At 44.7% G+C, this 59499-nt stretch overlaps 3 protein-coding genes across 3 annotated transcripts in view; all 3 read right to left on the bottom strand.

Annotated features, from left to right (window-relative positions):
• The window catches only part of ddx51 (DEAD (Asp-Glu-Ala-Asp) box polypeptide 51), a 45267-nt gene extending 44723 nt beyond the window's left edge, over positions 1 to 544 (bottom strand). Inside the window, exon 1 of the mRNA XM_060844087.1 lies at positions 459 to 544. Coding sequence (XP_060700070.1) covers positions 459 to 481 — 23 coding nt within the window. The 5' untranslated portion in view covers positions 482 to 544. The remainder of the gene's footprint in view (positions 1 to 458) is intronic.
• An 8634-nt stretch (positions 545 to 9178) lies between these two features.
• On the bottom strand, positions 9179 to 15072 carry mif (macrophage migration inhibitory factor). Its single transcript, XM_060844086.1, has 3 exons — positions 14877 to 15072; positions 10379 to 10551; positions 9179 to 9391 (listed from the first exon to the last, which is right to left on the bottom strand). Exons 1-3 carry the CDS (start codon positions 14982 to 14984, stop codon positions 9325 to 9327), a joined length of 348 nt encoding a protein of 115 aa, XP_060700069.1. The 5' UTR covers positions 14985 to 15072; the 3' UTR covers positions 9179 to 9324.
• Positions 15073 to 19629: 4557 nt separating this feature from the next.
• slc2a11l (solute carrier family 2 member 11, like) lies at positions 19630 to 40042 on the bottom strand. The gene is made up of 12 exons (XM_060843880.1): positions 39890 to 40042; positions 36788 to 36886; positions 34226 to 34386; positions 33858 to 33982; positions 32345 to 32474; positions 30268 to 30416; positions 29216 to 29403; positions 27793 to 27903; positions 27590 to 27691; positions 26318 to 26393; positions 25667 to 25794; positions 19630 to 19854 (listed from the first exon to the last, which is right to left on the bottom strand). Exons 1-12 carry the CDS (start codon positions 40040 to 40042, stop codon positions 19630 to 19632), a joined length of 1647 nt encoding a protein of 548 aa, XP_060699863.1.
• Between the last annotated feature and the right edge of the window lie 19457 nt (positions 40043 to 59499).

Here is a 59499-nt window from a genome sequence, read left to right as displayed (position 1 = left end):
GCCCCCTCCCTCTCACCCCTCCCCCTCCCTCTCACCCCTCCCCCTCCCTCTCACCCCTCCATCTCCCCCTCACCCCTCCCCCTCCCTCTCACCCCTCCATCTCCCCCCTCACCCCTCCATCTCCCCCTCACCCCTCCATCTCCCTCTCACCCCTCCATCTCCCCCTCACCCCTCCATCTCCCCCTCACCCCTCCATCTCCCTCTCACCCCTCCATCTCCCTCTCACCCCTCCATCTCCCCCTCCCCCTCACCCCTCCATCTCCCTCTCACCCCTCCATCTCCCTCTCACCCCTCCATCTCCCTCTCACCCCTCCATCTCCCCCTCCCTCTCTCCCCTCCATCTCCATCTCCATCCTCTCCCTCTCCCTCTCCCTCTCCCTCTCTCTCTCTCTCTCTCTCGCTCCCCTCACTCTAATCCCTCCTTGTCCACTCTCACTCTCAGACACCCTGCTCCCCACCTGTTGACGATGAACAGCGCCATGCCGCCACACTCCTGTTGTCACCCGCCAACCAGGGCCCAGGCCGGGCGGCGCACGCTGATGTCGTCAGAGAAGGAAACAAATCCCGCAGCGCCCTCTGGCGGAGTGGAGGATGCATGACCGCTCCCGCTCCCTAGTGTTGGGGGGAGGTGGAGTTACAGTGCATTCTCCGGAAATGGGGAGAGCCTCGCAGCGCCCTCTGGCGGAGGGGAGGACAAACAGGTCTATCAGCAGGAACCATGAGGAAGGTGTGACTTCCCACATCCACTCCAATGGATGGATGGATGATCTCTTCAATGATGCCCTGTAGGCATTTTGTTAAGTTTCAAGGTAGCCACTTCATTCTTTGAAACTGTGAAGAATACTAGCCTAGTTTCCTCAATGTCTATTCATAAAACAATCCTGTGGGGAATCTAATCTAATTTTAAAAAATTAAAATCCTACCATTCTAGGGATTTATCTGGTGAACCTCCATTGCTCTCTCTCTCCCCTTCTCTCTGGAAAGCATATCCTTCCGTAGATATGATTTGGAGATGCCGGTGTTGGACAGCAGTGTACAGAAGTTAAAAATCACACAACACCAAGTTATAGTCCAACAGGTTTATTTGGAAGCATTAGCTTTCGGAGCACTGCTACTCCATCAGATGGTTGAACAACTACAGCTGCAGAACAACATCTTTACTTCTGTACTCAAATCTCCTTGTAATGAAAGGCAACATGTCACGTGACCACACACGGATATATCTACCTGGAGTCTGAGAGTTTGGACAACTGAAAGATGAGCTCGTCAGAGATAGAATATCATAGAGACGTATAAGCACAGCAACAGACCCTTCAGTCCAACCTGTCCATACCAACCAGATATCTCAACCCAATCTAGTCCCACCTGTCAGCACCCAGCCCATCCCTCCAAACCCTTGCTATTCATATACCCATCCAAATGCCTTTTAAATGTTGCAATTGTACCAGTCTCCACCACTTCCTCTGGCAGCTCATTCCATACACGTACCACCCTCTGAGTGAAAATATTGCCCCTTACATCTCTTTTATATCTTTCCCCTCTCACCCTAAACCTATGCCCTCTAGTTCTGGACTCCCCACCCCAGGGAATTTATTTATTCTATCCACGTCCCTCATGATTTTATAAACCTCTATTAGGTCACCCCTCAGCCTCCAACACTTCAGGGGAAACAGCCCCAGCCTGTTCAGCCTCTCCCTATCGCTCAAATCCTCCCACCCTGGCAACATCCTCATAAATCTTTTCTGAACTTAAGTGATCTAACTGCAAGTAGGTAGGTCATTTTTCAAGCAGTGGTTCACTAGGAAGAGGCAAAGCAAGCCTATAACAGATAGCTCCAGAAGAGATATGGGCCAATGATACTGATGAATCTCATTATACCATAAAATAGGCTGATAACATAAAGCCAAACGTGATTGAGTTTTTTTTTAAAAGGTATTTTTATTAGAAATTTAATATTTTGACAGATTTACAAAAATAAACAGAACTTTCAAGCACAAACATTAATATAAAAATAGATCTTAAATATATAATCATCAAAATTCAAAGGAATGATACTAAAGAAGAAAGAAAAACAATGAAACTCAGTTAACTACTAATCTAATCCACAATTATCCAGAGTGTATAGTTGAGTCACTTACATCCTTCAAACAAGAGAAAATGTTCTCTAATACACTCGTAACAGTATAATAAAAAGGATTGATTGAGTTTTTTGAAGAAGTAACAAAGAAGATTGATGAGGGCAGAGCAGGGGATGTGATCTATATGAACTTCAGTAAGGCATTTGACAAGGTTTCCCATGGGAGACTGATTAGCAAGGTTAGATCTCATGGAATAAAGGGAGCACTAGCCATTTGGATACAGAACTGGCTCAAAGGTGGTGGTGGAGGGTTGTTTTTCAGACTGGAGGCCTGTGACCAGTGGAGTGCCACAAGGATCGGTGCTGGGTCCTCTACTTTTTGTCATTTACATAAATGATTTGGATGCGAGCATAAGAGGGACAGTTAGTAAGTTTGCAGATGACACCAAAATTGGAGGTGTAGTGGACAGCGAAGAGGGTTACCTCAGATTACAATAGGATCTGGACCAGATGGGCCAATGGGCTGAGAAGTGGCAGATGGAGTTTAATTCAGATAAATGCGAGGTGCTGCATTTTGGGAAAGCAAATCTTAGCAGGACTTATACAATTAATGGTAAGGTCCTAGGGAGTGTTGTTAAACAAAGAGACCTTGGAGTGCAGGCTCATAGCTCCTTCAAAGTGGGGTTGCAGGTAGATAGGATAGTGAAGGCGGCGTTTGATATGCTTTCCTTTATTGGTCAGAGTATTGAGGACAGGAGTTGGAAGGTCATGTTGCGGCTGTACAGGACACTGGTTAGGCCACTGTTGGAATATTGCATGCAATTTTGGTCTCCTTCCTATTGGAAAGATGTTGTGAAACTTGAAAGGGTTCGGAAAAGATTTACAAGAATGTTGCCAAGGTTGGAGGATTTGAGCTATAGGGAGAGGCTGAATAGGCTGGGGCTGTTTCCCCTGGAGCGTTGGAGGCTGAGGGGTGACCTGATAGAGGTTTACAAAATTATGAGGGGCATGGATAGAATAAATAGACAAAGTCTTTTGCCTGGGATTGGGGAGTCCAGAACTAGAGAGCATTGGTTAGGGTGAGAGGGGAATGATATAAAAGAGACCTAAGGGGCAACTTTTTCACGCAGAGGGTGGTACGTGTATGGAATGACCTGCCAGAGAAAATGGTGGTGGCTGGTACAATTACAACATTTAAGAGGCATTTGGATGGGTATATGATTAGGAAGGGTTTGGAGGGATATGGGCCAGGTGCTGGCAGGTGGGACTAGATTGTGTTGGGATGTCTGGTTGGCGTGGACAGGTTGGATCGAAGGGTCGTTTCCATGCTATACATCTCTATGACTCTAAGGCTAACTTAGACTTACAAATCCAGAAGTAGCATACCAAGTGGACATGGAGTATCTGATTGACATGAATTTCATGTCTTTGTACACCTGTGTAAAATGAAGCCCTCGAGATTAAGATTGAGTTTGTGGAGTGATAGTCATGCTAGGGGGCCAAGTTAAGATGAGAACCAACTGTGACGTGAAGAATGAAGACCTGGAGTTCTGGATGGTTTGCAGCAACTAGGAGATAGTGCAGATGCTGGAGGGTCAGAATAGATAGAGTGTAGCACTTGAAAAAGCACACCAGATCATGCAGCATCAGATGAGCAGGAGAGCCACGTTTTGGGGCAGGACTGATGAAGGGTCCTGCCCGATACATTGACTCTCCTCCTCCTCAGATGCTGCCTGACCTGCTGTGCTTTTTCCAATACCACACTCTATGAGCAAATTCAACTCAGCTTAAGTCATTCTCCAGATTGGGCTGGCAAATATATATGTATCATGGGAGATTTGCAGTGTTTTGCAAACCATTAGCTACTGAACATTTCCGAAAAGGTTATAAGAGTGATTTTACAGCTTTTGGAAGTCTTCCTGGTGAATATTAACTGGGAGTGGGTAAGAGCAGGAGACCAATTCGGCAGAGTTCCAGCTGCTCTGAAGTCTAGTCTTCAAGGCAACACAGAAGGGCTGGAAAAAAACAAGAAATGATCACAAGAGTGACAGCTCCCTTATACTGAATTAGCAGCATGGGAGCAGTGAAAAAACATCCTAGAAATCAGAGTGTAGGCATCAATCCAAAAGGATCTCAATAATGTTTTCAGTTCCCTAAGGGGAGAAAGTGAGGTCTGTAGATGCTGGAGATTAGAGCTGAAAATGTGTTGCTGGAAAAGCGCAGCAGGTCAGGCAGCATCCAAGGAACAGGAAATTCGACGTTTCGGGCATAAGCCCTTCATCAGGTTCCTGATGAAGGGCTTATGCCCGAAACGTCGAATTTCCTGTTCCTTGGATGCTGCCTGACCTGCTGCGCTTTTCCAGCAACACATTTTCAGCTCAGTTCCCTAAACCAAACATTTAAGAAATGCTGTCCCAATTTGCAAGGCACAGATTTTCACTCCCGTTGATGCAAAGGACGGTGACTGGCAAATGAAGCAGAATAGAAGCAGCAGTTTTCTGACGACATTCTGGGAAGCTTTTCAAGAGGTACAGATGGTTGCACATGATATTTGACATTTCCACTGCTCCAGAAGAGTGCAAACACAGACAGCATGAGATAGTTAGTGACCTGAAGTGGAAGTGATTGTGGATGATGTGTTGGTTTAGGCACGTGGAGGCTTGATGGAAGAAGCCATCGCAGACCAATATTAGAATTCAGTGCAACTGCCAGAGAGAATTTGCCAGATAAACCTGAAACTGAACAATAAGAAGATACAATTGAAGATGCCTGCAGATAAGTACATAGATAATGTACTGACAGCTAACCGACTTTGTCTAGATCCTGATAAGGTGAGAGCTGTACCAGAGGTGACAGTGACCAACAGATGTGACAGCACTGCAATGATACAGTACAGTGAACTTGTCAACTAGCAAGTTAAATACTCTGAGGAGCTGCTTCTGGCTTATCGCATTCCAGACAGACTGGATGGAAGCTGAAAATGTGTTGCTGGAAAAGCGTAGCAGGTTAGGCAGCATCCAAGGAACAGGAGATTTGACGTTTCGGGCATAAGCCCTTCTTCAGGATTCCTGAAGAAGGGCTTATGCCCGAAACGTCGAATCTCCTGTTCCTTGGATGCTGCCTGACTTGCTACGCTTTTCCAGCAACACATTTTCAGCTCTGATCTCCAGCATCTGCAGACCTCACTTTCTTCTCGAAGACTGGATGGAAGTCCCAGTAGGCCTCTCCACTCTTGTAAGAGCTAATTATCTTCACATTGTTCACTACTTGATTTTTCAGCAACCTGTTGAGGTAAGTTACTAGGTATCTCTGGAGCAGGTGGGATTTGAACCCTGGCTCAGTGGTAGGGATAATACCACTGTGCTACGAGATCCCCATGGTCAACTGTTGGGAGTGGACTTCAATGACCATTACAGGGATCAGGCGGTTCCTGACATTGTGAACAGCAACAGTTCCCCTTAGTTCACAAATAAAGAATTCTGCCCCTTCATGAAGCATTAGGAAATGTAATACCTTACATATGTCCACACTATCTCTATTTAAGTGGAAAAGCTGAAGCAGCAAAGAAATCATAAAGAAATTGAGCAAATCTCACACAGATGTCTACAAAGCAATCCTTGAGTGGAGAAACACACCACAAGGCATGGAAAACAGTTCAGTACAAAGATTAATGTCCCACTAGCAACTAAACTACACTTCCAATAACAAAAACCGCTTGATAGCCCTTGTCATCTCGGATCCAACCCTGTGCTTGGCCAAAGGCCTCAGGTTGCCGTGGCAGCTGGGAGTTTCTTCAGATGTATGTATGACAAGAACCACTCGGAAGGGGGCATGCACCAACACTTCAATCATGGACAACCAGAACATTTGTGAAATGAAAACTCTTCCAATGTAGCTGGCTGTTCCAGGGAAGCCAGAATGGCCAAAAAGCAGTCAGTTGAACCTGGATTGCATGATGGAGCCAAAGCATCTGTTCTGACAGCCCAACTGGCAGCATTTATTGAGAGCTGAAAATGTGTTGCTGGTTAAAGCACAGCAGGTCAGGCAGCATCCAAGGAACAGGAAATTCGACGTTTCGGGCCAGAGCCCATTCCTGATGAAGGGCTGTGGCCTGAAACGTCGAATTTCCTGTTCCTTGGATGCTGCCTGACCTGCTGTGCTTTAACCAGCAACACATTTTCAGCTCTGATCTCCAGCATCTGCAGACCTCACTTTTTACTCGAAGCATTTGTTGAGAATCAGATTGACATGTTTGCCCTTCTGAAGGATCTCTCCACTTTGCTGTGCTCCTCCAATGACTATGGTGGGTGATTGGGTGGATGAGACTAGTTCAGATCCAAATCATGAAGAGTTTGAAGAAAATGGCCAGCTCTGTTGACAGGGCTTTCATTCCTATATCAGCAGGATGTGACGATTGGGAGTTCATGACCCCACCATGGGCCACAGCTGGAATCCCTCCCATGGCCTCCTCCCACAATAGTCTGACCTCCTGCGAGTAAAGGTTTCCCAGCAGCATCTGATCTCCAGCAAGGTATCAGTTCCCATGTCAAGAGGCACTGACCTGGTGATCCTCAGCTGGACCCGGCCTGATTGAAACTCCACCTCCCTGCCCTGAATGTTGGCCGGCAGCTGCCTCCCTTGGACACATGAGGTGAGACAACTACAATGACGGACTCTGCCCTCAAGGCTGGTGCATGGCTGCCTTTTCACCCACTCCCCTGATGGTACCTTGCTATGCTACCATGTCTGGGTCTCAAGGACAAGCCCCAGTCCCTTGCCATTGCACCACACTCCTCACCCCTGCCTCATTCCCTCTACAATCACCCCTTGGTAACATTCTGTTAGACAAGAGGCAAAACCTTCCTTAGATCCAAACCTCACCTGGTGAATGTCATTTTTAAGAAACTGGGAGAGGGGATGCAATGACACTCCTATGTGACCCTAATTGGATCTTGAAGGTAGGGCTGAATTTGGTTGCTCCCTAATTGTGTGGGATACGGTAGTGTCCACATGGGGTTTCCTCTAGATGCTCCGGTTTCCTCCAACAGTCCAAAGATCTGCAGGTTAGGTGGATTGCCCAGCGTTCGGGGATGTGCAGTCTTGGTGGGTTAGCCGTGGTACATGCAAGGTTACTGGGTAAGAGGATGGGTCCAGGTGGGATGCTGTTTTGAAGGTCAGTGCAAACTTGATGGGCTGAATATCCTGCTTCCACAGTGTAGGGATTCTAAAAAGTCACACCTTTCCAACATCTTGTTTCCTATAGAATTATATTTTCTGATCAGTATAAGCTGAATTCCCACGAGGTCCCCGACTCTTTGCACCATTTGATCACTTCCTGCCCTTCCTTGCTCAGTGTTTCTCATCAACTTTCAATGTGTGTGTTTGAATTCCATTTGCCACTGATCAGCCTGTTTATATTATCCAGGAGGTAAAAACAATGATTGCAGACGCTGGAAACCAGAGTTTAGATTAGAGTGGTGCTGGAAAAGCATAGCAGTTCAGGCAGCATCCGAGGAGCAGTAAAATCAACATTTCGAGCAAAAGCCCTTCATTAGGAATAAAGGCAGAGAGCCTGAAGGGTGGAGAGTGCTATTTACTCCCGACCCCCACCCTCCTCTCATTTATCTCTCCATCCTTCAGGCTCTCTGCCTGTATTCCTGATGAAGGGCTTTTGCCCGAACCGTCGATTTTACTGCTCCTCAGATGATGCCTGAACTGCTGTGCTTTTCCAGCACCATTCTAATCTATACTATCCAGCTAAAAATGGCTGATCGCTGTCCCTGAAGGACATCAGTGAAACAGATAGGCTTTATGACATTAACAGTAGTTACATGGTTATCATTAGACTAGGAACTTTATTGAATTCTTCCATGGTGATACGTAAACCCAGAACATTAATCTAGGAACCTGGATTAACAGCCCAGTGATGTGACCACTACACCACTGGCTCTCCAATAGGATGTTGTAGCAGCCGCCATGGTTGGGGTCTCTATAGCTTACGTAGGTTGGCACTTCCTCAAAGAAGCTACATTGGCTGATCAGGCAATGTGAAACCCCATCTATCTCCATGTTGATAACTGTCCAGTTAATGCATTCACAGTAACCAGTTCCAGCATTTTACCAGGAATTGATGTTACTTTTTTTTTAAAAATTCACTCATGGGACACAGGGATATCTTCAGGAGGCATAGCCAAGAACCAAAACAATTCCTAACTGAATTCAGGTGCCTCTCCCCACCAAAAACATCCTAGTGCCCTCAGGAATTAAAGATGCTTTACACTTCTGAGAACAAATAGGATATGTAAAGGTATAATGTGATTAATACTTATAGTCACCGGAAAAACACCGAGGGCACAGATGCAACACAGTGCATCGCACCGTGCTCTGAAACATAATCTGTTGTTGACATTGCTTCATCTGGGAGATCTCTAGGTATAGATTATCAAGGCCATGTGCACTTTGTCCAGTTTTCTGACCTTGAGAGGTGCTGCATGTAGCTGTGTGGGATTTATTTAGAAACTGACAAAATCCTTGGTCGGGTGAGATTGTATTAGAGGTTTTAGGGAGGAGAAGGGTAGCAATTCTGTTTTGTCTCAGTTCAAGAATTTGTGACACACATACAAATACACACGTGTTGTACAATAACCATAGACAGTAAGTTACATACATACTGTAATATGTCCACCCTAAAGCATATATGGAAGTTATACTCTATTTTATTCATTGATAGGACATTGCTCTCTGGGCCAGTATTTATTAGTGATTTCTAGTTGCCTCTTGAGAAGGTGTTGGTGAGCTGCCTTCTTGATCCACCATGTGCTGTAGGAAGACCCACAATGCCCTAATGCAGGGAATTCCAGGATTTTGACCCAGTGATAGTGAAGGAATGGTAATACATTCCAAGTCAGGATGGTGAGTGGCTTGGAGGGGAACTTTTAGGTGGTGGTGTTCCCATGTATCTACCCTTCTCTTTTTCGATGGAAGTGGCAATACAGAGAAATATGCCATATGGGTATGTCAGAAATATATGGGACATACCCAGTAATAAATACCTCTTAAGAAATTTGTAAGAAACACACCTTCAATAGCTGACAATAAACATACATTGTTACATTTACTTTATTGTTCAGTCAGAAACAAGACATTATTTTAAGAGTCTTCTCTCTGGTCCATTGATCATTGATACAGATGAAGATACAACATACAGTATATCAAACTGATCAGTTAAGAATGTTCTGCATCAGAAGCTAAGCAAAGGTATTTTTGTTATAGCCAACATTAGCAGCCTCAAGATCTTGGAAGACGATGTACATCCTGTGAAACAAGCAAGATAAAACAATTAGCAAAGAGCCATTTCAGAGATCCTGGAAACTGCTCACTCTTTGATCAAATCATAGCCTGTTCAAAACAGAAATTGCTGGAGAAAATTAGCAGGTCTGACAGCATCAATGGAGAGAGAAACAATTAATCGTTCAGGTCCAATATTATAGGACAGTCGTATGGGACTCAAAAGGCTCTCTCCACAGATGCTGCCAGACGTGCTGATTTTCTCCACTTTGTTTTTCTTTCACATTTTCAGCACCTGCAGTAATTTGTCTGTATTTGCCTTTTCAACTGCCCTCTGATTAAACCAGATGTGGTTCTAACTCATTCTGACTAAGTCTGACTCGGTCCTTGCACTCCGACTGAATTAGATTCAGGGAATGAGGCCATTCGGCCTGCCAAGCCTGAAGTTCCAAGTTCCAATTAGATCAAGGTAGAATCTGTATCACAATCCCATTTTCTCTCCTTCCCTCCATATCATTATAAAACAATTACCTGCTGCTCTGATCCTGAACTCAATGTCCAAAGGCTTTTGTGGAGGAAGAGTTCCAGAAGTAAAATCCCAACATAGCCTATGACTGGCCTGGCTGCAAAAGCAACATAACCGTGTCTTTTTCTGGATTGTTCACCAGAAAAAATAATTTACACATATCCTATAGATTATTAGAATCATCTCACGGACCGTAGACTCTGTACTCACTCCTCTCAGAGGTGGGTTTGCACCCGTCAACATCCATGAAGTCAAAGTAATTTTTACTGGCTTGAATTTCAGTGACTCTTCAAAACAAATTAAGTGCAGAAGCAGCATATTTAAAACACTGGGGGCAGTCAGCACAGATCAGTGTAACTGGGGAGAGTCTCCAATGGTCAAGGTCACTGAGCAGTCTCTCTGCTGAGGAAGTGAACTCACCCTCTCCAATCACAGCCCACTCCCCAAAGCCCCACCTCACCCCTTACCACCCAGTCTGTCAGCCTCACCTGTCTGGGGAAATGTGCAAGTGCTTGTTCACCAGGACGAACAGCACTTTGGCGTAGTTTTTGTTCTGCTCTTTACTGATTTTGCCAATGCTGGAGAGAGTCCCGAGAGCGCAGGGCTCAGAGGTACCTCCGAAGGAAAGGATCTGGTCCGGCACAATGTGCACTGCGATGTACTGAAGAAACACAGAGAGAGAGAGACAGATTTAGATTTACTTAGATTACTTACAGTGTGGAAACAGGCCCTTCGGCCCAACAAGTCCACACCGACCCGCCGAAGCGCAACCCACCCATACCCCTACATTTACCCCTTACCTAACACTACGGGCAATTTAGCATGGCCAATTCACCTGACCCGCGTGAGAAAACCCACCCAGACACAGGGAGAATGTGCAAACTCCACACAGTCAGTCACCTGAGTCGGGAATTGAACCCGGGTCTCAGGCGCTGTGAGGCAGCCGTGCTAACTGCTGTGCCGCCCACAGAGAGAACTGAGTGCAAGAAAGCTCCGATTCCCTGAGATAATCCCAGCAGAAAGGGTAGTGGTGGTCCAGGGAATGTCAGTCCATGTACCACAGCGAGAGTGACAAAACTGCAAAGCGGCACAAGGGGAGGACAACTGAAGAAATCAGAGGCCATCTGCTCTCCCCCACCCCAAAACATCTTGCAATGACCTCCCTCTCTCCCCACGTTGCCTCAGCCCACAGCTCCCATTAGCTGAGCTGAAGCCAGACTCCTGGATGTGACCGTGTATGGTTGACATTCACTGCATGTCCAACCACTGAATTGAGGAGATTCTGGGGAAAAGGAGTGGAGTGAGCCATGTTATTTGTGAAGCAAGACAAAGAAAATCCACAGGCAACTTCTCAAAATACCTCGACTTAATAATACCCATTAATCTCAGCTCTGAAATGTGCACTTCAACCCCAGCAGCCTTGCGGGAGAAAGATTCGCAACAGCCTATGTTTTCAAAAATTCGTCAAATTTTAAATTTACATCCCCTTTCCTGGGAGTTCCCACACCAGAGGAAATAGTTCCTTTGCCTCGATTTGTCCCGAATCTCCTGCAGCCAGGGAAGCCTCATCTGTTTTCCTTAGTTGGCCACTTTGCTGAGTGCTTGTATGCAGGCGACTCTCAGGGCTGAGAGACTGGGAGCAAGTATCACTTCACCCACATGACAATACTAGGGGGAAGACAAGAACTGGGATCAAGGCTTTCTCCCAGATGATTAGAACAGGAGAAATAGGAGCAGGAATGGGCCACCTGGACCAGTTCTGCCATTTAATACGATCATGCAGCATCAGGAGGTGGATAAGGCAGCGTTTCAGGTGTGACCTTTCTTCAGGACTGGGGGTGGGTGTAAGGTGGACTAAAGAAGGATTACACTCAAATCATCGACTTCTCTGCCTCCTGATGCTGCCTAGTTTGCTGTGCTCTTCCAGCCTCCTGCTCGTCTACCTCGGATTCCAGCATCCGCAGATTTGTTTTACTCCAGTTTAATATGAACTTGGCTGACCTTGGGCTTCAGCTTCCCGCCCGCTCCCCACATCTTTAATTTCCCCGAGAGATCAGAAATGTGCCCACCGCAGCCTTAAATGTCACAACAATGCAAGGAAACAGCCCCCATCACCCCTGCTAACTCTACATCCTTGAGCACAATGCTGAGGAGATCGAGCCCGTGGCGGGGTGGGGGAGGGGGTGGTGGTTCTGGGGACAGAGTGGGTAGAAGCCCAGCATAGAGAAGGCCCTCACGAGTCTGCTTCCTTATAGTGTTGGACTCAATCCAGGTCCATGGTTTAGGAGGACAATAATTTTGAACTTTTTAAACTTTATTTCTTTATTTTTCTCCTTTCTACCTAAGTTTAGGTACCTAAGATGGCTCCAGACTTTGTACACTTTTCACTGTGCAGCCGTATCCCTGTACTTGAGTCCCTGTGATAATAAAGCCTAATTCTAATTCTAATCTCCCAAGGACCAGGCAGACAATGTGACGCATTCAATGACTACAGTCTCTCACCACCCCATACCAATAACCTTCAAGAACAGATTAACGCTGGCCTCATTGTTCTGTAAAATCCCCATCTCTGCTCTTTCTGCAGTTGACAGTGTGAGTTAATCATTGCCAGTTTCTCTCTCACACAGCCAGCTTCTGTTATTGCTCATCAATAGTGCTTTTTGCCTTCCTGCAACATGAGTGATCTAGAATCCCCCCAGCTCAGCATTCCTATTCCAGTCACGTCACAAGTAGTTGGTGCCTCATGTCGGAATAATTCAGTGGGCAGAGCTCATGTCTCAAACAAAAGGTCATGAGTACAAAACCTCAGCACAAAATTCACACTGACACACCGAGTGTGGTAGCAAGGCACATTTCATCTTTTGGTAAAATATTACAACTGAACAGACGCCCACCTGCATAGCCCCATGATCCAATATGTTATTGTTTTTCATATTTTCACAACCTGCGCTGACAGGGCAGCAGATATCTAACATTGATTAAGATTAGATTAGATTGTTTCCACACTGACCCTCCAAAGAGTAACCCACCCAGACCCATTTCCCTCTAACTAAGGCACCTAACACTATGGGCAATTTAACATGGCCAATTCACCTGACCTGCCCATCTTTGGACTGTGGGAGGAAACAGGGAGAATGTGCAAACTCCACACAGACAGTCACCCGAGGCTGGAATTGAACCTAGGATCCTGGTGCTGTGAGGCAGCATTGCTAACGACTGAGCCACTATGTCATCCCAAAGAATATGAATATTCCTTCACTATCTTAATAGCGGACAGTAAGGGGTTGGGGGAGATGTTGGTGCTGGAGGCGTGGGGTTTTGTTTACTCGGGCATGGGATAGAGAATTTTTGGGGGGTCTGCCACAACCCATTTACTCTCCATAAGACCACATGATATAGGAGCAGAATTAGGCCATTCAGCCTGTCGAGTTTGCTCCACCATTCGATCATGGCTGATATGTTTCTCAAGCCCATTCTCCTGCCTTCTACCTGGAACCCTTGCTCCCCTTATCAATCAATCTATTTCCATTTTGAATGCACTCAATGACTTGGCCTTCACAGCCCTCTGTGGCAATGAGTTCCATAGATTTCCCAACCTCTGGCTGAAGAAACTCCTCTTCGTTCAGTTCTAAAGGGTTTCCCCTTCACTCGGGAGGCTGTGGCCTCAGGTCCTAGTCTCTCCTATGAGCAGAAACATTTCCTCCACATCCACACTATCCAGGCCTCTCATTATTCTGTACGTTTCAATGAGTTTCCCATTCATCCTCCAAAACTCCATTCTGTACAGACCCAGAGTTCTCAACCATTCCTCGTATGACAAGTCCCTCATTCCCCAGGATCACTCCTGGAAACCTCCTCTGCACCCTCTCCAACACCAGGACATCCTTTCTTAAGGTCAGAATTCCAAATGCAGTCTGACCAGAGCCTCAGCAATACATCTCTGCTCTTGTATTCTTGAAATGAATGCTAACATTGCATTTGCCTTCCCTCAGGGAGGGGGAGGGGGAGGGAGAGAAGGGGAGGGAGGGAGAGGGAGAGAGAGAGAGAGAGAGAGGGGGGGGGGGGAGAGAGGGGGGGAGGGAGAGAGAGAGGGGGGGGGAGAGAGAGAGGGGAGGGGGGGGGAGAGAGGGGGGGGAGAGAGGGGGGGGAGAGAGAGGGGGGGAGAGAGAGAGAGGGGGGGGAGAGAGGGGGGGAGGGGGGGGGGGGGGAGGGCGGGAGAGAGGGAGAGAGGGGGGGGGGCGGGGGAGAGAGGGGGGAGGGGGGGGAGAGGGGGGGAGGGGGGGGAGAGAGGGGGAGGGGGGGGGAGAGAGGGGGGAGGGGGGGGAGAGGGGGGGGAGGGGGGGGAGAGAGGGGGGAGGGGGGGGAGAGAGGTGGGAAGGGGGGGGCGAGAGAGGGGAGGGTAGGGGCGGGGGGGGGAGGGGAGGGGCGGGGGGGGGGGGGGGGGCGAGAGGGGGGAGGGGGGGGGGGAGGGGGGAGGGAGGGGGGGAGAGGGGGGGAGAGAGGGAGGGGGAGAGGGGGGGAGAGAGGGAGGGGGAGAGGGGGGGAGGGGGGGGGAAGGGGGGAAGATGGGGGAAGAAGAGGGAGGGGGAAGAAGAGGGAGGGGGGAAGAAGAGGGAGGGGGAAGAGGGGGGGAAGAGGGGGGACTCCTCACCCAATGATCCGGGTACCCCCTCCCTCACTCCATTCCCCAGCTGCCTCCCCCTCGGGTTTGTGACTCCGAAAGCACTCCCTGGAGCCCGGGGTGCGGCTGAGAGCCGGCTCCCTCCCCCTCCCACTGTCCCTCCCCCTCCCCCTCCCTCTCCGTCCCTCTCCCTCCCTCTCCCTCCCTCTCCCTCTCCGTCCCTCTCCCCCCTCCCCCTCCCACTGTCCCTCTCCCCCCCCCCCCTCCCACTGTCCCTCTCCCCTCCCCTCCCCCTCCCACTGTCCCTCTCCCCCCCTCCCCCTCCCTCTCTCTCCCCTCCCCGTCCCTCTCTCTCCCCTCCCCACCTGCTGGGGTTTATTCAGTAAGGTGCCCAATGTGACGGTCAGCTCCTCCAGCAGCACCTCCGGGACGTTCGCGCGGCTCAGGTTGGTGTTGAGCACGAAGGTCGGCATCTCCCCAGCGATCAGTCTCCGCTCCGCACCGCACTCACCACCCGCTCCCTGCCGCACACTCCTCCGGCCACTAGCGGCCGCTCCCTCCTCCGGCCACTAGCGGCTGCTCACTCCTCCCTGCCGCTCCCTCCTCCGGCCACTAGCGGCCGCTCCCTCCTCCCTGCCGCACACTCCTCCGGCCACTAGCGGCCGCTCCCTCTTCCCTGCCGCTCACTCCTCCGGCCACTAGCGGCCGCTCACTCCTCCCTGCCGCTCACTCCTCCGGCCACTAGCGGCCGCTCACTCCTCCCTGCCGCTCACTCCTCCGGCCACTAGCGGCCGCTCACTCCTCCCTGCCGCTCACTCCTCCGGCCACTAGCGGCCGCTGAATTGTAACTGTCCCTAAACTCCTGCCAGTGGTGCTAAGAAACACAGATAGGGGAATATGAAAGGTACAAAGTTAAAAATCACACAACACCAGGTTATAGTCCAACAGGTTTAATTGGAAACACTAGCTTCAGGTGGTTCCAGAAGCAGGGCTCTGAAAGCTAGTGGTTCCAAATAATCCTGTTGGACTATAACCTGGTGTTGTGTGATTTTTAACTTTGTACACCCCAGTCCAACACCAGCATCTCTAAAATATAAAATGTGTTCGCGTAGGTTTGGAGGACCGAAAAGCCAATTCTTGTGCTGTATTGTTCTTTATTCTAAACTGAAGAGTACAATTCTCAGAAGTGTGCAGGCTGTAGAGGGTCCTGGGGGTTAATGTGCAGAAATCATTGAAGGTGTCAGGTTGAGTTGAGGAAACAGTACAAGATCATAAACAGGAGCAGAATACTAAAGCAAGGAAACTTTTAAAAATCAGCAAATTTCATATCAACCTACCAATCAATGTTATTTATTCACCTTTGGAGCAAGTGGGACTTGAACCCAGATCTCCCAGTCCAGGAGTAGGGACATGATTACTGTGCCACAAAGAGGTCTTGGACAAGGAAAACTCATCTGTAATACTGGTTCACCCTCAACTGGAATGTTGTATATAATATTCTCAGCACGGATCTTGATGGAAAATGAGAAGAATCTGAAGAGAGTGCAGAAAAGATTGGGAATGGTTCTAGGGTTGAGGGACTGAGTCTGTTCTCCTTGGAGAAAAGAGGTTGAGGGGCGATCTGGTAGAGTGTAAATACAGTAACTTGTAAAGGTTTCACTTTTTAAACTAAAAGCTAGTTAGGCTGTAACTGGACAAAAGATTTTTAAAAAGTCACCTCTACATACGGCTGCAAATTTTGAGTGGATTACAAAGAGACAAACCTCAGCAGATCATGAAAGGTCAATGATGATTCATTGTAAAAATGTAAAGTTGTCATTGACTAAAAGCAGAGAGTCACATCTGGGAGAAGATCTCTTTTCAGAATGCCTGTGCCTTTTATTAAACGTGATTCAGCTCTTTGTATGGATCAGCTGGTAATGCTTTGCCAGATGAGAACAACTCCAAAACCACGTTGCCCAGGCAAAAAGAGCTTCCATCTTAAAGAAACCGTACCCCAAGACAGACATGTCAAAACATCTAATGGTCTGCTGTAGAGAGTAACTGGATCTGTATATAGCATTACAGAATCCCGAAAATGTGGAAGCAGGCCATTCAGCCCATCAAGTCTGCACCAACCCTCTGAAGAGCATGCCACTCACACCTCTATCCCCATAATCCTGCATTTAGCATGACCAATCTCCCTAAACTGCACACCTTTGGACTGTTGGAGGAAACTGGAGCACCCAGAGGGAATCCATTCAGATGTGGGGCGAATGTGCAAACTCCACACAAATAGTTGGCAAATTGTCGAATCAAACCCAAGTCCCTAGCACTGTGAGGCAGCTATCTATAATGTTAAATGGTTTAGACTCTCGGTGTCTCAGTATTGGATTCTTCAGAATGCATGTTAGATGAGCAGGGACCACCTTCGGTCAGTCTCTTGGTGACAGTGAATCCAAGATAAAGAGCCCGTGAAGATTCTGTGGCCAGCTGTCAGCGAAGGGCAAGAACTCCTCAAAATCCTGCCTCACGACTAGTCATTTGCTTTTTTTGTGGATTCTTCCTAGAATAGAATAGACATATCCTTTCTTGTCAGGTGCAATAAGTCACTGCCATGTTTACCTACATTGTAGCAGCGACTGCATTTTGTAGTCGGGCACTTTTTTGGGATATCACAGGTTTTGAAAGAATCATGCTTCTCCTTGTCTACCTGGGGTCAACTGGAGTAAACTGATCATGCAAAAAAAATTTCAAAAATTAACAGCCAGAACCTGAGTACTGAGTAACAAACAGCTAGTGTCATCTTTAAATCCTAAAACATAATTTTAAAAATGACACGATTTCCTTATTGCTTAAAAAGACTTTATTTTCAGACACATCTTCACAATAGATAAAAATCATTGTTCTATTCAGCACTAATGTAAAATTCCAAGTAACAAACAGTAAACAGTGAAACACAGACCGTGATTTGGAGCCTATTGAGAGCTAGTGGATATGTTAGGAATTCTGGGACATTATGATTGGGCGCTTTTGAAGAGAGGGTCTGAGCTGAGGTCTCTGTCTCCCAACAGGCATCTGTATCAGTCTGGTATTAGATTCAAATAAATAGACTTTAAAATGTCAGATTAGATGGAGAGTGCACTCAGTGATAAGCAAGAGGTTTAGATTCCTGCTAGGTTTCCCCTGTAGAGTTTGGCGAACATTCTTTTAGGTGCTCATGTACTAAACTGATGTCAGTTGAGGTGAGCTCTTTGGAAGGAAGCTGTTTGCACTGTTATGTAAACTCCTCACATTCAGCTCCTGTAAAGTTCTCATAGAGTTTCCATTCAATATTCGCAATGTAAACGAGTTATGTTAACTCTTTGAGGGATGTTAATTTTAGCTGCACCTGCTTTCTCAACTAAAGGAGTTCAATCTGATAAAAGATAATGAAGAGCAGGAAATTTGTTCAGAGGAAACATTCTTGGCACCGTGATTTATAATCTTAGTGAAGTTAACTGAAGTGACAGGAGCAAATGTGTAATAATATTGATGTTGTAGAGGAACTAGTGGCAGATATAACTGATATAATAAACTGATATAAAAACTGAGACCTGGTGCCACCTCACAATTTTATTTAGAGTTGACAAAATGATTGGCATTCTTCCATTTTCATTAAGGCTTGCTCTTGTCACTGGTGCCTAATCCCTGATTGTGTCTGTCATATCCCAACCATCAGCATAAAAATCTTATCACAAGATTGGGAACTGGGGAAGAGTTTAGGTTAAAATAAGGGCTGTCCCATTTAAAACAAATGAGGAGAGATTTTTATTCCTCTGAGGGCCATAGGTCTTTGGAGCTATCCTGCCCAGGGAGTGGTGGGGAAAGAGGCCACTCAGTCTTTGTTCGGCAAAGATAAATAGATTCTTGACTGAAAAGCGAATCAAAGATTTTTATAGGGGAGGCAGGAATATCGATTTGAGGCCACAATCTGATTAGCCAGGCTAGATGGGCTGAATGGGCCTACTTCTCATATCTCTATGTTCATTTAAGATTCAAGTTCAAGGTGACTTTTTTGCCCAAATGCACTCTTTTTACCCAAGCAGCAAAAAAAATTGCTAGACATAATTCATGCAATGTTCTCCTACCTTACTCCCTGCCCTTCAGAAACAGCTCTGAAATAAGTGGTGGAGGGGAAGTCCCATGGAACCTAAATGAACACTTCAGTCTCAGTGAAAGAGCACCTGATTAATATAGCTATTAAAAAAAAAGTAAACCAGAAATCAATGAATCCTGGTTTGGATTCTGTAGACTCTTTCCTGAGATAGACATATAATTTTTTTGTTCCCTGAATTTTCATTCCTTGGGAGTAGATTTTGTCTTTGTGCCATGAATTCCATGGAAATAAAAAAAAATGGGATGTTCAAGGAGCTTCTGAAATGCTATCACACATCTTATACGATGGTACAAAGTCTAGGTCTGAAGATGTGTATGAAGCAGATATAATGGGAGATCCACTGACCAGGGAAAATCCAACTCCCTTATTCCCAGTCAGTACTCAGTATGAACAGCATGGAAAAGCAAATCTCATGGGTTTGTTACAGTGGGCCAGCTAAGAGTCAACAATGTTGTGGCACTGGAGTCACATACTGGCCTTTTTCTCAAGAGCTGTAACAGCCTCTTTAATCGTGACTGCCACATATTCCTTCTGCCTTGTTTGAACCTTGATGAAATGCAGCCACACCACATAATCCTATGTGGCAATTTGTGTCTGTGACTCACCAACCTTATTAGTTACATGATATACACTCAATTTAAACCACCTTTGTCACTTCGAGGTGTGCCGAGATTGTGAAATACTTCAACAGTAGAATCCTTCAGTTTCAGGTTAGTGAGACACACCATTGAGAATAATTAGAGAGAGAAACAAGCATACAGACATTGTCCAGCAATGGTCAGTAAAACCACTTAAAGTCATTGGTCATTTTGGGTTAAATCTTCAAATATATAACATCCATTGCATAGAGCCACTGTACCCCACGCTGAGATCCTTTCACTGTTGGGAAAAGCAGTCTGTAAAAGGTGCTGAGGTCTGAGTGCAGAAGGCAGTAATGCTTTATCTCCTCCTTGATGACCATCTCTATCTCTGTAGCCCCTTTACAGTCTGGTAGCGATCACAAAGATCTCTGGATCGGGCTGTGGGGCTTTCCTGCGAACCGCCACCGAGCTTCCTCCCATTCTCTTCCGGTTGATTTTCCGAAACTCCTCATTGATTTCCAGGATAGTTTTTCCTTTTGTTTCCGGGAGAATGATGAAGATGAACACAGCGATGATCAGGCAGTCGCCCAGGAAAATCAGGAAGCAGAATGGTCCCAGTCCCTCCTGAAAGAAGCAGAAAGAGAACAGGGTCAGGCTGGGTAAAGTGAACAAACCCTTGCAGTTTAATGAGAACAGGTCAGTTATATGACATGGTGATAGATAAGATGAGCTAACAGATCTGTAGTCAATAATTTGTACTCGAAAACTATACTGCTGAGAACAAAAACAGAAATTGCTGGAAAAACTCAGCAAGTCTGGCAGCATCTGTGGAGAGAAATCAGAGTTAATGTTTTGGGTTGAGTGGCCATTCCTCAAACCTGAAACACCAATCTGATTTCTCTCCACAGATGCTGCCAGACCTGTTGAGCTTTTCCAGCCATTTCTGGTTTTGTTTCTGATTTATAGCATCCACAGTTTTTATATTACAGAGAACCTGTGTATAAATAAACCAAATTATTGGAACTCCTGAGAGTCAAACATGAGGTAAAGCAGAGACTGAGATGCAGGACACTAAGAGTAGAGACGGTATAGTCGAAGGCTACGGTCTCTCAGTATTCAGGTCTGGAGCCAAAGCCCTGTGGCAGCCTAATCCACAAAGGCAGATCAGCAAGAGGCTGGCTCAGTAAAAAAACAAATGAAACCACTTGCCCCCATCTTTGCTTATCAGAGTTACTCCACTCATTGAGATTTAAACAAAAAAACATCCAAACAACAGTATATCAGATCTCCCAGCAATACCTCAAAGGACTTCAGATGTAAATGAACTTTGAAATACAGTTGTTGATGACAACCATTTTACACAGAGCAACAATAAGAACAATGATTAAACAGTGAATCTGTTCTTTGTGCAGCTTAAAAGAAAAATGTTGCCAGGAAATCTCCTGGATCTTTGCATTGTCTTTTATGTTGACCTGAGAAGGCAGGTAGGGGCTCTTTCTGACTCTAACAATGCAGCACTCCCTCAGTACTGCAAAGGGAACATGAGCCTAGGTTCCAAGTCAATGCAACTACCATTGATTTTTTTAAAATGTCTGGTTCACTGACATCATTTCAGGAAGGAAGTCTGCCATCCTTACCCAGCGGTAGCCTCTTAACTGCCTTCTGAAATGGCTAAGCAAGTCTCTCAATTCATCATGGGAAATTGTGGATGGTCGACAAATACAGACAGTGATGCCTAGATCCCATAAAAGAATGAAAAATAATAGAGTGGAACCAGAAAGCTGACTGTTCTGATGCAGGAGTAAATGAGATACTCTCGGGTCAAAAAAACGGAGAGGACTTTAAAAAAAGCTTATCCTTTTGGATATTTTTGGAGCTGTTTTTCAGTTTATTTTTAATGTCTTCCAAACTCTTAACCATGAATTCTTCTTTTAATCAGTCATATAAATTCTCTCAAGGTCCCAGGACTAAAAAAGGGTTACCTTATAAGGAACTGTTGCATTGACAAGGTCTGTATTACCTTTGAGTGCTGAAGATTAAAGTGTGTTTACAGTGGTTAAATGGTTTTAAAAATAGATAGTGATAGTTCATTGACGATGGAGCTCCAGATGAATGATAGAACTTTAATACAAGATGTAAATTGTCCAGGAGTGATGTCACCCCTTCCTCACAGAAAGATATTGAAATCTGAAGCGTACTCCCCCAAAAAGCTACTGGGACAGTAGAAAATTTAAGCTCCAGATGGATGGGTTAAATGGACATGTCATTAGAATATGATAATTTTTTAAAAATCACAAGGATATTTAAAGATAGAAAGGGACAGATACTCTATGTATGCAGATTTGTATTATTTCTATGTAAGAGTCAACCCCCAGTCTTTGGCTCCAAAATCTTTAATTTGTTTGAATAACATGTGTTAATTTTGGGAGCAAGATCATTGGGAACTGCCTGGTGTAGTGCTGCCCAAACATTTTCCAACTGATATCAAGGCTTGAAAATGGTCATGGTTGAAAAATGTGTTGCTGGAAAAACACAGCAGGCCAGGCAGCATCCCATGAGCGGGAGAATCGACGTTTCGGGCAGAAGCCGTTCTTCAGGAATGAGGCTGGTGTGCCAAACGGGCTGAGATAAAAGGTAGGGGGGAGGGAATTTGGGGGAGGGGCGCTGGGAATACGATAGGTGGAAGGAGGTGAGGGTGAGGGTGATAGGCCGGAGAGGGGGTGTGGGCAGAGAGGTCGGGAAGATGATTGCAGGTCAAGAGGGCGGTGCTGAATCCGGGGGTTGGAACTGAGATAAGGTTGGGGAGGAGAAATGAGGAAGCTGGAGAAATCTACATTCATCCCATGTGGTTGGAGGGTTCCTAGGTGGAAGATGAGGCGCTCTTCCTACAAGCATCGTGTGGCCAGGGTCTGGCGATGGAGTCATGTCCTTGGTGGAGTGGGAGGGGGAGTTGAAGTGTTGAGCCACGGGACGGTTCGGTTGGTTGGTCCGGGTGTCCCAGTGGTGTTCCATGAAACATTCCGCAAGTAGGCCAGGGTCTGGCGATGGAGGCATGTCCTTGGTGGAGTGGGAGGGGGAGTTGAAGTGTTGAGCCACAGGACGGTTCGGTTGGTTGGTCCGGGTGTCCCAGAGGTGTTCCCTGAAACGTTCCGCAAGTAGGCGGTATGTCTCCCCAATATAGAGGAGGCCACATCGGGTGCAGCGGATGCAGTATATGATGTGTGTGGAGGTGCAGGTGAATTTGTGGCGGATATGGAAGGATCCCTTGGGGTCTTGGAGGGAAGTAAGGGGAGAGATGTGGGCGCAAGTTTTGCATTTCTTGCGGTTGCAGAGGAAGGTGCCGGGAGTGGAGGTTGGGTTGGTGGGGGGTGTGGACCTGACGAGGGAGTCGCGGAGGGAGTGGTCTTTTCGGAACGCTGACAGGAGAGGGGAGAGAAATATTTCCCTGGTGGAGGGGTCTGTTTGGAGGTGGCAGAAATGACGGAGGATGATACGATGTGTCCGGAGGTTGCTGGGGTGGTAGGTGAGGACCAGTGGGGTTCTGTCCTGGTGGCGATTGGAGGGGCGGGGTTCAAGGGCGGAGGAGTGCGAAGTAGAGGAGATGCGGTGGAGGGCATTGTCGATCACGTCGGAGGGGAAATTGCGGTCTTTGAAGAAGGAGGCCATTTGGGTAGTTCAGTAGTGGAATTGGTCCTCCTGGAAGCAGATGCGGCGGAGGCAAAGGAATTGGCAATATAGGATGGCGTTTTTAGAGGGGTGGGAGGAGATGTAATCTAGGTAGCTGTGGGAGTCGGTCGGTTTGTAGTAAATGTCTGTGTTGAGTCGGTCGCCTGAGATAGAAATGGAGAGGTATAGGAAGGAGAGGGAGAAGTCTAAGACGGTTCAGGTAAATTTGAGGTCAGGGTGGAAGGTGTTAGTAAAGTGGATGAACTGTTCAACCTCCTTGTGAAAATGGTCATGACCTCCCTCAGAGAGGCCTGCCAGTGGAAGGTAAGGGGATTGTGAGATCAGGGACCTGATGGAGTAGGATAATAGCTGTTATAAAGTAGTCAGAACTCTATGGTGGCCAACGCTGCCTTTGAACAAAATCTCAGCTGTCAACCTCACTTGGGACCTTAACATTCACTTTGCAAAGCCCTGGTGTGAGTATTTTCCTTAATTTCTGTTATTTGGGGGTGGCAGCACCAGGGACCCTGGTTTCAATTACAGCCTTGGGTGACTGGCTGCGTGGAGTTTGCACATTCTTCCCGTGTCTGCGTGGGTGTGCTCTGGTTTCCTCCCACAGTCAAAAAGATGTGCAGGTTCGGTAGATTGGCTAAATTGTCCTGTAGGGTCAGGGATGTGCAAGCTAGGTGGATTAGCCAGGGTTACAGGGATAGGGTAGTGGTGTGTGGTCTGCGTAGGATGCTTTTTGGAGGGTCAGTGCAGACTTGCTGGGCTGAATGGCCTCTTTCTGTACTGTAGGGAATCTATGATTTCATCTAAACACCAGAAGTACTGGTAGATAGCCTGAGATAGCAGCGCCCTGCTGAATTCAGGACCAAGGCTAGCAACCAGTGTCATTGTTATTACACGTGGTTCAGTGATCTGGATTCCAAACCCTTTCATGCACTAGTCATAGGCGTTGTCCCACTACATTTTACTCAAGGTTTGGTCTCATAAATCCAGCTTTTATCCAGCAATTGATAAACTGATCATACCCAGAGAGGATAAAATCCCAATTACAATGGGTTATGTCCACACAAATTAAAAGACAAATTAAAGGGACTGCAGAATCATCATTGCATACATGTAAGATTTAATTAGGAAAAGGAATAATGCTGGAGAACTGCAGGACAACTAATGTGATCCCAAAAATCTAGAAAGGGAGGTAAAACAAACCACAGACTAATTAGTTTAAAATTGGTAGTTGGAGAGATAAGGATAAGAATTGAATGGAAAATATCTAGCAATAATACTATAAATAGCCAGCATAGATTTTAAAAGGCAAGGACATCTTTGATCAACCTTATTGAGTTCTTTAAAGAAGTAACAGAGGGGACAGATAAGAAAAATACAGTAGACACAATGTGCTTGAGTTTTCAAAAGACCGTAAAGTAACACATTAAAAAGTCTCTTGATTAAAGGCAGAGCTTGTAGCGTCAGAGAACAAACAGTTGAACAGATAGCGAGCATGGCTATAAAATGGAAAACAGAGAGTCAGAGTTAAGGCTAGTTACAAAGATTGACAAAAGGTGGTTTTAGATGGATTCATCCTGGAACCATCATTATTCACCATTTACACAAGTGACCTACTGTTAAGAATCAGAAATACAATTTCAAAATTTGCAAGTGTACCAAATTGTGGGTATAGTTAACACAGAGGAGAAATGTGACATAGTACAGGAAGACATTAATAGACTTGTAGAATGAGCATGTAATTGACAAGTGAATTTCAATATACATAACTGAGGTTACACATTTTTACAGGAAGAATATGGAGCCCACATACTCCTAGGAAAATAAATGTTCAAATGAAGAGAGGATATAGGGTATCAATATGTTGGTCAACAAAAATACAGTCGTTAGTCAAGTAATGGGGTTAATGTTTAGAGGAATAGCATTGAAAAACGGAGATTGTATTAAAGTTGTATAGAAGCTTTGTGGGCGGCACGGTGGCACAGTGGTTAGCACTGCTGCCTCACAGCGCCTGAGACCCAGGTTCAATTCCCGACTCAGGCGACTGACTGTGTGGTGTTTGCACGTTCTCCCCGTGTCTGCGTGGGTTTCCTCCGGATGCTCCGGTTTCCTCCCACAGTCCAAAGATGTGTGGTAGTGTTAGGTAAGGGGTAAATGTAAGGGTATGGGTGGGTTGCGCTTCGGTGGGTCGGTGTGGACTTGTTGGGCCGAAGGGCCTGTTTCCACACTGTAAGTAATCTATCTAATCTAGACTGTGTACTGTGAACTGTTTGGGCCTCCCTATTATAAAACAGTTACAGAGGCACCAGATAAGGTGCAAAAAATGATTTACTCAAGTATTACCAGAACCAAGAGCTTGCACCCCAGGCTGGGGCTGTGGAAAAGAGATGACTGCCCAGTAAGTTGATTGAAGGAGGAGTTGGGGCAAATAGAAGAGGGGAGTTCAGGGAAATCAATGAGATAGAAAGGTCAGCTGATCAGATGAGATAAAGCAGGGTTAGAGGATGAAGCCAGCTTTGATCACTGAAATGGGCTGTTTCTGTACTGTAAATACAATGTAATTGAAGATGGGGCTGGGTCTAATGCATTATAAACCAAATCTTGTCGAAGGACTTAAGATGTAGATAATTTGTAATGAAAGAACAGAATCAAAAGCCTGAACATCTCTCTGCATGTTCCTAAAACACTGAGATGGTTTTGCTAGTGAATGTTATATTGAGGAGGTTCCTAATTCAGGATTACGTTTGCCCTCACTCACCACAATAAACGGGAAGATCATTCCCAGAAGGACGAGGCCTAGCCACTGGAAGGAGCCGTTTATCACAAAGGCAACAGGTCGGTAAGACTGAGTGAAGATTTCGAAGGGGATGATCGCAGTCACTCCCGCTGTAAAAAAGAAAATATCATTTCAGCTCCTGATATCAGCCTGTTTCACTTCACAAATCATTCATCGAACCAAATAACACCAGTGCTGGGCCCCTGTACCCCTCAGCCCTGCCCTGTTCCACCACGCTCTGGCAATGCACCTCTCCATGCCCTCCCCCTCTTCCACTATAATGGAACATTGTCCATTCCCCCACCAAATGACCTCTTTCAGTGCCGTTACCACTCTATGAGGGTGATAGACTCTAATAAAGCAGTGCTGTCCTTCGTCTGATTCACACACCCCTCTCCTCCACCTCCCATCTCATTCTGGGAGATCCATCCTCCCCCAACTCACTGACCCTCCCCTCTCTCTGTGGGACACCCACTTGCTCTGGTGAGAAACTCCCCTCCCTCTCATTCTGATGGGGTACCCTCTCCCCTTCCCTCCAGTGAGGTTCCCCCTCACTCTGATGGGTGACTGGTAGGACAGGCTCCCTGCCCTTCATTGCTGCTCCAGTTGGCCAGTGAAAGCATCTGAACTCACCAGGACCAATCCCGTAGCTGAAGATATACGCAAAGATGAGGAATATGCTGCAGTAAGGCATCCAGGTGAACTGATGCTGGAAAACAAGACATTGATGGAGAATTGAATATTGTACCCAAAAGGATCCAGTAATCCCACTGCAAAGAGATTTTTGATAATCCCTCGGTAACAATGTCAAAAGTATTCATGACACCCATCATTGTGTCACATGTTGAGGGCACAGTCAGAATGAAAGCAACAAGAGGCAGACGAACAACCCCAAGCTAATTCAGTGAATCCAAGTCCCTGAAGTCAAGTGGTTGTCTCCTTATTTGCTGAGTTACAGATGATGACACATGTGGTCTGTATGGGGTCACTCCTCAGTGGTAATTGGTTGTGTCTCTCCTCAAGTGCATAAGAGATTTGCACTTAGGCTAGACATTGGCAGCTTGGATATCCTTGCATTTCCTAAAACCTCTTTAAGCAAGCACCACTCTCTGAGGTAGTTCAAAGCCATTCGACAAATAGAGTTTGCCACTGAGTTTGTTCATGACTTCCTGCATGCCCTATTCCTGGCTCCAGAGGATATTTGCTGGGAATCCTGCTCAGGAATGTTTCCCCATATGGGATGGTGATATTGAAAGTAGGCAGAATGAACTGAACACCAGAGGGTGGTGAAAGATATGCAGTGCAGATGGTTTCAACTTACTTGTAAGTTTCCATGAATGGAAATGTGGGTGGGTGGGGGAGTAATGTTTGTGAGGACATGAAGACAAGAGAAGGGATGGTTGAGTGGAGGGGACAATGGATCAGCATTCATGGTGTCACCCCACCAGTATCCAGACACCCTGGGGTAAAATCAATGATCTTACCAGAAGGCTGAATTCCAAAAGAAAGTTAGAGGACTCTGATATGGCCCTTTGTGAAATCACAGCACCATAAGTCTCAACATTGAACAAACAAATTATTCCAATAGGGCACACTCCCCAAATGATACAACCTAATCAACTCCATCAAATGTACTCATTCATTTGAGTATTTGATTTCTTAAATTTTTTTTTGTGATGTGGACACCATTGACTGGGCAAACATTTATTGCCCCACCCTCATTACCCTTTGAGGTCATGGTGGTAAGCTAAACTTGCTTAAGTTTTGTTGTCTATATTGTGTATATAAATTCTGCCAAACCCTTTGATAGGATTCCAGCCTAATCCTTCCTCCTTAGTACTGTTATTGTTTCTATCTATAAACCACTGAGCTTACTGATTATAGGGTCCAGTCACAAATCCTCACCTGCAGAGGCAGAGTTACACACAGGAGTGCTGCCCACAGGGTCATGAGGCTGTATCCTTTCCACAGTAAGGCCTTTCTCCCATCTCGCTCAATAAAAAAACCCTGTCCATAAACAAACAAAAGAATTTCATCAACATTAGTGAGACAAGATACTCAAACAAAATGCACAGCCTCTCTGTCATTTCCAATTTGTTATCACTTACAGAAACCATGGAGGTCATCAGAAGTGTTGCACCTGCCCCCAGTACCACATATGGTATCGTCCAGTCAGGAATTCCAGCTTCCTGGAACACTTCAGAAGAGTAGAAGTAAATCTGGGAATGCAAAACCGAGTAAATCTTAGATCTAATATCTTTCTTTCATTATGAAAGTCCACAAAAGTAAGTGTGCCTTAATCATCTGTCTTAACACTCATTCTCTGTCTGCATCTTTCCCTTGAGGTTAGGTCTCCTGTCACTGTCATGGCTGTTGCGTGTGTGTGTGTGTGGGGGGGGGGGGGGGGTGGGTGTCGGGTACGTTTTGGTGCCGATCATTTGGCCCCGCCATATTGGCTCTAAACTGTTTTGGCGCTCATTACTTTGGCACTGAGCTGTTTAGGCGCCAATTCAGAATAAAAAAAGTCTTGTTTGGTTAAAGAAGAGAGGATGACTAACGAGTTGATAGTCAAAGCTGTAATGACCTGCTGTAGATTCAAATCTCGTTTTGTAATCATTTTCTCATTTAACAATTGTTAATGCTCATCTACCACTTTGATGATACTTAAGCCCTTCTGTCTTCACATTAGAAAGCTGTCATATGATTTTCTTGTACAGCCCATACCAGAAATGGCTGAAAACATTCTAAGCAAGAGAGACAAACCAAAGTTTTCACACGATGGTTATCTATATGTGTTTGATAAATGTAGAAATTCGTTTTTATAATGAATAGGTTAAAAATAATGAATAAAAAAAATTAGATTTATTTCTTACAATGCAATAAAAATGAATTTTTTTATTCTGAATTGGCGCCAAAACAGTTCAGCGCCAAAGTAATAAGCTGCAAAACAGTTTAGAGCCAAAACAGCCAAATACTCCCTGACCCCACAGCCAATATGTGTGTGTGTGTGTGTGTGTACTGGCGTCAATTGATGTGTGTATCTATTTTTGTGTGTGTCAGTTTCAGTCAGAGTATATGTCTGTGCGTATTTGCAGCTAGGAGATAAAGAGGACAGCAGCTGCTGGAGATCAGAGTCGGGAGTGTGGCACTGGAAAGTACAGCACGTCAGGCAGCATCCACGGGGCAGGAAAACTAGCGCATTCCTGATGAAGGACTTATGGCCGAAACGTTGATTCTCCTGCACCTTGGATCTTGCCTGACCGCTGTGCTTTTCCAGCACTACACTTTTTGACCGTGTGTATATCCGTCTATGTGTGTCGACAGGTGTATCAGTGTGTCAGCGTGTGTATTTGTAAGAGCCTCCTTTTTCTCTCAGATTCTATCTCCTTGTGTCTCTTTTACATCTCTTATTCATCTTTCATTTTACACTGTCTTGCTGTTGATCTGTTTCTAATGTGTGTTAATCTTTGTCTCTTATTCTGTCTCCTGCACTACAATGTCAGTTGCTGATTCAATGCCATGTCTACTCACTGCATTGATGCCACAAAGCTGCATAGCAACGGTCAGCATGATGTTGGTGATGAGCTGCCATCGTACTGAGCGATCTTGGAACAGTTCCCTGGCAGTCTTTGCTCGTTCTCCCTTTGCAGCAGCCTGCTCAGCCTCCATATCTTGGACCTCCTCAAAGAAGTCTCCCTGACCCCAGAGTCTCCGCAGAGCTGTGTGGAAATAACCAAAAACTTAGGCAATTATTTCAGGGGTAATTTTACCAAAATCCAACAGAGCCTTAGTTATAAATCAACCAGGAACAGAGTGAGGTGCTGGCCTGTACTCTCTATCTGATTTCAGTTAATCTGTTCTAGATTTTAAAATTCCCATCCTTGTCAAATCTCGCCATGACCTCAACCCCTCCCTAACTCCGCAGAAAGAAATCCAGAAAAAGTCTGCAAATACTGATCCGACTTGTCTTAACAAAGGAGGTTCATTTCCAAGTGTCACCGTTACTGCTTCTTGCCTCTGAATCTGTAAACTTTTTCAACCCTAATATCTCTCTGAGACATCTGCATCCTCTGAATCTGGCCAGGTTGTGCACCTCAACACTGCACCATTGGGAGTCATGCCCTCAGCTTTGATGCCCTACACTTGAGAAGTCACTCATTTTCCATTTCTCTATCTCCCCCCTTCATTTAGGATGCTCTTCAAAGTCTGTCTTTGGATTGGCTGCTGTCCAGTTGCCTAAATAATCTCCTTTTGTGTCTCAATATCGATACTTAACTGATTAGGATCTTCAGCTCCTCAAAATGGCTGGAAAATCTCACAGAAAGGGAAGGGGACACAAAATATGCAGGGCCACACCACAATTTGTAGTTTTAATCATTTAAAAAAGAGAGGAAATGTTTCACAGTTTGGCACTTTCAGGGTTACTGAACATGTTCAATTGTTAAATTGTGGTAATTAAGATCTAGCCTGCTATTGGGATAACTGACTATTTGGCTAAACTTTTTTATCATAAATCCAACCCATGTAAAGCAGCTTCCAGTACACATGCCCCAATGCCCAAACCCTAACCCTCTCGCACTCACCATCCACACAGAGGACCTTGTTGCCCTTATCAATCAAAAGGTATCTGGGACTCTCTGGGAACCAGGGCAGCAGCACCAGCTGAATGAGGGCAGGCAGGCCGCTGAACGCCAGCAGCAAAGGCCAGGCTGCCTCAGTTCCCAAAATCTCTCTGAGGAAAGACAAAGAGAATGGGGTCAGAAAACAGCAGACACTGGCCACCAGGCCGAGTACAGTGTCCTCAATATAGAATCAAAAATTGTGGTGCTGGAAAAGCACAGAGGGTCAGGCAGCATCTGAGGAGCAGGAAAATCGACGTTTCCGGCATAAGCTGTTCATCAGGAATAAGCTGTGCTTTTCCAGCACCACACTTTTCGACTCTGATCTCCAGCATCTGCAGTCCTCACTTTCTCCTAGTGTCCTCATGTTGTCAGCAGAAAGGGACACTGACAACTGACTGTGTTGCTGTTTAGCCACATGAGTAGCACAAATTATGCACAAATACAGGTAGTTACACTAAACATGCAGATTCAAACACTTCAATATTTAGTGAGTGATTGGTAACTAAGGAAGGAAAACATTAGCACTTTGATCTTCAGTTACTACTTTACAAACTAAATGTACAGGGAGAAAGTGAGGACTGCAGATGCTGGAGATCAGAGCTGAAAAATGTGTTACTGGAAAAGCGCAGCAGGTCAGGCAGCATCAATGGAGCAGGAGAATCGACGTTTCAGGCATAATCCCTTCTTCAGGAATGAGGAGGGTGTGCCAAGCGGGCTGAGATAAAAGGTAGGGAGGAGGGACTTGGGGGAGGGGCATTGGAAATGCAATAGCTGGAAGGAGGTTAAGGTGAGGGTGATAGGCCAGAGAGGGGGTGGGGGCGGAGAGGTCGGGAAGAAGTTTGCAGGTCAAGAAGGCGGTGCTAAGTCCGAGGGTTGGGACTGAGACAAGGTGGGGGGAGAGGAAATGAGAATGCTGGAGAAATCTGCATTCATCTCCAGTTTCCTCATTTCCCCTCCCCCCACCTTATTTCAATCCCAACCCTCGGACTCAGCACCGCCTTCTTGACCTGCAAACTTCTTCCCGACCTCTCCGCCCCCACCCCCTCTCTGGCCTATCACCCTCACCTTAACCTTCTTCCACCTATAGCATTCCCAACGCCCCTCCCCCAAGTCCCTCCTCCCTACCTTTTATCTTAGCCCGCTTGGCACACCCTCCTCACTCCTGAAGAAGGGATTATGCCCGAAATGTCGATTCTCCGGCTCCTTGGATGCTGCCTGACCTGCTGCGCTTTTCCAGCAACACATTTTTCAGTTCAAAACTAAATGTACAGAAGGTGTTAGACCTATTTGCATGTTCTGTCTGAGGACAGCATTTGGATTATATACCTATTGTGGATTATCGATATTTTTATCTTCAGACCAGTAATTCCCTGCAAATCTAGGTTCCCAAATTAGCCATCTGCAGGTTAGGACTAATTTGAGATACTGAAGAAGCCTCTCAATATCAGAGATAGAGGAAGTAATTTATCAGCGCAGGGAAGGGAGGGGTACCCATGAGTTGTCTATTACTCACCTCCTTTGACCTGCTATTGAAGGCTGTGCCTTCAGCTGTGAGGCCTCAAACTCTAAAGTTCCCTGAGCTGCTGCCCCACTTTCAAAAAGCTCCTTACACTCTACCTTTCTGACCAAGCTTTTAGTCACCCGTTTTAATGTCTGCTTCCTTGATTGAATGTTTTTTTTCCCTCCGATTATGGTACTGTAAGGCACTGTAAACAATGATAAAAGCGATATATAAGTGTAGATTGTTGTAATTTGTTATAATTAGGTGTAATAACTGATTGTGAGAGTACTGTGGGGCACTTGGAAACAGAGAAGATGGAGTGAGATGGGAAATGGCACAAAGAGGCAGAAGGTACAATATGGCACCAATCTTACATTACATGGTTAATTCCATCAGGGCTGTGATGAAAGTATCATCCACCTCCTAAGAATACATACATATTTTTAAAAATTAATTTAAGTTGAACCAGGGAAAGTTAGCAAGCGAACTGAGCAGGGTACTGGGTGAGAGTTGTATTTGCAAAAATTGAAAGCTTACCTGAGTCCAACCACTTGTCCAATGAACTTGCCAAAGGCAACAAACATCGCCCGGGTCAGAGATACAAGGCCTCGCAATTCCTTCGGTGCACTCTCGCCAAGATACATACTGTGAACATTGAGGCCAATACCTTCAAATAACAGAATGAAACAAACAAAGAGCTGATAAAAGGAAAGCTCCTTCACTTCATGGGCTCACGTTTATGAATTACATCCACACCTCAGATATGTTTGCCTCATTTGCATCGTCTCTTGTTGGTCTGAAACCCCACTTTTTCTAAATCAGTTCACAGGTTACAATAGGCACATAGCTCGTCACCAAAAATGGAGTGGGACCATTCGGCGTGGCCAGTTTGGTGCAGAACTGTTTTGTAGTTATTCAGTAGTAGTTATTAAACTACGGTTATTAAAACTATTAAAATATATTAAAATAGAACATATGAATATGCAAATTATTAAAATAAAATAAAACCCGTTAAAATGCCATCAACAATTTTGTATTTGCCTATTTCTTTCATTTTTATTTTCATTTTTAACATTTTTACTGAAGAGGATAAACATTATTTTTCTTTTTATTGCTTTCATTAATGCTTGTAAGTAAGCCTGAAAAGGAATAAATAAGAGTTGCACCGAATCGCTCGCGCTGAAACGGTTCGCGCCAAACAGGCCATGCCGAATGCTGCGCTGAATGGTCCTACACCCCACCAAAAACGTATTCAGTCAAGCAGTCATCAGTTAGACATTCAAGAGTAATCAATAACACTCTCAAAATACAGTCAGGAAGAAAACACCTAACATTACAGTCGTCAATACCACACACAAAACACAGCCATCTGCAAACACACTCAAAATACAACTGCCAATAACACGCTCAACAAAACAGTCATCAACAATACTCCTGAAAGCATAGTCACCAATATCACCATCAATGATACACCTACTAATCATCAATATTATACAGCACAACATCACCATTAAAGACACACTCAACTCTTCCAGCATCAACAACACATTCAGTAGTACAACCAGAAATAACACCACCAACAGGACAATCATCAATAGTAGATCCAAAAATACAATGAGAGAAAAATTTGCCTGGAAGTAATTGATAGTGATGTTCAGCACCTTGGACAGTAGATGTTCAGCCAAACATTTAATTGAAGCAATTTGGTAAATAAATAGCTCAATCAATCATTCAGTGCTTTGTCAAACTCATTCAATCGCTTAGCTAAAACAAGGCTTTCTGAATATAGGAAAAAAAAACTTAGGAAATTCTCTGTTCGAATGTCACCACAACCCTGGTGGGATGAATATCATTCCCCCCTCCAAACACTTGACTCTAATTGAAAGTATTCTGTTGGCTTGTCTACCTTGATCCTACCCCCTTTCACATACCCAACCACACAGTTATCAAATCAGACAAAACAACCACATTGTTATCTGAACCAGTTATCAGAAATAACAGAAATACCTTAGAAAACAAACATAAGAGGAAGAAACAGTGTTGCGGGTACCTGCATTAATGCCATAGAGGAACCTCCCCACCATGATCATCTCAAAGGACTTTCCCTTTTTACTGAGCATCATTATGATTGCAGCTATGATGGCCACAATGTTGTTGAAAAGCAGAGCATTCTTCCTGGAACACAAATCGAATGGTTTAATCAGCAGGAGATGTTCAGTGAAGTTTGAGTTCAAGTCAAACCAAGAGAGTTCACCAGATTAGCCACCTGTAGGATTGAGCAAGTCACCGTGTAGCTATTTGAGGGTTGGCTGAAGGTTGATAACTATGTATAGAGCAAACTGTCATATAGCCCCAGGAATGCAACATTTATGCCTTGGTGCATTATTTTGCACTGAACAGGTTTGTGTCAATTCCTACCTCCCATACTTTATGGAGAGATGTCCAGCATTCAGAGCGCCAATAAGTCCTCCAATTGGATAGATAGAGACAATGACACACCAGAGAAGTGTGATGGCTGTTTCATCCAATGTCGTGCCAAAGCGGGTGACCCATGTCTCAGCAATGAATTCCTTAATAAACTGTAATAATAAAACAAGCTCTGAAATTCTTTGTGCAGAATAATAGAAAGGAAGAATTCTTTTTTCAAGTGTTGGAGAAACTCAGCAGGTCTGACAGCATTTATGGAAAAACAGAGCTAATGTTTTGAGTTGAATATGACTGTTGGAATAGAAAGGAAGATAAACATTTACATATAACTTTTCATAACCCCAGGTTATTTCACATGTGATTAAGTACTTTTTGAAACATTGTCACTGTGAATGTCTACAAGAGGAACACGCAAGGGCACAGCCTTGAATTTTGCCAAATTTTCCACATGCTTACTAAACGCCAAATGGCATGTTTTATAGGAAATTAAGTTCATGTACAAAAAGTGGAATTCCTCAAGGCCAGTAAATGGACGAGAGAAAGTACCTTATCACACATTTTGGAAAAATGGGAAATCCTGTGTATCCCCTGCCAGGTGAATGTAAGGGAAACCAATGGCACTGATTAAGGTAGAGCAGGTATTAATCACTGACACAACGTTGCTGGGAGTAGATTGATTGTGATCACATTGCTGTGTGAGAGATCCTGCTCTGCACTGACTGTCTCTTGTGTATTCTTTATTACAACAATCATTGTTACTGGCAGAGGTATGCCATTGGTTGTATAATACTTTGGAGTATCTTAAATTTGTGAAAGGTACTTTATAAATCTCTTTTGCGTGTGGTTAACCTCATTCTAATGCTGACCGTCTCCTCTTTGGTAAGTCAGTTAGTTCATTCAGCATCACAAATCATATACCCAACCGAAGTGTTGAACAGCGCTGAAAATGTGTTGCTGGAAAAGCGCAGCAGGTCAGGCAGCATCCAAGGAGCAGTAGAGTCGACATTTCGGGCATGAGCCCTTCTTCCCAGCTCCAGCCCCACAAAAACATTAACCACAAAATGTTGAACAGGGCATTAAAAAATATTAACAGTTCAAAATGTTTTCTGCTGCTTGCATTCTGATTTTTTTTTAAAACCCCCTTCTATCCCAGTGTGGGCACTTCTATTTTAGCTCCTTGTGAAATCATATTTGTCACATTGGAACACCCTGCCTCTCCTTCCCAACTTGTGAGAGGTGTTCATCGCTCCGAGTAATTCAACAGTTATTGGCAGGGCAATGTAAACCCATTGGGGTCAGATTGTCTGTGGAGCAGCTCTCACTGCCAGCAGCTGGAGGACACATGTTGGAGCAATTGACAAAAATGGTCAGATGGAAAACAAAGAGAATTTTTAAACGAAATTTGAAATACACTTCTTGAAAGGATACTGGAAACACTTATCCAATTCGTCTTTTGAAAGTTACTTTGATAAACAGCCTTGAAAAGTGGAGGATCTGGGGAAAGTGTGTGCGGAAGGATAATGAGTGGATGGCTGCTTCAAGAAGCTAGCACTTGCATGATATGAGTGGCCTCTTCCTTCACTGTCTGATTCCATGTTTAATGTTTCAGGGAGGGGATTTTAATCCCTCGTCAATCTGGGTGGGTTTGTTCTCTTTGGAGAGGTGATGGCCTAGCAGTGTTATTGATTCTATTAGACTATTTATCCAGAGACCCACGTAATGTTCTGAGGAGCCAAGTTTAAATCGTGCCACAGCTGATGGTGGAATTTAGATTCAATAAAAATCTGGAATCAAGTATTTAACAATGACCATGAAACCATTGCCAATTGTTCAAAAAACACACTTGGTTCACTAATGTCATCTAGGGAAGGAAAACTGCAGTCATAGAGTCATATAGCTTGGAAACAGAACCTTTGGTTCAACTTGTCTATGCAGACCAGATATCCTAAACTTATCTAGTCCCATTTACCAGCATTTGGTCCATATCCCTTGAAACCCTTCCTAATCACGCACCCATCCAGATGCCTTTTAAATGTTGTATTTGTACCAGCCTCAACCACTTCCTCTGGCAGCTTATTCCACACACACACCACCTTCTGCATGAAAATGTTGCCCTTTTAAAATTTTTCTCCTCTCATCTTAAACCTCTGCCTCCTAGTTTTGGACCCACCCTACCTTAGGGAAAAGACCTTGTCTATTTACCCTATCCATGCCTCTCATGATTTTATAAATCTCTATAAGGTCACCCCTCAGCCTCAAACACTCTAGGGAAAAATAGCCCCAATCTATTCAACCTCTCCCTCAGGCTCCTTACCTGGTCTGGCCTTTATGTGACTCGAGACCCATGGCAATGTGGTTGGCTGTTAACTGGGCAACTAGGGATAGACAATAAATGATGTTTCTTTTAGTGATGCCCAAAGCCCATAAATGAAAAAGAATCCTAGTCAGTTCTCATCCACTGCAACACACAGATCCCAAACTCTATCAAAGTAGATGCTGCCTCTGCCCACTTGAGAGAATTCACTTCTTTCAATATCAATGGGAGTTGCTTACCATTGAAGGTGCATTGATTGAAGACATGTTGAATCCATATTGGAAGCCACCTCCAATCCCAGTCACAAGAATCAATGGGAGGAGCATGCGTCCTTGAAGCTACATGAGAATAAAGGGAGATAAATGAATCACAGATTGAAAAATCACTTAAAGGTATCACAATGGGAAAAAGTGTGGCAGATACAGTTCAATGTGGAGAAGTTACTTAATTTAGACCAAGAAAGATGGATCCAAATATTTTCTAAATACTGAGAAGCTACTGTCGGTGGAAAAGCAGAGAGCTTTAGGGGTCCAGATATGGAAATCCCATAACACTAGTGGACATGGACAAGAATAATTTGAAAGGCTAATGGAACATTAGCCTTTACCTAAGTGGGCTGGTGTAGAAATGAATATAAGATATGTAACAGATACTATATTCAGAAATCTGGTTAGGTACAGTGTCCAATTCTGAGTACTGCACCTTAAGAAGAACTTAGAATGAGTGTACTGCAAATTGACCAGAATACTGTATTACTTGGACTAAAATGCTTAAGTTATGAAACCACAGTGTCGAGATTAGGCTTGTATTCCCTTGACTGCAGAAGGTTAGGAGCTAATCTAACTTTAAGAATTTGATGATGCAGGTCTCAGTGCGTTATGGTCTGTTACATGGGTCACATACCAGGACAAACATCGACTGCACCAGGAGGACCATCAACACAGTGAAAGATGCTCTTTGGTCTCCCCAAAATCTGTTGGTCCTCCAGCAAGCAGTTGACCTTGACCGAGTGTTGCAGACTGGCACATTCCAATGTCCGAGACTATGTGCTGGGGGATGCCCGAAAGGTTGGGGCAGCTGCCGCCAAGGCACAAGGGAAAGACCACTGTCTAAGGACTTCCTGATGAAGGTACATGAAGGTCTGTTCATGTATCAGACCCTCTCATTGCCTCAACGTGTGTAAATAGTGTCCTGCACGAGTGAGAAACATCTCTGTTTTTGGCCATTTCAGGGACTGTCAAATTCTAATGTTTGTTTTTCTTGGTACACAAAGACTATATAGATCTGCTTTAGTACCTGTGAATATACATAAAGATCTTTTATGGTAAAATATATTTTTGCAGTTAAAAACAATTGCTGAAGTAGGTATCAGTCCTCTGGTTTGGAGTGTCAGAACCAGTCATCATAACTTTAAAACAAATTGAGCTAGGCTGTTCAGAGGTGTAAAACTCTTCCCCCAAAAAAGCTGTTGAGGCTAGAGGTGGGAGGTCATAGAAACTTATCCATGCTGACTATGACAATTTAACATTTCAGAGCTGAGATTGACCATGGTTTATTTGGTAAAAGGATTAAAGAGGTTTAAAGAATTGCCTCCTCCTATTTCTCCATTCCCAACAACAAAGGCCACAAAGGTTGTAAAATGGGATTTACAATCTAAGATAGCTCAGTGGTTAGTACTGCTGCCTCACATCATCAGGGACCTGGGTACGATTCCAGCCTCGCCAACTGTCTGTGTGGAGTTTGCAAATTCTCTCAGTGTCTGCGTGGATTTTCTAAGAGTGCTCTGGATTCTTCCCAAAGATGTGCAGAATAGATGAATTGGCCATGTTAAATTGCCCCATTGTGTTCAGGGATGTGTAGGTTTAGGTGCATTGTTCGAGTGTAAACATAGAATAATAGGGTAGGGGAATGGTTCTGGATGGTCTTCTGAGGGCCGGTGTGGATTTGTTGGGTCAAAGGGCCCACTTCCACACTATAGGGATTCTATAACTGATTCCAGTTACAGATGATGGTCCTGGGAGATAGCCTTTACTGTATTACATCCTCACTTCCAGAATAATCACATTTACATAGCATTGCAGTTTGGCATTGAAATAGCTCAAAACACTTTGCCTGAATTCCTTTGGAGGTAAAGTGACACTAAACAGACCCTTTGGTCCAACTGGCAACCATAATCCAAACTAAACTAGTCCCACCTGCCTGTTCCTAGCCCATCTCCCTTCAAACATAAACAAGTTATTCTGCATGGGCCTCATTGCCACCCAGAGGCAACTGGCTTTGAGAGGAAGCACTGACAATCTGATTGTAAACTCTGCACTGTGTCCATGGAAGTGAGTACAGTGGGGATAGTGTTTGACTGTGCACCATTCCTGTACCTGGGAGTTGGACAGATTGCAGTCACCAGCTGTTATCAAATCAAGGAAATAATATAGTGAGAGGCAGTGATTGGTACAATTGTTTCACTGCTGTTCTCAATCTCTGGAATCCTTTAGAAGGAGACAGCAATTAAATTTTGAATTCAGCCCACGTCTCTGGAATACAAGTGCCCTCTGCCACTTGTAAGTGTTTTCATGAAATGTAGACATAATGATATTCATCCCATCACACACACCAGGACAACTAGAGCATTGTTCAGATATGATGTAAAATATTCCAAACTCTCACATCAAACCTCTCACATGCACAGTATGGGATTGATACAGTGTAAAGCTCCCTATACTCACTCCCATGCTGATGATGCTTTTTACATATAGAAGAAAGGTCCCACTGCACAGCCCTGGCAAACATCCAACAACAGTCCAACATGGATTCAATGGAGAGTAAATCTCTCTCCACACTCTCCAAAGGACCATCAAAACAAGTACGGCATGGGATTAGATACAGAGTAAAGCTACCTGTATACTGTCCCATCAAAAACTCCCAGGACAGTACAGCACAGGATTAGGTACAAAGCAAAGTTTCCTCTACACTGTCCCACCAAACCTTCCCAGGACATGTATAGCATGTGTTAGATACAGAGTAAAGTTCCCTCCACTCTGTCCCCATCAAACACTTCCAGGCCAGGGACAGCACAGGGCTAGATACAGAGTAAAGCTCCATAAGTAGTGCCAAATGTGTGCCTTATTGGATTGTATTGCCAGATTGGAACCTTACTGTACCAGTACGACATCTCCACTTCACACAAGCAGCCATCCTAGAGTTTGTCTGGAGTGACAAACCTTCGTAAAAACTTATTTTAACTTTTCATACCAACCACACAGATCTGTGTCAGCGTAGCTGACAGGCAGAAGAGAATACACAGTTAAAGTGAAAAGCAGGAGGACTCTGTGTATAGAACATACCAGTTTCTTCAGCATGGTCTGTGTCCAAAAGGAGCTCCCTGTGCTTGGTAATTCCTGAGCTGTGTGGTTGTTTCTGGATTGAGGTGAGCTATTTAAAGGTCTGTCAGGGTTTAAAGCCGTCGACTTCACGTGTCCATTGTTGCTTTTTAACATGATCCTAATTTATTAACTAACTTTTGACAACAGTGAAATGTCCAGAACTTGTATTTTCACACACCATTAATTCTCTCAACTGGGATTACGTTTCCATCAGAACATCTGCGTCATGAAATAAGGGTAAAATTAAACTTTAAATGTAATAAGGTTTTGCAGTCAGGAATAATTCACTGCACCAATGCCACTCAAAAATTAACATTCTTTCAGCCCTCTGTATGTCTGAATACAGTGGCAATGCCAGATTTTTTTGTCACCTGTTGTCTCTTTAGTTTCACATTAAAAAGACTGTAAATCTAATTGGTGAGCTTGCATTTATTCTCAGCCATTTATTCCAAAAGGTCCCTGCCAGTTTGTGTAGTTCGCTCAAGTACACAGGTACAGCATGTATAGCATTTCCTTGAGAATCCCAAAGTGCTGCACAAATCCAATGAGTTACTTTTCAATGGGTGGTCACCTTTGTTAAATCAATAATCCCTGCAGACATAGCAAGATCCAAGAAACAAGAACAGAATAATGACAAACATTCTGATATAAACTGATATAGTATTACAGTCAGTTCTCCTAAAACGTGAGTATAGGGAGCTTTACACTGTATCAATCCCATACTGTGCATGTGAGAGGTTTGATGTGAGAGTTTGGAATATTTTACATCATATCTGAACAATGCTGTAGCTGTCCTGGTGTGTGTGATGGGATGAATATCATTAATACCACATAATAGCAGCACCATTTAAACTAACAGAGCGGGAATTGCTTTATAACCAATAAATGCTTTAAAAGTTCACACTTTAGAAACAGTACCCAATTCGTCAATCGTGTTATAGCGAATTTGCATTAACAAAACGCGCATCATAGCAGAACAACCTGTACAGTGGCTAAAGTGGTACAGTATTACAGTAATTAAGATGGTACAGTATTATGATGGTTAAGGTGGTACAGTGTTTAGTAGTTCAGGTGGTAATATTGCATGACAGGTTGAGGCATTATTCTCGAAGGGAAAGTTATACATCCTCTGTATCTTTTGATCATGTTCATGTGAGTTCTTCAGATACTGGTACCAGATCAGACCTGACTTCTTCATACCTGTTAATCTGTGTTTACTGTTATGCTCTACACGATGGTAAGGTGATGGAGGAGCAGTCTTACTAGAATACTACACATGACCACTGAGGCTCGCTTTCTGTACTGATCAACATCTCTTTCCAGGTAATTTTTCCACTTTCCAAATAAATAGTGTTCTTTCTTAACCCTATTAGCCAAATTTTTAACTGAAGGCATTGCCTTGAAAGAACTGAATATATATTTTCAATCCTATCATCTCCCCCAAAGTCTGTTTCTCACAGATTCAAGTGTCAAGGAGATCTCACAATTTCCCTGATTATTGGAAAGGGGAGAAGAGGAGAATGGCAGTAAGACTTGAACTATGTTTTCAGCAGCAGAAGTGGAAGAAGAGGGTTGAATCACAAGACCAGAAGCGATCCTTCGGTCCATCAAGTCTGCACCAAAAAACTACTCCAAATCCACACTAGTCATATTGTTCAGCACCTGACCCATAATCTTAATGTTATGACACTTAAAGTGCTCATCCAAATACATTTCAAAGGTTGTGAGATTTCCTGCCTCAACTCCCTCTCCCAAGCCAGTCATTCCAGACCCCCACTACCTTCTATGTGAAAATGATATTTCCTCAAATTCCCTCTAAACTTTCCACCTTTCAGCTCAAGTTATGCCCCTTGGTATTCACCTTTCAAGTAAGGGGAACAGCTGCCCTCTCTCCACCTTGTCCATGTCCCTCAGCGCTCTCTGTTCGGGGGAAAACAGCCCAGTTTATCCAGCCTCTCTTCATCGCTGAAATGCTCCATCCCAGGTAACATCCTGGGAAATCTCCACTCAAGTGTAATCACATCCTTCTCACAGTGTGGTGACCATAACTGCACACAGTATTTCAGCTGTGGCCTAACCAAAGTTCTGTACAGCTCCAAAATGCCCTCCTTGGTCTTATAATCTATGTCATGACTGATAACGGCAAGTGTATGCTTCTTAACTACACTATTAGCTTGTTCTGCTACCCTCAGGTATCAGTGAACAACCACCCCAGGAACCCTCTGTTCCTGAGCTTTCTAGTATCCTGTCATTCATTAAGTATTTCCTCACCTTGATACTTCTTCCAAAATGGATCTCCTCACATTTATTACGGTGAAATTCTATCTGCCACTGATCTGCTCATCTGGCTGATCCATCTATGTCCTCCTGTAGTCTATGACCTTCTCCCTCACTGTCAACCACCTGGCTAATCTTTGTGTCAACCGCAAACATTCCTATCACACCCCCACATTCTGTCTTATATAATTTATATATGTCTCAAACAACAAGGGACTGATCCCTGTGGTATGCTATTGGATACTAGCCTCCAGTCACACAAACAGTCTCTACCACCACCCTCTGTCTCTCAATGAGCCACGTTTAGATCCAAGTTGCCATGTTACTTGCATAAGTCTCCTGTGTGGGATCTTGTCAAAGGCTTTGCTGAATATCTTGGAATTCTGCCTAATTTTACCCACTGTTATTTATTCACATCCCCTCTTTGGTCTCTTAATTGCTTTAGTTCACTCTGCACATTCCATTTGGCCTCTGTTGATTTGCTCCTTCTGTTAAAAAGCTCCATTTTGCTTATCAGTCCTGAATATTCCTAGGCATTCAGGATATTTTGGGTTTGTTGCTCATTCATTTTACCCTGAAGGGAAGATGTTGGGCCTGCACTCTCTTTGAATGCCTCCCACTGTTCTGCTGCAGATTTATTTCAAATTATTTGTTCCTAGTCTACTCTGGACAAATCCTGTCTTATTTTAATAAAATTTGCCTTCCCCCCAATCCAAGTCACCTCGAATATCTCTGGTTTCATTCCCTAGGATTAGGTCCTGCACCGCATCATCCCCTGTTAGATCAGCTACATGTTGACATAAAAAGCTGTCTTGTATACATTTCAAGAAATCTGCCCCCTCTAAACCCTTTACATTGTAATATTGGGGCATTTGAAATTTCAAATAAATCTGTTGGACTATAACCTAGTGTCATGTGACTTCTGACTTTGTCCACCCCAACCAACACCAGCATCTTCACATCATTATCAAGAAAGTAATAGCAGGAAGTTTGGAAAATGCTTTCAAACAGTGTTAGCATGGTTTTCTGAAAAGAAAATCATGTTTTATAAATTTGCTAGAGTTTTTTGAGGATATAATAAGCAGAGATAATAAAGGGGAACTGATAGATTTGAATTTCCAGAAAGTATTCAACAAGTTAGCGCATAAAGCATTAATGCACAAAATAGGATCTCATGATATTGGGGGTAATGCATTAATGTGGATTGAGGATTGGTTAACACACAGAAAACAGAAAGTCAAATGTATGGGCCATCCTCAGATTGGAAAGATGTAACTAGTGGAGTGCCACAAGGATCAGTCATAAGGCCTCAATTATTTGACATCTATGTTCATGACTTGGAAAAGAGGACAGAGTGCAATGCATCCAAACTTTATGATAATAAATTAACAGATGGGAGCTTGTAAGGTGATTTTATTAAAATATGCAAGATTCTGAGGGGAGGATTGACAGGATAGATTTTGAGAAGATGTTTCCACTAGTGGGAGAGTCTCAAACTGGGGGGACATAGCCACAGAATAAGAGGGCACTTATTTAAAACTGAGATGTGAAGGAATTTCTTTTCTCAGAGAGTAGTGAAAGCCTGGAAATCTCTACCTCAGTGCATTGTGGAGGCTGAGCCACTGACTGCACTTAAAGAAGAGGTTGATAGGTTTATGAAATACAGAGGAACCTCGATTACCCGGCATGCGATTATCTGAATATTGGATTATCCGGCAAGGTTGCAAGGTCCTGATACTTGGCTAAACTATGTTATGTGGCATTCAATTGTCCGGAATTTGATTAACTGAACAAAATACTCCCGCCTGTGTCCTTCGGATAATCGAGGTTCCTCTGTATAAAGGCGTTGAGTCTTATGAGGAGCTGGCATAAGAGGAGTTGAGGTCTGAAGTAGATCAGCGGTGATCTTATAGGATGGTGGGTAAGGCTTGAAGGATTAAATGTCTTGCTTATGCTCTTATTTCTAACGTTCTTTCCAGTGGTGGCTTCCATGGGGTTTTATGCACCTATGCATGAGCAGATTTGTATCCTCATCACCAGTGAATCTGAACTTTTTTTGTGTGAGTAGCAATTTGATTTCTTACGACATTGTGACTATGTACTATTTAGACACATTTTCTAAAAATGACCTACTGTCTTTCAAATAAAGCATTAAAAAAAAAAAATAACTGGGCACTGTTTCTGCTTGTGAGGCTTCTCTTGCTCCACAGTGCTGACACTGACTATTAGTATCTGATCAGAAAATGTGTTGCTGGAAAAGCGCAGCAGATAAGGCAGCATCCACGGAGCAGGAGAGTCAACGTTTCGGGCATGAGCCCTTCTTCAGGAATGAGGAAAGCGGGTCCCTCCCACTCCACCAAGGACATGCAGGTCCTTGGACTCCTCCATCACCAGATCATAGCAACACAACGGCTGGAGGAAAAGCGACTCATCTTCCGCCTAGGAACCCTCCAACCACAAGGGATGAACTCAGATTTCTCCAGTTTCCTCATTTCCCCTCCCCCCACCTTGTCTCAGTCAAATCTCTCGAACTCAGCACCACCTTCCTAACCTGCAATCTTCTTCCTGACCTCTCCGCCCCTACCCCCACTCCAGCCTATCACCCTCACCTTGACCTCCTTCCACCTTTCGCATTTCCAGCGCCCCTCCCCCAAGTCCCTCTTTCCTACCTTTTATCTTAGCCTGCTGGACACACTTCCCTCATGGTTCCGAAACTTAACCCCTCTACCAATAAAAGCTAACACACCGTATGCCTTCTTAACAACCTTATCAACTTAGGTGGCAACTTTCAAGGATCTATGTACCTGGATACCGAGATCTGTCTGCTCATCTACACTACCAAGAATCTTACCATTAGTGCAGTACTCTGCATTCCTGTTACTCCTTCCAAAGTGAATCACCTCATACTTTTCTGCAATAAATTCTATTTGCAACCTCTCAGCCCAGCTCTGCAGCTTATCTATGGCTCGCTGTAAAGTACAACATCCTTCGGCACTGTCCACAACTCTACTGACCTTAGTGTCATCTGCAAATTTACTAACCCAACCTCCTGCACCCTCATCCAGGATGTTTATAAAAATGACAAACAACAGTGGACCCAAAACAGAACCTTATGGTACTCCACTAGGAACTGAACTCCAGGATATATATTTCCTCTGTCTTCTTTCAGCTAGCCAAATTCTGATCCAAACTGCTAAATCACCCTCAATCCCATGCCTCCTTATTTTGTGCAATAGCCTACCATGGGGAACCTTATCAAACACCTTACTGAAATCCATATACACCACATCAACCACTTTACCCTTATCCACCAATTTTGTCACTATCTTAAAGAATTCAATAAGGTTTGTGAGGCTCGACCTACTCTTCACAAAACCGTGTTGACTATCCCTAATCAACTTATTCCTTTCTAGACTATTGTAAATCCTATCTCTTATAACCCTTTCCAACACTTTACCCACAACCAAAGTAAGATCTCTAATTACCAGGGTTGTCTTTCCACCTCTTCTTGAACAAGGGGACAACATTTGCTATCCTCTAGTATAACAACATAAAGATCAAAGCCAGAGGCTTGGAAATCTCCTTCCTGACTTCACAGAGTATCCTAGAATAAATCCCATCTGGCCCAGGGGACTTACCTATTTTTACACTTTCCCGAATTGCTCACACCTCCTCCTGTTTCACTCAATCTCATCTGGTCTAGTCGCCTGTATCTCAGTATTCTCCTTGACCACATTGTCTTTTTCTCGTGTAAATACTGACAAAAAGTAGTCATTTAGCACTTCCCCTATCTCCTCTAACTTCATGCACAACTTCCCACTACTATGTTTGATTGGCCCTAATCTTAGGCGAAAGTGAGGACTGCAGATGCTGGAGATTAGAATCGAGGATGTGGTGCTGGAAAAGCACAGCCGGTCAGGCAGCATCCGAGGAGCAGGAAAATTGATGTTTTGGGCAAAAAGCCCTTAATCAGGATCCTGATTTTCCTGCTCCTCGGATGCTGCCTGACTTACTGTGCTTTTCCAGCACCACACTCTCGACTCTTGGCTGTATTCTTACTCTATTCATTCTTTTATTCCTGATAAACCTATGGAAAGCTTTAGGGTTTTCCTATCCTATCCGCCAATGACTACTCATGTCCCCTCCTGGCTCTTAGGTCTCTCTTTAGGTCTTTCCTGGCTAACCTGTAACTCTCAAGCCCCCTAACTGAGCCTTCATCTCTCATCCTATCATAAGCCTTCTTCTTCCTCTTGACAAGAGATTTAATTTCCTTAGTAAACCACAGCTCCTGTGTTTGATAAATTCCTCCCTGCCTGACAGGTGCATATTTATCAAGGATCTGCATTAGCTGGTCCTTGAATAAGCTCCACATTTCAATTGTGCCCATCCTCTGTGATTTTCTTCCCCATCCTATGCATCCTAAATCTTGCCTAATCTTATTGTAATTGCCTTTCCCCCAACTATAATACTTGCCCTGTGGTATATACCTATCCCTTTCCATCACTGAAGTAAACCTAACTGAATTGTGGTCACTATCACCAAAGTGCTCACCTACTTCCAAATCTAACACCTGGCCGGGGTCATTACCCAATACCAAATCCAATGTAGCCTCGCCCCTTGTTGGCCTGTCTACATACTGTGTCAGGAAACACATTGGACAAAAACTGACCCATCTAAAATACTTGAACTATAGTATTCCCAGTCAATATTTGGAAAGTTAAAGTCCCCCATAACAACTATCCTGTCACTCTTGCTCCTATTGTGGATCATCTTTGCTATCCTATCCTCTAAATCTCTGGAACTATTTGGACGCTTATAGAATACTCCTAACAGAGTAACCTCTCTTTTCCTGTTTCTAATCTCAGCCCATCCTACCTCAGTAGACAAGTCCCACTCCCCAAACATGAGGCCCACATGTTATGATTTAGACAGCATCTAATACTCTATCTCTCCACAAGGTTCCTCTTCTTTCAAGGTGATAGGACCCATGTTCAATCTTCTGAGATTAAGGACTCATCTTGAGAGCTCTTCATCTACATTGCTTTCTAGATTGACTGTTTCCATTGTGTCTCAATGAACAGGACTGGACAGAGTGTCCCACGACAGCTCAGCCTCAGTTGATTGGTGCTGTGATGTTCCGGCTGCATGAGATCAGGAATTTCGGTACTTTGCTGTTTGCTCCTGTACAACAACATTGAATACTTTATTCTTACAATAGCTTCAGATTTCCCTAACCTCACCTTTAGTCATCTCTGCAGATCTCTTCTGGTGCTGTCAATTAGACTGCAAATGTTGCTGATTCACCCATTGTTCAGTGTGTAGTATAATGGCTTTTTTTATTCAAATAAGTTTTCAGAAGGTGATGACATAAAAATGCCTTCCCTTTTGAGATTTAATGGATGGATTTTATCCAATAAAAAGGCAGTTTTTTTTATTCCTTCATGGGATGAGGGCATTTATTGCCCATCCCAGAGAGCTGTTAAGAATCAAGCACATTGCTGGGGGTCTGAAGTCACATGTAGGCCAGACCAGGTAAAGGTGACAGATTTCCTTCCTGAAAGGACATTGATGAACCAGATGGGCTTTTCCTGACAATTTACAAGGGCTTCATGGTCATTATTAGACCTTTAATTCCGGATTCTTATCGAATTCAAATTCTACCCTCTGCTGTGGCGGGATTTGAACTTGGGTCTCCAGGACATTAGTTGAATTAATAGTCTTGTGATAATACCACTTGCCTCCCCAACATCATTGCCAAGCATGATCCCAATGGAACTTGTGGCTTCCACCCAGAATTTCTTGCATTACAATAAGAAACTAGCAAGGACTCTGTGATGGCCAAGAACTCAAGGACGAGTGGATGAAATGTACTCTCCCCAGTGGACTCGCTCTTGTTCTGAAAAGGAACTGCCCAAATTAACATGGAAGAACAAACTTGGTATCTGTAGAGTTTTCCACTGTCAAATGAATCCTTCTGTCTTTGACTCAGTGGCTTTGTCAGCTCTGCATCAGAAGGTTCTGGTTTGAAGTCCCACTCTAAAAACGTACGCATAAAGTCAGGCTGACTGTCCAGTGCAGTAGTGAAGCATTGCTGCACTCTCAAAGATACAGTCTTTCAGACGAAGCTCAGCTAAACTGAGGTCCTCTGATGCTGGAAAATAACAAATCCCATGGAACCATTCTGGTGAAGGAGAAGGGGAGTTATCCTCAGTAACCGGATTATCATCAATTAAAAACATAAGAGGCAGTTTATCTGGTCATGATCCCTTGCTGTTTGTGGAATCTTGATCCGAATATGTCGGCTAAAACTTTTCCTACAATGCTGACAATACGATAAAAGTATCTAATTGGTTCTTAAGCACTTTGGGTAGTCCAGTGGCAATGGAAAGCAATATATAAATGTAAATCTTTTCTTTACTCTCTCTGATATTCTCCTAAAGGCCCAGTAAAGTCAAGACACCACTGACCTACCAGAGAGGCCTGCACTCTGCTTTGAGACAGGTGACTGGTGGTGGTTTAAGCCAAGGGTCAACACACCTCAGGCAAGGAGAAAAACTGAGAAGCAGAGTCTTTCATGGTAACCTCAGCTGGTGCAGGGGTTGAACCCGGGTTGTTCGCATAACTTTGCATCACAAACCAGCCATCTAGCCAAAAGAACCAACTCACCCCCACTGTGTCTCATTTGCAGGTGCCATCTTCTCATTACCCATGAATGACCTCAGAGATTGATTCACATGAACTTTAACAGTTACTGATTGCAGTTAGTTCTGAGACGTAAGGAGTTATACAACTTGGTCAAGATGCTCTAATTAACTGTTAATCTTCCATTTCCTGCTTACAGCCAACATGAACACTATGGGATGTCAATTAAAAAATATTGGTCCCAAATGTGAAGTGGCTAAATTGATCCCAGTGTGTAACAACCCTGGTAAAGCAGAACTAGAGAAATAGAGAACACACACCGGATCATCAACGCCACACTCACAGGAATCCGATTCACTAGAGAGGAAGAAAAGGACAACCAGCTCCCATTCCTAGACATGGTGGTACAGAGAACACCGAACGGAGAATTCAGCACAAAGGTATACAGGAAAGCCACACACACAGACCAAGTCCTGAACTACGAAAGCAACCACCCCAACACACACAAACGAAGTTGCATCAAGACACTATTCAAAAGGGCCACAACACACTGCAGCACACCAGAACTGCAAAAAGAGGAAGAAGAACACCTATACAATGTATTCACCAAAAATGGATACCCGCGCAATTTCATCAACAGATGCCTAAGAGAAAGACAACAGAACGAGGACATGCCGCAACCCAAAGGACTAGCCACACTCCCATACATCAAGAGCATTTCCGAACTGACAGCCAGACTACTGCGACCACTAGGACTCATAACAGCACACAAACCAACAGCCACTCTCAGACAACAACTCACCAGAACAAAGGACCCGATACCCAGCATGAGCAAAACCAATGTAGTGTACAAAATCCCATGCAAGGACTGCACAAAACACTACATAGGACAAACAGGAAGACAGCTAACGATCTGCATCCATGAACACCAACTAGCCACGAAACGACACGACCAGCTATCCTTAGTAACCACACACGCAGGTGACAAGCAACATGAATTCGACTGGGACAACACTACTATTATGGGGCAAGCCAAACAGAGAACAGCCAGGGAATTTCTAGAGGCGTGGCAATCATCCACAGATTCTATCAACAAACACATCGACCTAGACCCAATATACCGGCCAATGCAGCGGAAGCAGCAGATTCAAACCACTACAAATTCTGGAGGAAAGATCACAGAAGCGCTTCACAGGAGGCTCCCAAGCACTGAGGATGTCACCTAGACAGGGGACGAAACATCTGCAACACAAATTCCCAACTCGGCGAACAGAACCACAACAACAAGCACCCGAGCTACAAATCTTCTCCAAACTTTGAAAAGCAGAACTATATCATTATAAAATGTCTAGATAACTTCAGTCATAGAGTTGTACAGCACAGAAACAGACCCATTGGTCAACTTGTCAATGCTGACCAGGCCTCCCAAACTGAACGACAACCCCCTATCCATATACCCATACAAATGTCTTTCAAATGTTGTAACTGTACCCAACTCTACCAATTCCTATGGCAGCTCATTCTATAAATGCACTTTTAAATCTTTCCCCTCTCACCTTTAACCACCTCTTGAGTTTTGGACTCCCCTACCCTGGGAAAAAGAACTTGGCTATTCACCTTATCTATGCACCCCCCCCCAGGACTTTATAAACCTCTGTAAGAGCTTCCCCCCAGCCTCCTACACTTAAGGAAGAAAAGTCCCAGCCTTTCCAATCTCTCAATCTTTCATAACTCAAACACTCCCATCCTGGCAACATGTTTGTAAATCTTTTCTGAACCCTTTCCAGTCTAGCAACATCTTTTCTATAGCAGGGAGACCAGAACTGAACACAGTTTTCTAAAAACAGCCTAACCAATGTCCTGTACATCAGCAACATGATGCCCCAAATCCTGTACTCAGTGTTCTGACCAATGAAGGCCAGGCTTACCAAATGCTTTCTTCACCACCCTGTCTACCTGTAACACACTTTCAAGGAACTCTGAAAGGCTATGGCGGACCGACTGTATGGTGATGCTGCTGGTGGGAAACAGAATTTGTAATCAGGAAGAGAGATGAGTTCTTCAAAGAATGTGCAAGATCACTGCTGCTGATTGAAAAAGAGTTTTTATTTAAAAGTAAAATTGCCATTTTAGCATTTTCTTTCCCAACCTAATTTCCAACTAGCTAGGCTATTGATAGAGTTAAATATTAACATTGACATGCTTGTTGACATGGTGATAACCTTTAACAGGCCTCAGCAGGGGCCTCCGTCATCTTGTAGCCAGTTCCTGAGCAGAGTAACACTGATGAGCCCATCAAGTCAATTATTGAACAAACCCACCTAATGGATCACTGAACAGCTAATTGTTTATTCCTTCAAAACATCCCCTGTCCATGCGTATTACTTCACTGCATTGTCCAAAAGAACTCTCTGTTCAAACAGAGAGGATGGTGAGAGAAGACAAAAGGTCTTTTGGCTTATAAGAGTTGGGTGTCAGGGCCAAGAATAAGTGTTGGACTGGTCGCATTACGCAACTGATAGCTCCCTGCACCTTAGACAGTGTGGGAACTGGATGGAGCAAGTGAAGTAGAAAGTGAGCCAAACACACCAACATTAAGAGCATGCAAGTAAAGGCTCAAGATGGTTTTAAGCAGTGTCTGGATGGAGGAAAGGAAAGTGGAAGTCTTCTAAGTCAGTAATTCAAGAGCTTAAGGCTCATTCCCAGAAGGAAATGGCACGGTGGCTCAGTGGTTAGCACTGCTGTCTCACAGCACCAGGGATCCAGGCTCAATTCTGCCCTCGGCAACTGTCTGTGTGGAGTTTGCACATTTTCCCTGTGACTACGTGGGTTTCCTCCCGCAGTCCAAAAATGTGCAGGTTAGGTGAATTGATCATAGGAAATGCAGAGTTACAGGGATAGGGTAGGGGGTTGTGCCTGGGTGGGATACTCTTCAGAGAGTCAGTGTGGACTTGTTGGGCCAAATGGCCTGTATCCACATTGTAGGGACTCTATGGAAAACTTCCTTTCTCAGTGGGCAGCGCAGTGGTTAGCACTGCTGCCTCACAACGCCAGAGACCCAGGTTCAATTCCTGCCTCAGACTGTCTGTGTGGAGTTTGCACATTGTCTGCGAGGGTTTCCTCCCACAATGCAAAGATGTGCAGGTTAGGTGAATTGGCCATGCTAAATTGCCTGTAGTGTTAGGTGAAGGGGTAAATGTAGGGGAATGGGTCTGGGTGGGTTACGCTTCGGTGGGTCGGTGTGGACTTGATAGGCCGAAGGGCCTGCTTACACACTGTATGTAATCTAATCTGAAAAATCAAGAAAAACTGGCAAATGACACAGTTGGACTCAGCTTGTACATTTTGAATTGACCAGTGTGTACATTTCCAATATTGCTGCTTCGTTTACCGTGAAAGACAGCCAGAGGCAAGGCAGCCAATTGAAGACAATGGAGGCCGTAGGAGTCGTTAAGGTCAGACAGGAAAGCAGAGCTTTGTGGGCAGCTTATAGAATAGAGGGTGATTAGAAAGATAGGGTGAGGCTGTGTAGGCATCCAAACAAGAGGCTGAAAACTTTAAATTGGAGGGATAGTGAACCAGGAATCAGAATAGTTCAGTGAGCTGGGTGTGGTAGGAGTTAAGATTCCGTTAAAAGATTTCTACAGCAGTGATTTCCTCATCATTTGAAATAGACAGGCGTCCCAGACTTCCTTCAGCAGTAATATAGACTGTACTTATATCCACTTGGTGCGCAATTTATTGAGTAACACTATACCAACCTTGGTGGGATATGTATAAGGACTTCCAATGGGAATGAGTGCTTTATTGTTTACAAATTGCTAGGGTACACACCAAATTGCAACCATATTTTATCTTAAAGTTTATTCATGAGAAGTGAGCTGGGACAGCATTTATTGTCCATTGCTAATAGTCTTTAAGAAGGCGGGGTCCATGTATAATAGGGAACCCCATCATGCTGTTAGGAATGGTGCCATATTTTCAAGTCAGGATGGTGGGTGGCTTGGAGGGGAACGTGCATGGGGTTGTGTTCTCATGTATCTGCTACCCTTGCCCTTCCAGGTTGAGGAATTGGAAGATGCTAATGCCATCTTATATATAGTGCACACTGTTGCCTCTGTGCATTGGTGGTGGAGAGTATGAATGTTCAACATTATGGACAGGGAATTGATCAAGTTGGTGGCTTTGTCCAAACTGACTTGGAACTGTGCAAGTCCGGACAAATATGGAATGTTCCATTATGGGATATCTGGTTGGCATGGACGGGTTGGACCGAAGGGTCTATTTCCATGCTGTACATCTCTATGACTCCATGACTTGCGCTTTGTAGCTGGTGGACAGGCTTTGAGAAATCAGGAGGTGAGTTACTAGCCAAAGAATTCTGAACATGAACGGCTTCAGTTTCTGAGGAGTCGCAAATGGTGCTGAACATTGTGCACTCATCAATGAACATCCCCACTTCGGATCTTATTTTGGGGTAGGTCATCAACAAAGTAGTTGAAAATGTGGGGCCTAAGGAGCTCCTGCAGTAATGTCCTGGGGTTGCAACAAATGGCTTTCTGCAACCATAACCATCTAACTTTGTGCTACGTGGAAACCAACCAGTGGGAAGTTTTACCTTAATTCCCATTGACTTAAATTCGATTCAGGCTCCTGCTAATCTTAGTCAAATGTTGCTTTGAGATCAAGGTCAGTTACTCTCACTTCACTTGAATTGAGCTCCTTTGTCCATGTTTGGATCAAGATACGAATGAACTCAGGAGCTTGGTGGCTCTGGCAGAACCCAACCTGGTCTACAATGAGGAGGTTATTGCTGAGTATATTCCATTTGTTAGCGTTCATTGATGATTGAGAGGAGACCGATAGAGCATTAACTGAGCAGGTTCAGTTTTTCCTGCTTTTTGTGTAGACTTGAGATAATTTCCACAATGTCAGGCAGATGCCAGTATCTGTCGTTGAACAGCTTGGCTCAGGGTGCTGTTTATTCTGGAGCACAAGTCTTCAGTACTGTTGCCATAATGTTGTCAACACCATAGCCAGCATCTTTAGCTGTTTCCCCATATTACACAGAGTGAATTGGATTTGTTAAAGACTGGCATCTGTGATGATGGAGACCTCTGAAGAGATTGAGGTGGGCTGTCCACTTGGCATTTCGGGCTAAAGATGATTGCAAATGCTTTTGCCTTGTCTTGTGCACTGATGTGGACACCATCTGTGAGAAATCCCACCCGCGAGTGGTTTAATTGTCCACCACACTCCATGGAAAATGGTGGGACTGCAGAGATTAGATCTGATCTGTTGGTGGGACATTTCTCCAACTTTGGCATAAGTCACCAAATGTCACTGAGGAGGACTTTATAGTATTGAAGAGAAGAAAGTATAGTGGTTTGCTATAAGATTTCCAAGCATCTTTGCACGACTTACTAAATCATATCATAGTACAATTAAGAATCAAACATAGTGTGGGTCTGCAGACCTAACCAGAGAAGGATGCTGATTGGTATAGATTGTCCCGACTCAGGCGACTGACTGTGTGGAGTTTGCACGTTCTCCCCGTGTCTGCGTGGGTTTTCTCCGGGTGCTCCGGTTTCCTCCCACAGTCCAAAGATGTGCGGGTCAGGTGAATTGGCCATGCTAAATTGCCCATAGTGTTAGGTAAGGGGTAAATGTAGGGGTATGGGTGGGTTGCGCTTCGGCGGGTTGGTGTGGACTTGTTGGGCCGAAGGGCCTGTTTCCACATTGTAAGTAATCTAATCTAATAATTTCACCATCTGTCATGGTAGGATTTGAAACCATGCTCTTTGAGCATTAGCCTGGAGTTCTGGATTACCAGTCCATTATCACAATGGTGCCAGCTTCCCTTGTATTATCATCCCAATAACATTACCATTACGTTACTCTTCCTATATACAGCAAATGCAAATTTGTTTTCAAAATAGAGAATTCAATTAAGTACTGTTTGTGGTGACGTTGAAAACCCTACATTAATAATCATGAAGACAAAACAGAAATTGCTGATGAAATTCAGCAGGCCTGTGGGGAGAAATTAAGGTTAATGTTTCGAGTCCGGTGACTCTCCATCAGAATGGATGGAGCTTGGAAAAAGTGGTCATTATACTGAAGGTGAGTTGGGGAGGATGAGACAGGTGAGTGTATAGGTGGAGACAGAGTCCAGAAAGGCATTCTCCTATCTTATATATGCCCCTGACTAATACACCTAACCTACACCTCTCTTAGGGCAATTTAGCATGGCTAATTGACCTAACCTGCACATCTTTGGACTGTGGGAGAAACCCGAGCACCCGGAGGAAATCCACACAGACACGGGAAGAATGTGCAAACTCCACAAAGACAGTCATCTGAGACTGGAATCCTTGGTGCTGTGAAACAGCAGTGCTAACCACTGAGCCACCATGCTGCCCCCAAATGAATGGTTTGAAATATTTTTGGACAATATTTGGGAAACTTTCATATTCTGAGAATTGTGCTTGGAGTTTGTTGGAACTGGGAGATGAGCAATTTTATTCTCAGATTCAGATATAGCAAAACCTCCTTTAAAAGCAAATTATTGCAGTTACTGGAAATCTGAAAAACAGAAAGGGATGGAGAAACTCAACAAGCTTCAGGGTTGTTGCAGTAGAAACAGGATTGTCATGGGTGACTTTAACCTCACTAATATTGATTGGAACCTCCTTATTTCAAATAGTTTGGATGGAGCTGTTTTTGTCAGATGTATCCAGGAAGGGTTCCTGACTCAATGTGTAGGTAGGCTGACTAGAGGGGAGCCATTTTGGATTTGGTGCTTGGCAACGAGCCATGCCAGGTGTCAGATCTCTTGGTGGGAGAGCATTTTGGTGATAGTGATCACAGCCCCCTGAGGGGGATAGGAGCAGACAGTATGGGATAGTATTTAATTGGGGGAGGGAGAATTACAATGCTATTGGGCAGGAAGAGGGAAGGGGCACCTAAATTGGAACAGGGAAATGCATGACAGAAATGTGGAGGGTGTTTAGGAAGCACTTGCTGATCATGCTGGACAGGATTGTCCCATTGAGACAAGGAAGGGATGGTAGGTTGAAAGAATCTTGGGTGACAAGGGATGTGGAACATCTAGCCAAGAGGAAGAAGGAAGTTTACTTAAGGTTGAGGAATGAAAAGTGTGGTGCTGGAAAAACACAGCAGGCCAGGCAGCATCCAAGGAGCAGGAGAATCGATGTTTCGGGCATAAGCCCTTCTTCAGGAATGAGGCTGGTGTGCCAAGCGGGCTGAAATAAAAGCTAGGGGGGAGGGAATTTGGGGGAGGGGCGCTGGGAATACGATAGGTGGAAGGAGGTGAGGGTGAGGGTGATAGGCTGGAGAGGGGGTGGGGGCAGAGAGGTCAGGAAGAAGATTGCAGGTCAAGAGGGCGGTGCTAAATCCAGGGGCTGGGACTGAGATAAGGTGGGGGGGGGGGCACGGGGGGGAAGGGAAATGAGGAAACTGGAGAAATCTACATTCATCCCATGTGGTTGGAGGGTTCCTAGGCGGAAGATGAGGCGCTCTTCCTCCAGGCGTCATGTGGCCAGGTTCTGGCGATGAGTGGGAGGGGGAGTTAAAGTGTTCAGCCACAGGGTGGTTCGGTTGTTTGGTGCGGGTGTCCCAGAGGTTTTCCCTGAAACATTCCGCAAGTAGGCGGCCTGTCTCTCCAATGTAGAGGAGACCACATCGGGTGCAGTGGATACAGTAAATGATGTGTGTGGAGGTGCAGGTGAATTTGCGACGGATGTGGAAGGATCCATTGGGGCCTTGGAGGGAGGTGGGGGGGGGGGTGGGGGGGGGGGAGGTGTGGGCGCAAGTTTTGCACTTCTTGCGGTTGCAGGGGAAGGTGCCGGGAGTGGAGGTTGGGTTGGTGGGGGGTGTGGACCTGACGATGGAATCGTGGAGGGAGTGGTCTCTCCGGAACACTGATAGGGGAGGGGAGAGAAATATATTCCTGGTGGTGGGGTCTGTTTGGAGGTGGCAGAAATGACAGAGGATGATACGATGTATCCAGAGGTTGGTGGGATGGAAGGTGAGGACCAGTGGGATTCTGTCCTGGTGGCGATTGGAGGGACGGGGTTCAAGGGTGGAGGTGTGGGAAGTGGAGGAGATTCGGTGGAGAGCATCATTGACTGCGTTGGACCCGAAATTGCGGTCTTTGAAGAAGGAGACCATTTGGGTTGTTCGGTAGTGGAATTGGTCCTCCTGGGAGCAGATGCGGCGGAGGCAAAGGAATTGGGAATACGGGATGACGTTTTTACAGGGGGGAACCTATCATATTCCCAGCACCCCTCCCCCAAATTCCCTTCCTCCTACCTTTTATCTCAGCCTGCTTAGCACACAAGCCCTTCTGCAGGAATGAGGCTGATGTCCGAAACGTCGATTCTCCTGCTCCTCGGATGCTGCCTGGCCTGCTGTGTTTTTCCAACACCACACTTTTCAACTCTGCAGTCCTCACTTTCTCCTAAGGTTGAAGAAGCAAGGATTAGAGGGTTACAAGGTAGTCAGGATGGAACTGAAGGATGGACTTCAGAGAGCTAAAATGGGGCGTGACGAAGAGTTAGCAGGTAGGATTAAGGGAAACTCCAACACATTCTACACTTGTGCGAGGAACAGGAGGATAGCCAGAGTGAGGTTAGGATTGATCAGTGATAGCGGAGGGAACTTGTGCTGGAGTCAGAGGTGGTAGGGGAGGTCCTTAATGAATATTTTGCTTCAGTATTCACTACTAAGAGGGATCTTGTTGTTTATGAGGATAACATGAAACAGACTGATACGCTTGGACAGGTTAATATTAAGGTGGAGGATGTGCTGAAAATTTTGAAAAACATAAGGATACATAAATCCCCTGGGCCAGATGGGATACACCCTAGGTTACTACAGAAAGCGAGGGAAGAGATTACTGCACCTTTGGCATGATATTTGTGTCCTCATTGTCCACTGGAGTACTGCCAGATAACTGGAGAGTGGCAAATGTTATTCCCTTGACCAAGAAAGGGAATAGGGATAATCCTGGGAATTGCAGACTAGTCAGTCTTATGTCAGTGATGGGCAAAGTATTGGAGAGGATTCTGAGAGATAGGATTTATGATTACTTGGAAAACCATAGTTTGATTAGAGATAGTCAGCATGGCTTTGTGAGGTGTAGGTCATGCCTCACAAGCCTTACGGAATTGAGGATACGACAAAACACATTGATTAAGGTAGAGCAGTGAATGTGGTGTACATGGATTTAGCAAGGCGTTTGACAAAGTTCCCCATGGTGGGCTCATTCAGAAAGTAAGGAGGCATGGGATACACGGAAACCTGGCTGTCTGGATACAGAATTGGCTGGCCTATAGAAGATAGAGAGTGGTAGTAAATGGAAAATATTCAGCCTGGAGTTTGGTGACGAGTGGTGTTCCACAGGGATATGTTGTGGGACCTCTGCTCTATGTGATTTTTATAAATGACTTGGATGAGGAAGTGGAAGGGTGGTTTAGTAAGGTTTGCTGAAGACACAAACAATTGGTGGAGTTGTAGATAGTGTGGAGGGCTGTTGTAGGTTGCAACGGGATATTGACAGGATGCAGAGCTGGGCTGAGAAGTGGCAGATGGAGTTCAAGTTGGAAAAGCGTGAAGTGATTCACTTTGGAAGGTCAAATGTGAATGCAGATTACAGGGTTAAAGGCAGGATTCTTGGCAGTATGGAGGAACAGAGGGATCTTGGGGTCCACGTCCATACATCCCTCAAAGTTGCCACCCAAGTTGACAGAGTTGTTAAGAAGGCATATGGTGTATTGGCTTTCATTAGCAGGGGGATTGAGTTTAAGAGCGGCAGGGTTATGCTGCAGATCTATAAAGCCCTGATTAGATCACACTTGGAATATTGTGTTCTGTTCTGGTTGCTTCATTATAGGAAAGATGTGGAAGCTTTAGAGAGGGTGCAGAGGAGATTTACCAGGATGCTGCCTGGATTGGAGGGCATGCATTTTGAACAACGATTGAGGTTGCTCAGGCTCAGGAGAATGGGAGGTGACTTGATGGAGGTGTACATGATGATGAGAGCCATAGATAGAGTTGATATCCAGAGACTTTTTCCCAGAGTGGAAATGGCTATCATGAGAGGCATAATTTTACTGTGATTGGAGGAAGGTTTAGGAAAGATGTTGAAGGTAGGTTCTTTACATAGAGAGTGGTAGTAGCGTCAGATGCATATCGGACATTTAAGCAACTTTTGGATAGGCACTTAGAAGATAGTATAATGAAGGGTATATAGGTTAGTCTGATCTTAGAGTAGAATAAAGGATCGGCACAACATTGAGGGCCGATGGGCAGCATCTGGGAAGAGAGAAAGAAATTTTAGGGTGTAGGTTTGCTCGCTGAGCTGTAGGTTTGATATCCAGACGTTTCATTACCTGGCTAGGTAACATAGTCAGTGGCGACCTCCAAGTGAAGCGAAGCTGTTGTCTCCTGCTTTCTATTTATATGTTTGTCCTGGATGGGGTTCCTGGGGTTTGTGGCGATGTCATTTCCTGTTCATTTTCTGAGGGGTTGATAGATGGTATCTAGATCTATGTGTTTGTTTATGGTGTTGTGGTTGGAGTGCCAGGCCTCTAGGAATTCTCTGGCATGTCTTTGCTTAACCTGTCCCA

Source organism: Hemiscyllium ocellatum, chromosome 24, assembly GCF_020745735.1.
Source record: "Hemiscyllium ocellatum isolate sHemOce1 chromosome 24, sHemOce1.pat.X.cur, whole genome shotgun sequence".
Lineage (NCBI taxonomy): Eukaryota > Metazoa > Chordata > Chondrichthyes > Orectolobiformes > Hemiscylliidae > Hemiscyllium > Hemiscyllium ocellatum.
This window is presented reverse-complemented; position numbering and strand designations above follow the sequence as displayed.

Bases quoted from the DNA above. Each gene is read 5' to 3' on its own strand.
- mif (XM_060844086.1), bottom strand. From the start codon at position 14,984: ATGCCGACCTTCGTGCTCAACACCAACCTGAGCCGCGCGAACGTCCCG. The intron at 10,552-14,876 runs GTGGGGAGGGGA...GTGTTTCTTCAG, and splicing joins TACTGAATAAACCCCAGCAG to TACATCGCAGTGCACATTGT. The intron at 9,392-10,378 runs GTGAGGCTGACA...CTTGTTTCACAG, and splicing joins TTGCACATTTCCCCAGACAG to GATGTACATCGTCTTCCAAG.
- slc2a11l (XM_060843880.1), bottom strand. From the start codon at position 40,042: ATGTTAAAAAGCAACAATGGACACGTGAAGTCGACGGCTTTAAACCCT. The intron at 30,417-32,344 runs GTAAGCTTTCAA...GTCTTTCCTCAG, and splicing joins GGACAAGTGGTTGGACTCAG to AGAGATTTTGGGAACTGAGG. The intron at 26,394-27,589 runs GTGAGGATTTGT...CTTGTTTTCCAG, and splicing joins GTGTAACTCTGCCTCTGCAG to CATCAGTTCACCTGGATGCC.